Source organism: Molossus molossus, unplaced genomic scaffold, assembly GCF_014108415.1.
Source record: "Molossus molossus isolate mMolMol1 unplaced genomic scaffold, mMolMol1.p scaffold_m16_p_17, whole genome shotgun sequence".
Lineage (NCBI taxonomy): Eukaryota > Metazoa > Chordata > Mammalia > Chiroptera > Molossidae > Molossus > Molossus molossus.
This window is the reverse complement of record NW_023425352.1, coordinates 25977612-26047646: the sequence shown is the minus strand read 5'-3', so window position 1 is coordinate 26047646 and position 70035 is coordinate 25977612. Positions and strand designations below refer to the sequence as shown.

General features: G+C 46.2%; 3 protein-coding genes across 11 annotated transcripts in view; 2 read left to right on the top strand and 1 right to left on the bottom strand.

Annotated features, from left to right (window-relative positions):
- The first annotated feature begins 10012 nt into the window (after window positions 1-10012).
- On the top strand, window positions 10013-41881 carry PI4K2A (phosphatidylinositol 4-kinase type 2 alpha). Of its 3 annotated transcripts, XM_036265447.1 has the most exons (10): window positions 10019-10461; window positions 18429-18629; window positions 24458-24589; window positions 25240-25393; window positions 29925-29986; window positions 30636-30704; window positions 31483-31582; window positions 32514-32647; window positions 33678-33737; window positions 39488-41881. In XM_036265447.1, exons 1-10 carry the CDS (start codon window positions 10042-10044, stop codon window positions 39647-39649), a joined length of 1494 nt encoding a protein of 497 aa, XP_036121340.1. In that variant the 5' UTR covers window positions 10019-10041; the 3' UTR covers window positions 39650-41881. The 3 variants fall into 3 exon arrangements, with proteins under 3 accessions (XP_036121341.1, XP_036121340.1, XP_036121342.1); XM_036265448.1 differs by lacking the exon at window positions 30636-30704 and having other exon boundaries at window positions 10013-10461; window positions 39488-39981; XM_036265449.1 differs by lacking the exon at window positions 18429-18629.
- Window positions 41882-42920: 1039 nt separating this feature from the next.
- Window positions 42921-50905, bottom strand: AVPI1 (arginine vasopressin induced 1). Of its 7 annotated transcripts, none has more exons than XM_036265995.1 (5): window positions 50829-50905; window positions 50468-50727; window positions 49989-49990; window positions 44309-44605; window positions 42921-43499 (listed from the first exon to the last, which is right to left on the bottom strand). In XM_036265995.1, the coding sequence occupies exons 4-5, from the start codon at window positions 44593-44595 to the stop codon at window positions 43340-43342; spliced, it is 447 nt and encodes a 148-aa protein (XP_036121888.1). In that variant the 5' UTR covers window positions 44596-44605; window positions 49989-49990; window positions 50468-50727; window positions 50829-50905; the 3' UTR covers window positions 42921-43339. The 7 variants fall into 7 exon arrangements, with proteins under 7 accessions (XP_036121888.1, XP_036121889.1, XP_036121893.1 ...); XM_036265996.1 differs by having other exon boundaries at window positions 50468-50645; XM_036266000.1 differs by lacking the exon at window positions 50829-50905 and adding an exon at window positions 45055-45171 and having other exon boundaries at window positions 50468-50480.
- Window positions 50906-67537: 16632 nt separating this feature from the next.
- The window catches only part of MARVELD1 (MARVEL domain containing 1), a 4496-nt gene continuing 1998 nt past the window's right edge, over window positions 67538-70035 (top strand). The window contains exon 1 of the mRNA XM_036265988.1: window positions 67538-69519. Within this exon, the coding sequence (XP_036121881.1) occupies window positions 67538-68059 (522 nt within the window). The 3' untranslated portion in view covers window positions 68060-69519. The remainder of the gene's footprint in view (window positions 69520-70035) is intronic.

Here is a 70035-nt window from a genome sequence, read left to right as displayed (position 1 = left end):
TCGGTTTTGTAGTAGGGAGGAGAGTAGTCGCAGGAGACAGGGTCCGAAGGCTAGGGCTAGAAAAAGGAGAGTTATGGGACCCATAAGCGGCAAAACCCAGTGTGCCCAGTTGGAATCGAACCAGGTGCTCCAAGATTGATCTCGCCTTTTCCGAATGTGTTGTGCTCTTTCTTTTAAGTTATTGGCAGCATTTCGGACGAGGCCTGACTGGTTAAGATAGAAGCAGCATTGCTCTTCTAGGAAAACACATATACCTCCCTTTTCTGCAGTGAGGAGATCTAGGCCCCTTCGATTTTGAAGGGTGACTGCTGCTAAGGAGTCTAGTTGATCTTGGATGCTGAGAAGGGTGGAGGCTATTTCTTCTAAAGAATTTTGTAGGTCTTCAGATAGGATGTGGAAATATGATAGAGGTTCCTAACCCACCTGCCCCGAGTCCCAAAGCTCCTGTAATGCTTAGGGCAGTGAGGAGGGGTACCAGCTGTATAGCCCGTTTGTGTCTTCTTGTATTAATCAGGGTGACATTGGGAACAGGCAGGGAGGCGTCCTGGGGGACTATATTGATGTTGGGGGTGAGATATACCAAGGTGCAGGTGCCGGTCCAGTTAGTGGGGAGACACATATAGGTGGTGGACCCACACATATGGCATAGTAGGCTGAGGAGGACAGGGATAGGCAGACACAACAGTCAGTCGCAAATGTGGAGTTGGCCTTATAGAGGAGGCGTTGGGTCAAATTCAGGGTACGGAACAGATGGGAGGATTCCAGAAGCAAAGGAGAGAAGGCGGCAAGAATGAGTGGGCAACCAGGGGCGAGGCCCAGAGTCAGAAAGATGTATAGCAGAATCATAATGACTTATCGTGGATGATCCAATTAGGGCATCTTGTATTCTGATTTTCGTCGGCCCTAATGGAGTGCAGGTGAAGCGAGGCTCCGGGACTGGTTGCTCTTCTGGAATCGGGGCTTTCTTTATCCTAGAGATGGATCCAGGCGGAGATCCCCAACACCTTAACTGCAGAGGGAGTAGTCAGAACAACGGTGTACGGTCCCTCCCATTTAGGGTGTAGGGGTCGGGGAGAGAGGGTCTTGATTAGTACCCCGTCTCCGGGTGAAATGGGTTGGGAGAGCTCCGATCCCAGGTCAGGTCCAGGTTTAGGAAGGGTACGGTTAGCATGTTCTCGGAGGAGGGAGCGAAGGAGGGACAGGTAGGGCAGGTATGAGGCCAGAGGGGGTGGGGAGTCTATAGACGGAGTAGGAAGGAGGAAGGGTCTTCCGTATAGAAGTTCAAAAGGACTGAGGTGAGAGGGTCCCCGAGGCGCAGCTCGAAGACGGGTAAGGGCCAGGGGTAGCAGGTCAGGCCAGGACTGTCGGAATTCCAGGCTGAGTTTGGTTAGATGTTCCTTGATGAGGCCGTTGGCCCGCTCAACCTTACCCAAGGACTGGGGGTGATAGGACGCATGTAGTTTCCATTTGATGCCAAGAGAGACCGAGACCGCTTCAGTGACCTTGGAGATGAAAGCTGGCCCGTTGTCTGATTGTATGGAGTTTGGCAGCCCGAAGCGAGGGTTGATGTCTTTCAGTAGGTGAGTGGCTACGGTTTCTGCAGTCTCTGAGGCGGTTGGGAGGGCCTCGATCCAACCTGAAAAAGTATCAACCATGGTTAAAAGATATTTTAGTTGTTTGTGTTTAGGCATATGAGTGAAGTCTATCTGCCAGTCTTGTCCTGGCAGGTGACCCCGCATTTGGTGTAGAGGCCTGCGCACATGGCAAGCTCCTTGGCTGTTGGACCTGGAACAGACAGAATATGAGGCATGTGCGGCCTGGATAGCCGGCCGGAGTTTGTCAGGGTGGAGGATTGGGGATAAGAATCGGTGAAGGGCGTCGGGGCCTATGTGGAGAGACTTGTGGATCTCCGACAGTATTTGCAGTCTTTGGGCGTCTGGAAGAATTAAGAGGTCGGTAAGGCGGTGGGGGGAGAAAACCTGGAGAGGCTGTTGTAGGTTGATCTTCAGTGCCTCCGTGGTGAGTTCTGCCGCTGCTGCGAGGGCCCGGAGGCAAGGCTGCCATCCACGAACAGTGGGGTCCAGCTGCTTTGAGAGGTAAGCAACAGGGACCAGGGTGGGGCCAAGTGGCTGAACCAGGACCCCTATGGCTAAGTGATGTTTTTCCTCTGTATAGAGGAGAAAAGGTCGTTGGGGATTGGGGAGAGCAAGAGCTGAGGCAGAGCACAAAGCCTCAAGGAAGGTCTGGAAAGCCCGGCGGACCTCCTTAGGGGAGGTCAGGGGTCCCTCGGGGGTGTCTCTGGCTGCCTGGTAGAGTGGTCTGGCTAGGAGGGCAAAATTGGGGATCCAGTGCCTGAAGAACCCCATAAGCCCAAGAAAGGACTGAATTTCCATTGCCAAGATCGGGGGTTGTAAGTCCCTAAGGGCCTGCAACCCGTCGGAGGTGATTGCCCAGTGTGTCGGAGTGACAAGGAGCCCTAAATAGGTCACCGAGGGAGTCGCGATCTGGGCTTTCTGTGCAGACACCCGGTAACCCTTGGTGTAAAGAAAATTGAGGAGAGTGGTGGTGGCTGAGATATTATCTCCTTCAGAGGGGGAGCAGATGAGAAGATCGCCTACATATTGGAGAAGAGTGGATGGGGACAGATCACATTCCCTTAAGTCCTGAGCAAGAGCCTGACCAAAGAGGTGCGGACTGTCTCGGAATCCTCGAGGGAGGACAGTCCATGTTAACTGTTGGGAAATATTGGAAACCAGATCTTCCCAGGTGAAAGCAAAGAGAAAATAGGAATCAGGATGTAGCGGGATGGTAAAGAAAGCATCCTTTAGGTCAAGAACTGAGAAATGAGTAGTATGGGGGGGAATATGAGAGAGGAGGGTGTAGGGGTTTGGGACTACAGGGGAGATGGGTATGACCGCTGAATTAATTATGCGAAGGTCTTGGACAAGGCGGTACTGCCCCGAGGGTTTCTTAACAGGCAGAATGGGGGAGTTACAGGGGGAGTTGGTAGGAATGAGGAGGCCCTGGCTTCTGAGTTTAGATATAATGGGGTGGAGTCCTAGTCGGTGAGCCTGAGAGATGGGAAATTGGGGGCGATTGGGGTAAGATGATGGGTTTTTTAATTTGATAAGGATGGGGGCGTGATGTGAGGCAACCGAGGGGGTGTTTGTGTCCCAGACCCCAGGGTGGACTGCCGGTAAGAGCTGGACCGCGGAAGCTGAGGCAGTAGCCTGGGTAGGGCCAGAGAGTAAAGCTATTAGATGCGGCTGCTGGGGGAGGAAAGAGATGGTAGTATGGAGTTTAGATAAGATATCTCTCCCCAAGAGTGGAACTGGGCAGGCAGGCATTACTAAAAAGGAATGGGAGAATGGGTGGCCTTCAAAGATGCAGTTAAGTAGGGCCGTTCGTTTGGGGGTTGTAGGGAGCCCATCAATTCCCATAACCGAGACCTGGGAAGGAAAAGTGAGGCCCGAATGGGAGGGGAGGACAGAGTAGGTAGCCCCCGTGTCTATTAAGAAGGAAATAGACTTACCCGCTACCTGGAGCGTGACCCTGGGCTCGGTGAGGGTGACTGGAGTCGCAGAACCAGGGCCGCCTCAGTCGTCCATGAGCCCTAGTAGTTCCAATGCTGGGAAATCCTGGGTCTCATTTCCCCCGCATTGAGGTGCTAAGGATTGAGCCAGGGTCGGGCAGTCCGACTTCCAGTGTCCCATTTGTTTGCATTGGGGGCAGGGCTTGGTAGGTGGCCTGGGCTGTGGGCAGGCTTTGGCCCAGTGGCCTTCCTTGCCGCATTTGAAACAGGCGCCTGGAGGCGAGCGAGGTCCCCCTTTTGGGGCCTGGTGTCTTTTCGGGTCCCCTGCCGGCCGTAGGGCAGCTACCAGAGCCTGGGTTTGGAGGCTTACCTTCTGCTGGAGCCTCGCCTGGCGGGCTGCTTCAGCCGTCTCCTCCCGGGCATGAAAAACCTTAAAGGCCATTTTTACCAGGTCTTGGATGGGAGTTTCGGGGCCCTCCTCAACCTTCTTGAGCTTCTTTCTGATATCAGGGGCAGACTGGGAAATAAAGTGGGAGGTAAGGACAGTGGCCCTGTGGGTGTGTGGGACCGGGTGTGGGCAGCGACAGGGGAACTGAGGGGATTATCTGGGGGGGGGGGGGGCGGAGTGCATCCAACAATGCCCGAATATAAGGGACTTCAGAATCTTTTCTGGTGCCTTGTGTAGACTCTGAGAATATCCCAATTTGGAAAAATTTTGGAGGAGACACCCGAGGGGGGTCTTACGGTCGAGTCTGGATTCGGAATTGCCCATGGAGACAGGTTAGAGGGGCTTTGAGTGTCGGGAGAGCGAACATACAAAAGGCGTCCCTTTTGAATGCCCGTCCCCGGACGGATGTCTGTCCTGGATGGACAGGGTGGTCGTGAAGGAGCCTCAGGCGTCCCTAGAAGCAGCTTCAGACCGGGAGTTCCTGGAACTCCGGCGGAGAGGCGGGGGCGTCCCGACTTGGCCAAGGTTTGGACGGGAGACCCGAGCCCCGGACGGACGACAGATCAAAACCCCAGAAAAAAGCGAAACGGTTCTAGAGCCTAGCTCCAATGGGTTTGGAGACTGGCTCCGAAAACCCCAGAGAAAGAGTGAAACGACTTACGGTTTGGGAGCCTGGCTCCGAAGTCGGTGCTGGGTCGAGGGAGATTCCGAATCCAGAAGACGGGTGGCGGCGCAGGGAGAGGAGGGGGACTCTCGTCCCGACCAAAAAGTCCAGGCCGGGTCACAAAACCCTCCCCCCGGGTTTCGGCACCAGATGTAAGGAATCGGGGGCGCCGCCGAATAAAACAGAGAAGAGACTGGAGAGCCAATCAGCCGAATAAACAGGGATCAGGCTTTATTGGGTACACTCCGGGCGGGTTCACAGACTCCGGGGGTCGAGTCCTAGAAGCCGCGCTCAATGTAGGGGCTCGTGTCTTTTATATCTGCCTGTTGTATCTGGAATTTGTCTCTTAGGGTTTGGCCCTGCGGGGGCTATGCATGGAGCCTCTGGAATGTGAATCGATAAGAGCAAGATGGGAGTTAATCTATAGGCTCGAGGCAGGCCGTTCAGGGTGGGAGACAAGGCTGACCAAGGAGACAATGGTCGAGCCCTTTGCCTGGCGCCAGTCCCCCAGCCATCGGACAGAGAGAAGGCAAACTCAGGAACCAGTTGCCTCTCTGAAATGGGATTTTTCCTCATCTGTAAGATAGAAAATTATAATAATGATGAAGCTGCCCAGGACATTTTTGAGAATACAATGTCAGAAGCTCAGTACTTTGTCTAAGACATTGTAAGTGCTCAATAAACGGTAATTTTAAATTGTTTTAAAAGACTTGAAGTCTGTGTTCAAATACCATCTCTGCCACCAACTGTGTGGTTTCAAGCATGTTATTAAACTGTCTAACCTGTAAAATGAAATTGGACTAGCAGACCTAAAAGATTCAATCCAGCTCTAACACTTAATGTTAAACATGCTAAACTGTGTGGTAATGAGGTAGTTTTAATTACAGAAGATGGAAAGAAAGAGGGTAAATATAAGAAACATTTCATAGAGGTATTTGATAAGAAGCAATGTAGTGTTAAAAGCATCAAGCTAGTCAGCCTGGATTAAGATCCAGCTCTGCCACTTACCAGCTTCATGACCATAGGCAAGTTACTTTACTTAGCTTCCAACATCATAGGGGCTGTAATGCTGGTTACATGACTTAATCCATGTAATGCACTTAAAATAATGTCTGGTACTTGCTTACCATTTGGTAAGTGCTAACTCTTCATATGTAATAGGAAACGTATTGACATTTTTCAGTAAAAGGACAGTCAGGTTCTAAGAGGTAGATACAGAAGCAAATTCTGAGGGTCTTTCATAAAGAAAACTCAGAATTCAAGGGAGAACTTTAAATCTTGGAGCTTTCCTTGACCATAATTTGAAGCTTAAGAGCTAAATAAGATGAATAACACGGGAGATTATCTCTGACTGTGGCCCCCAGGACATAAGAGGCAAGTATTAATTATTTGATGATTGGGTAGAAAAGGGAAACACATGTCTTGTAACTGAAAGGCTTAATTGAACCATCTATATGGACATTTGCTAGAATGGTTTATTTGGCAAAATAAAAGTTTAAGACTTCCCTTACATCTAAATAAACAATTCAGTGCATCTAGTTAGCTGTGGCAATAATTTGATTCAAAAAAGAATTGTCAAAGGAACTTAAAAAGAGTCTGGAGGCTGTGGCTAAAATAAACAACAAAGATTTATTCAAGGATCTCAGGGTTTGCAAACCAAAAACACAACCAGGCAAAACCCCAGAAGTGTTCCAAAGAAGAAAGAAAAGTTAAGAGTTCTTATAGTGAAAAGTGCATTCTTCAGAATAATTGGTTCTGTGTTCTTAGCCCTAAGATTGGCTCAGGGTAGTTATTAGTCAGATGTCAGGAGATCTGGATAGATGCCCGGTGGTCTGGAAGATGGGGACCAGGAGGTAGCTGGTCACATCCATGGTCTGGATAATAAATATAGGTCTATGTCAGTAGTCTGTGAGTCCTTCAGGCATTATATGAGGTCTGGTGTATGTTTAGATATTGACACACAATGGACTGGAGTATATCCAGGCATTGATGTAGGACTGGAAAGTTCAAAAGTTAAAGTTTCCAGGCTTATTAAAACAAGAATAGAGCCCAGCCAGTGTGGTTCAGTGATTGAGCATCGATCCATGCACCAAGAGGTTGCCAGTTAGATTCCTGGTCAAGGCACATGCCCAGATTGTGAGCCAAATCCCCAATGGGGGGCATGCAGGAGGCAGCCAATCGGTGTTCTCTCTCATCCATGTTTTTCTCTCTCTCTCCCCCCTCTTTCTTCCTCTCTCTCTAAAATCAATAAAGAAAAAATATTTAAAACAACAACAACAAAAAAAAAACACAGAAAACTCAAGAGCCCTGGCCAGTTTGACTCAGTGGTTAGAGCGTCGGCCCGCGGACCAGAGAGGCCCAGGTTCAGTTCCTGCTAGGGGCATGTATCTCGGTTGTAGTTTGGCCACAGTTGGAGTTGTGTGGGTGGCAACCACTCAATGTGTGTCTCACTCACTCTTCCTCCTTCTCTCCCTTCCGCTCTGTCTGAAGATAAATGCAAAAATGTCCTTGGGTGAGGATAAAAAACAAAAACAAACAAGAACAGAATTGTTGCCCTGGCCTGTTTGGCTCATCAGTTAGAGTGTCGGCCTGTGGACCAGAGAGTCCTGGGTTCGGTTCCCACTAAGGGCACGTACCTCGGTTGCAGTTTGTCCTCGCCCCTGGTTGGGGTCATACGGGTGGCAGCCACTCAATCTGTCTCTCTCACATCGATGTTTCTCTCTTCCTGCCTCTCTCCCTCCCACTCTATCTGAAGATAAATGCAAAAAAATGTCCTTGGGTGAGGATAAAAAAAAAAGAATAGAATTGTTTTCTCATCTCAACTGACTTGATCCTAGTAATTTAGCAGTTTGACTATAGTGACTCCATTTTATTTCTCCACTTTTTTCTTCAGAATGATTATGAAATATTGGTTACTATATAGCTAGTCACCTTTTGTGAAAATCCACACCTCTCTCTGCTGGTTACTTGAAGCACGAAAACAAAAACAACATCAATAATAATCTCAGCAGTGGTGAAAATCTACCATTTGTTGAAAATCTACCATTGTTAGCTACTAAGCCCTATGCTAAGTTCTTTACATACTTACTCAATTGAGTAAGAGATGATTTTCATTTAATCAACTGAGGAAGAGATGATTATTCCCATTTTATAGATTATGAAACTGAACCTTAAAGAGTTAAACAACGTGTAGAAAATAACTAATAAGTATGAAGTCAGGGTTCAGACTCCAAACTCTGATTCCCACCCCCATTCCCTGCCTACCCCATTGGTTTAATTATATTCTGACTTAGCTCATAGCACCTGCCCCACTTAAGGCCTTTGTTGACTCTCCAGCCTACCCCTAAGTCACCGAACTTCTATTATGGAGTTTTCAGCTCTGATTGTTGACTGTTTCTCCGACTGCCTCAGAGAGTTGTATGTCCTCAGCTTGAGGGCAAGGGCTATATCATTCTTTTTCCACTAATGAAAATGTACTGAGCACTTACTGTGTCTAGACACTAAGGTTTTACTGTGATAAATAAAACACTTGTGAACTTTTACTTCATATTTTTGTTTTTATCCTCACCTGAGGACACTTTCCCATCTTTTGTTCAGATAGAGTGGGAGGGAGAGAGAGAGGGAGAGAGAGAGAGAAACATTGACATGAAAGGGACACATCGAGTGGTTGCCACCCGCACGACCCAGGGACAAACTGCAACTGAGGTATGTGCCCTTAGCAGGAACCGAACCAGGGTCTCTCTGGACCCCAGGCTGATGCTCTAACCGCTGAGCCAAACCGGCCAGGGCTGTGGACTTTTTACTTCAAACATTTTTAGTCTAATGGGACTGATATTGGACACAATGGGTCCGAGGCCTCACTGTCACTGCATGAGCCAAATTAAGCAATGACAGGGTTAATCATATGAGCGTTTATTCCAATAATACCAGCAGTATGGGGAGAACAGTGGGTCATTCTCTTCTTTTTTTTTTGGTACGTGCCCCTAGCAGGAACCAAACCCAGGACTCTCTGGTCCGCAGGCCAACGCTCCAACTGCTGAGCCAAAATGGCCGGGGCCAGTGGGTCATTCTCAAAATTATGTTCTGACCTCCTGTTGCCAGTTGGCTGATTATATATGAGTAAGGGATAAGATAACTACGTGCAGCTTTGAACTTCAAGTGTAAGGGGGAAAAGGGAAGATACGGTCTGCAGTTCCGCCTTCAAGGAGCTCAAAGTTCACTAACAACGTGGCTAATTTTCAGTGATGTTACAAACAGCTCAGCCTGTTTTTGGGGCCAGAGAATGTTCAGCATTCCTGAGGCAAATTCCCAGAGTAGGGTGGGTTAGGGTCCTGGCACAGCAACCAAATCAAAGAGTGTCCTCTACTTGGTCTGTTCTCAAAATGTGTTTCTTTTCTGGACCTATCAAGGCATCTTATCTTTTTACAGCCTTGTTTCTCTCTCCAGTTTCCCAGGGTCTGTAAGAAAACCTCTTACTAGAGTTAGTAAGGTGAGTAATTATTAAACAACTGTGGCTCTATTCTTATTATGTGCCTTTCCCCCAATCAGGACCATAACTTTTCTCAATAAATAAACACTGAACTTTGTGTAAGGCACTGTGTAAGCTGCATGAGGGCCAGGATTTTGAGAAAAAAAAATTTTAAAAATATATTTTTATTGATTTTTAGATAGAGAGGAAGGGAGAGGGAGAGATAGAAACATCTTTGTGAGAGAGAACCATCAGCTGCCTCTGCACACCCTCAACTGGGGATCTAGCTCACAACCCAGCCATGTACCCTGACCGAGAATCGAACCGGGATCTCTCAGTCACTGGGTCGATGCTCAACCACTGAGCCACACCAGTGGGCTTGAGAAACTTTTTTATTTCTGTAGGGTAGGGGGGTTTGTTTCTTTGCTTAACTGTTGTCTCTCCACCACCTAGAACATAGTAGGCGCTCAATAAATATTTAATGACTGAGTGCGTGATTGAATGAATGTAGATACAAAGATTACAATTCTCCAGTCTTAAAGTCGGTTCTTAAAGTAAGCACTCAATAATCACTGACTGATTAGGTAGGCCACTTTATTAGAAACTCCCAAAGATGAGCCAACAATTGAAAGCTAAGAGCAGAGGGCGTGTCTGACCCGTTTGGCTCCTGGAACATGCGCAGTCCTCACAGAAGGTGACGAGCTAAAAATGCGGAGCGCGATTGCGTAGGTGCTGATTCTGATTGGCTACCATTCCGCGCGAGGGGTCGTGCCTACTCGTCGCCAAGTAAACAGGGAAGGTAGGGGGCGGGGCCAAAGAGGCACTACGACCTGGTTGGCCAGGCAGGGCTTGGAGGTGTTGCGGATTGGTCCCGGCCGGGAGTTCAGCTGTGTGGGACGCGCCGGGTCCCGGAGCCGGTGGCCTAAGGGATGGACGAGACTAGCCCACTAGTGTCCCCCGAGCGGGCCCATCCCCCGGACTACACTTCTCCATTCGGCGTGGGTGTTCACTTTCCTCAGGTGCCGGGGGGCGCCCTTCGAGTGGCGGCGGCGGCGGCGGCCGGCCCGCCTCCCACCCCACCAGCCTCGCCAGGCCAGGACCGGGAGCGGCAGCCACTGCTGGATCGGGCCCGGGCGGCCCAGGGTCAAACCCAGACCGTGGCGTCTCAGACCCAAGCCCTGGCCGTGACATCTTCGCACTTCCCGCAGCGCGATCAGAACGAGTTCCCGGAGGACCCGGAGTTCGAGGCGGTGGTGAGACGGGCCGAGAAGGCCATCGAGCTCAACATCTTCCCGGAGCGCATCTACCAAGGCTCCAGCGGAAGCTACTTCGTCAAGGACCCTCAAGGGGTGAGAGCGGGGTGGGGACCGAGGCCATCAGCTGCGGGAACGGTGGGCCTGTCCAGGGGAGTTTGGGGCTTCACACAGCCTCAGGGAGAGGGGGGAGGGGAGCTGAAAGAAAGGCTGCAGAAGGGAGAAACTTTACAGTGCGGAGCCCCTTGGCAGGATTTTGTAATGCCACGGAGGACTGGAGATGGAGCAGCTCTGCGAAATGAAGAAATAAATCAAAACCTATTTAGTGGGGGAGGAGTGAGCAAAAAATGAAAAGAGGAAATTGGCCAGATACAGGCGAGGGACCCAGCGGTGTGGTGGGGCAATCTGCTGCTTCTGGACAGAGACGCGCGCGGAGATGCTGCTTTCTAGTAGGTTCCCTAAACTACAGAGACTACTGTTCCGCCATTACTCTACAGATACACAGATTTGAGGTTTGGGCCCGTGTTTCTCTCTTTTTGGACCAAACCAGTGTTGTTGATGTTAATTGAGGAGGATGTGTAACCCATTAGGGACTGTTGAGGGTTCAGTTCCAGCTTTCTGTGCTGTGGGGATGACTCCTGACACCTACCCAGGTCTTACTGGCAGGCAGTGGTGGTAGAGTGGGTGGAATCACCAGTTTTCATCTTGATTATTGCTCACTCTTTTGGGAAATTGTTCAGTTTTTCTTTTTTATGGTTCCTCAATATTAGTATGGAGTTTTAGAATCATGGGACTGTCAGCTGCCTTTTTACTTTCATTTCTCTCCCAGGACTATCATAGTTTGCTTTTCAGCTAAGACAGTGTGTTTGCTGACCTTTATTTTGTCCCTTGCATTTGTATAAATGGGGTGGGAATGGGATGGGGCATTGATTGATCAAGGCAGGGCACATCAATTGGTCGCTTCCCACACGACCCCTGCCAGGGCTGGGGACTGAACTGCAATTGAAATACATACCCTTGACCAGAATCGAACCCAAGACTCTGGTCCGCTCAAACTGCTGAGCCAAACCGGCCAGGGCCCCCTTTTTTTTTCTTTAATATAAGAAAAACATTTGATTTTCTAGGTTACTGGAGCCCCTAAACATATGAGAGCCAAAGGCAGGCAGGCAATTAAGGTTTATATGCCATCCTTAGCTAAGGGATATGGCCATCAAAGGGGAGGAGGGCAATTCACCAGGAAGTTAAGAAGAGCAGGTGTTTGGTAAACAGATGTTTTACCTGCCATGTAGGTAAGTCTTTCAGATTAAAAAAAAAAAAAAGCCCTCTCTGGCCCTGGCTGGTTTGGCTCAGCGGTTAGAGCGTTGACCTGCAGTCCAGAGAGACATGGGTTCGGTTCCTGCTAAGGGCACATACCTCAGTTGCAGTTTGCCCCGGCCCTGGTTGGGTCATGCGAGTGGCAACCGCTGGATGTGTCCCTTTCACGTCAATGTTTCTCTCTCTCTCTCTTCCTCCCACTCTATCTGAACCAAAAATGGAAGGGTGTCCTCAGGTGAGGATAAAAAAAAAAGCCCTCTCTGGTAATAGCTCTCCTTCTAGGCTAGGCCCCCTATCTAAGTTCTTTAGGGCAGTTAAGGGAGAGGTAAAAGTTTTTCCTGAGTCTGCTCGGTCTTGATTGCCTTCAGCTCAATACATATGGGAAAGTGGCACATTTTGGGGTAGCATAATCTGCTATCTTTTAGTCCTGCCTTTGAAACTTCCCCATGAAGTCCAGCTCAAGAAGTTAGGTTGGTAGATTGTGCTATCTTCTTGAATCAGTCTCTTAGACTTGAGAATATGTCAGTTTAATAAAATAGTTGTCTCATTTCAGGAGGCAGTGATACAGGTGGACTCGCAAAACTAGGCCTTTAATTATACAAACGGTCATTTAATAAAAGGCAGTTCTATGGAAACAAAAGACAAACACAGGTTAATGATTGAAATAGACTGTAATCCCAGTTTCTGAGTTCTGAAGGCAGCCAGCCGAGATTTCTAGATGTCCAGCTTAAAGTAGCTGGAGTGAGGGCAGGCAGTGGTAATCGGATAGACTTTCCTGGTTTGCAGTTTGAATGTCTGGTGATCTTTCAAAGTACCTACCTTTATTCTTTTGAGAACTGTAGAAGTGTCACTGGAATATCATGGGTCAAAAAATATCAAATCTTGTCTGCCAGAATTCTCAGATGGGCCATAATGGTTTATTGGAAAAATATGTGTTATTGTTACAGTTATTGGAATGATGGGTGTTAAGGCTCCCTCAAATTTTCCCTGCATCTCTCCTGTGTGAACTCTTATAAATGGGTGATGTGCCATTTTGATAGGAGTGCTGGGTGGCCAAGATGGGCTGTGACTTGTAGCTCTTGGTTAGGTTCACTGAATGATCTAGTTATTCTCCCAGATGTTGTCATCCCTGAATTATCAAGAACCAGAGTCCTGGCCGGTTTAGCTCAGTGGTTAGAGAGTCAGCTAAGGATTGAAGGGTCTTGGGTTTGATTCCTGGTCAAGGGCAGTACCTGGGTTGCAGGTTTGATCCTCGTCCCCAGTCAGGGTCGGGGTTGGGGTTGGGGTCACGCAGAAGGCAACCAATCCATGTGTCTCAGTGGCTGTTCCTCTTGCCCCGCCCCCTCGCCCTCTCCCCTGTCCACTCTATCTATCTAAAGATCAATGGAAAAATATCCTTGGGTGAGGATTAACAACAATAACAAAAAGAACCAGAGAACAAGTCTGCTATCAACTTAGTTAACATAAATTGGGGAAAGCTTTGAGAGTAACAGGTCTTTCCAAGTCCCTCAAATAAGGGAGCAGTGAGTTAAATGGAAAGCTCAAAGGTAAACCATCACTTCTAGAAGAAAAGAAAGCTAGGTGTTCTGAGGTCTAAATGTTGACAAGATGCTTTCATCTTTTTTATTGGTGAACTAGAATGACACCTAAGATATGAGTGGTTTTTATTTTAGCTTGTTGGACTGATTATCTTTGCTAGGTACAGGAGCCAGAGGGAGGTTTTTGTATTTCTGTCATCACACTGTTACAGCTCTGTTGGAAGTATGTCAGATCAGCTGAGAAATGATCAGGTGCTTTGACAGGTGGGAGTAATGTGATCTCTTAATTCTACCTGGCAGGTAAAGTACTTCTACCTCAGTATATAGGCCACAGAGAATGACAGACTATGGGTGTGTTTCTTGGTGATTTGCAGGATCCCAGTCTCTATAATTTTCTGCGCACTGTCCTTTCTTAGAGAGGATGTTGAAACACATATGTCCTGACAAAAGTTATTAATGTAACCATCCTTCTCCCACTGAGGAGAATGTGGTTGAGGGCAGAGGACCACTTCCTAAATCCTGTGGTATATCAGACTGGCTCACAGACTCAATGTAGTTGATCTTGTCATCTTTTGCCCTATTCCAAATGTATTTATTTTACTTGACAGGTACTTAGATAGCACTTATTATATGCCAGGTACTGTTTTGAATGATTTACAAGTAACAACTCACTTTGTTCTCATAACACCCTTAGAGGTAGGTACTATTCTTTTACACACAGATGATGATACCAAGGCACACAGTATAAGTAATTGGCCAGGTTTCATAGCTAGCTAGTAAGTGGGAGGCAGGATACAGACCCAGGTGACTGGCTGCAGTTCATGCTCCTAAACACCACGCTCTGCTGCCTCAGAGTTAGTCATCTGAATTTCTGATTTTTCAGCTACCATTTTGGCCAGGATTAAATTTGACTGTGTGGCAGAAAATTTTAAATAATAATGACTCAAATTAAAGTACATTTAACTCTCATAAAAGAAGTCTATAGGCCACTCAGGGCTGGCATGGCATTTCACCTTATTAGGGATGCACATTCCTTCCATCCATCTGATCAGCCATCCTTAGCATGTGACTTTCACTTCATGATCCAAGATGGCTACTCAGACTGCAAACATCTTACCTGCTTTTCAGACAGCTGGAAGAAGAAAAATGAGAGGGAGTATATGCCCATTCCCTTTAAGGCATTTCCTAGAAGTTGCCTCAGACTGTTCTTGTTATATCCCATTGTCCAGGACTTAGCTGCAGTAGTGTCTGGGTACTATAGTCTATTTTGCCTAGCTAAAAGTCCTGTGTCCAAGGAAAAAGGGGGAACAGAGATTGGGGGAACAGTAGTTTATGTGAGTTATATTTGGAGCTAGACAGGCCAAAAGCTTTTTTGAAGATAAGAGCCCTGACTCTGTTTCTCAACTTGGGATGGTTTCTCCCTCAGGGTGAGCAAGTTGGGACCTGGAACAGTAAGATGGAAAATGCTAGATCAGAAGTCATGGTAGAGAGTACTCCTATTACCCTCCTCACTTACATCCTTGCACTTCAGGTCTCATACTCATTCACCTACAAAAGTATTTTTTGAGCATTTTCTGTTTTGTGAGGCTAGTAATACTAGATGTTCATGTTGCAAAGAATCATAGAATAGCATGTGATTCTCTAGTTTTTTGAGCAGATTAAATGAGATATCACACCTAAAGCCCCTGGCATGATTTCTGCTTAGTCAGAGTGTTTTGTTTTTAAATTATATGCCCATTGACCTCTGGATTAGGCTTTCTTGGATATATTAGCATCGAGTAAGGTAAAAGTCATATCATTTTGAAAAGATGCTTTCATGACCATTTAGAATTCACTAGATAGATAATCCTAACTGGTATTTGCTTCAAAATTTCACATGTTCTAGGAATTTGGCCTTATATCATAATTTTCAACCTTTAAAAACTACTTGTTCTGCCCTGGCTGGTTAGAGCATCAGCCCGTGGACTAATGAGCCATGGGTTCAATTCCAGCCAAGGTCACACACCTTGGTTACGGGAGGCAACCAGTTGATGTATCCCTCTCACGTCGATGTTTCTCTCTCTCCCTCTCTCTCCCTCCCACTGTGTCTGAAGATAAATAGAAAAATATCCTCAGGTGAGGATTAAAAAATAATAATAATAATAAAATACTTTATCCACCAAGAGTTTGTCATGATATCAGTATAGTATTTTTTTTCTATTTTTCAAATATAAAAACGTATGTTATACTATTGAATGTACATCTTCAAGAAATTCTGATGTCCTTACATTTGGTTGAGAACCACACTGAAAGCCAAATAAAGAATAAAGGTCTCAGATAGAATCTGTTTTTTTTTTCTTCCTTTACTAAATAAAATGCTAAGAAGCAGTCAAATTTGATTATGAAATATAAATGTAGTGCTTGAGATTGTAAGTATCACCTACCATCTGTTAATAGGGAGCTGTCCCAGACCACAAGTTCTGATGGATGAGGTAGGTGGGGTCGAAGGCAATGGATTAGAAAATAAATACAGGCTAAATCTCTTCACTATATTCTATTTGGATCCCATCTTTCAGGGTCTCGTGTATTTGAAGTAACCCCTCCCTCTCTTTTGTAACAGTTAACATGTAACTAAAGCTTCTCTACCTAAATAGTTAAGCTGGGGAGTGCTGTTTCTTTCCAAACTCTAATACAAAATACAGAAGTTCTTACAGTGTGATCAAGGACCCCTGGGAGTCCCTTTTGGGGACCACAGGTCAAAACTATTTTCACAATAATTTTAAGACTTTGCCTTTTTCACTCTAATTCCCCCATGAGTGTACAGTGGGGAGTTTTCCAGAGACTACATGACATATGATATTGAAACATTTAATATTAAGGAAGATGTGAGAATCCAGTTGTTTTTTTAATAAGCCAAATATTAGAGAGATCGGCAAAAATATAAAACATTGCCATCTTATCACTAAAAATTGTTTTTAAAAATACAGTTATTTTTTATAAAACATGTCACTCATGTTAATATAGTGGGTTTATTTTTATTAAATGAATTCATAAATAGTTTTAACATTTCAGTCTTAATTTCTACTACTGCAAATAATAGGTTTTACTCATATAAACAAAAGCTTTTAAGGATCCTTAATAAGTTTTAAGCGTTTGATTTTTTTTCTTTATTGATATCAGAGAGAGAGAGAAAGGGAGAGAGGGAGGGAGAGAGAGATAGAAACATCGATGAGAGAGAACATTGATTGGCCGCCTCCCTGCATGTGGTCTCTCTGGACCACAGGCCTATGCTCTAACCCCTGAGCCAAACCAGCCAGGGTAGGAAAGTATACTTGAGTATTCAGTAACACACCTGATTATGTGAAGTGACCATTAGCTTTGGAAATTAGGCCAGGGTAGTTTTATATATATATCTAGGAAACCTGCAGAGTGCTCACACAAACTAGGCACTGAGCAGATGTTAACAGAATTGAATTAGACTGAGGCCTATACTTAGTCCTGAAAGGCACTTGTCTCCCCTTCTGTCTGAACGTACTTTGGTTCCTCCATCCTTCCCACCCTACCATTCCCTCATTTGTCCAGTGTAGACATTATTATTTATCAAACACCTTGTACTGAGATAACCATGGTTACTAATGCTTTTAGAGTTGATGAAATGCTCTGATTCTCCTTATGGGGGAAGGAAACAGAAATTTGAAAGGCTAGTCAATAAATGATGCTTGGCTGCACTTTTGGCTTTCAAGTTCTGCTTTCTTTAAGTGGAAGTATTTAAGCCTCAGGCCTGGCATTTTTCAGCCTCACTAGTAGTAGGAATGTCTTGTTCTTCCTTTTGGGGACCAGCTTGCTGAACTACACGTTGTGCTTCATTTAAACTTACTGTTGGGTTCTGGGGCATGCCTCACATTGTCCTGTGATTCACTGCCCAGATTCCAGAGAGTTAAATGGACTTATCAGTCATCCTCTGAATGGTGAGCTGTGTGGTTCAGAGCCCAGGATTCCAGGGAGCAGAGCTAGAAAGGAAGATTGCTAACTTCGGCCTCTTGCTAGCCACTTTGAATGACTGTAATTCTGACTTATGATATGAATATATGCATTTTACTTTTTCTAGTGGATAAGTAAGTTTATCTGTAAGAATAAATTGATTATTTTGGAGGAAGGAAAAGAGTTCTGTATTTTTCTAGCACTCTCAAATCCTTACCAGGCTTCTTGAAGGAACTGGCCTCATGGTTGACCAAATATTGCTGGAGACATGTGCCTAGCCAGTTCCTAATATGAGTACTTACTTCATGCAGGCAGATAGGTGTATGTTGTCTGCTGTGACCTGCCATTGAGGAAGTGATACCCACAGGAAAATGTCTTATGACCCAGACTAGCTTGAGTTGGGGTAATGGGAGAGGGAGAGTCTTATGGTAAGAAGATGAGTCACTTGGATAGCATATTTACTTCTCTTTCTTTGAAATGACCAGTTTGGGAACTGCAGGGAAAGAGAAATATGCAAAATAACCTGAGAAAGCTGACTGGCCTGGGGAAGAAATCTTCGGGAGGGAGGACCATAGTTTCTAGGTTGCCGCAGCATCCCATATTTCCAAGGACCTTTGAGGATTAAGTTACTGTCTTTTAGAGAAGATGGATTTAATCTTTGTGGCCTCTTATGTCCTGGTCTCTTGCCTATCAAAATGACTTAAGTGAACCCCATTCTAACCAGGTAACAGATTCGTTTTATTGCTATGATTTTACTTTTTTGTTGCCTTTTTATTTTGTCATTTCTAAACTTTTTATTGTAAGGTTTTATTAACACCCAGTGGGGTGGGATAGTAAGGCTGATAGAGGAAATCAAGTATTGATGAAGAAATTTTCTTAACCTCATTCCATAATACTTTACTAATTTTGCGTCAGTTGATAATTTTTTGAGTCTTTACATAATTGCTACAGAGCATTAGTGTGTATGTATGTACCTTGGAAGTTGTGGTTTGATGGTGTTACAATATGTTGTACCACATATACTAGACTTGGCACCTTCTTTTGCCACAGCCTTTTGTATCAGTGGGTCTTTTAGTGGCATACATGAGCTGGTGTCTTCCCCTAATAAGCTTGGGAGAAGCCAGTGTCTGGCTCTAAGTAGAGGCTGTTTGTCCATGCCCTCTCATTTGTTTCTATATTCCTGCTGACCTGGTCTGTGAGCTACTTTAATCAGCTTGCTTTTAACGTCCTCTTTTTCTTTTGTCTGTGTAGAAGATCATTGGTGTTTTCAAACCCAAGAATGAAGAGCCATATGGGCACCTTAATCCTAAGTGGACCAAGTGGCTGCAGAAGCTGTGCTGTCCCTGCTGCTTTGGCCGTGATTGCCTTGTCCTCAACCAGGGCTATCTCTCTGAGGCAGGGGCCAGCCTGGTGGACCAAAAATTGGAACTCAACATTGTACCCCGTACAAAGGTCAGTGACCTGTCTCCAGGGGGCCTTACTGCCTGGCCAGAGTTTTCTTGGGCCTAAGCCCTACTACACGTTAGTGAGATCATTAGGTCCAGTGAGGACGCTTTATGCTCTGAGTTTAGGGTTCTCAGCCTTTTTTTGCAGGGATGTGGGGTGTGGAGAGCTAGGTTTAAATTCATGATTTGATCATTTGATGAAAGTATACTGAGAAGGATACACATAACATTTTTGCCTACAATTTCAGGATGTTTACCAACCCTCTGATACATGTTTCTGGGCTTCCTGCATCTTTGGATCCCATATCATCTCAAGCTGGTTAAAAAAACCCAGCTACTTTTGTGGCTCATTCTCTTAGATTTCCAAGCCATTCCAGAATTTAGATGCAGTCTAGAATGGACTAGCTGATGTCAGCTAAGCACTTATGTAAGGTCTAGCTAGGAGGACTAGAATGGGCTGAGGGTTAGAGTAAAGATCTGGCCTGAACCCCTATAGGGAACTAACATGGACTTCTCCTCACTCATCTTTGTCCTGTGGAATTTGGGTACTTGTCTAAACATAACAAAACTGGTGTCCCAGGAGATAAATCCACACTTAGAATGGATTTGCGCACATATTATATGTGGTATAGACTTGGTTGAGGTTCCAGTGGAGGGTCTGGATCATATCCCCTCATCCCCAAAAAAGCTTAAATACAGAATTAATTGCATACAGTATCAGGAAATTGACTGAGACCAGGTTAAGAATTCCTGTACACATATTTGTAATTATTGTTTTGCATATAATTTCAGTAGATGATTCATAGACCAGTTGAAGTCCTTCTATTGACCCCGTAGGAACCATGACTTTAGATTAAAAACCTCTGCTTGAATTTTTCTTTCTTTCTTTCTTTCTTTCTTTCTTTCTTTCTTTCTTTCTTTCTTTCTTTCTTTCTTTCTTTCTTTTCTTTCCTTTATTGATTTTAGAGAGAAAGGAAGGGAGAGGGAGAGAGAGAGAAACATCAATGAGCCCTGGCTGGTTTGGCTCAGTGGTTAAAACGTTGGCCCATGGACCAGAGAGTCCCAGGTTCAGTTCCCACTAAGGGCATGTACCTCGGTTGCAGTTTGTCCCTGGCCCTGCTTGGAGTCGTGTGGGTGGCAACCACTCGATTGTGTGTCTCTCACATCGATGTTTCTCTCTCTCTCTTCTTCCCCCTTTCCCTCCTGCTCTATCTGAAGATAAATGCAAAAATATCCTCGAGTGAGGATTAAAAAAAAAAAGAAACATCAATGAGAGAGAACATCAATTGGCCGCCTCCTGCATGGCCCCCACTGGGGATCAGGCCCACAACCTGGGCATGTGCCCTGACCAGGAATCAAACCAGCAACCTCTTTGTGCACAGGTCGATGCTCAACCACTGAGGCACACCAGCCGGGCCCTGCTTGAAGTTTTCTTCACAGGCTTAGTTAGCTGAGTCTGGGCAGAGAGACTGATCAGAAGACAGGAGCTTCCCTTCAAACCTGTTTTTCTGTTTTCCCAGGGTATTTTATTTTATTTTAGAGAGGAAGGAAGCAGGAGAGAGAGAGAGAGAGAGAGAGAGAGAGAGAGAGAGAGAGATCAATGTGAGAGAGATACAATGATCAGTTGCCTCCCTTATGCACCCTGACTGGGGATCAAACCCGAAACATAGGTGTATGTGCCCTGACCTGGAATCGAACTGTGACCTCATGACCTTCCAGTGTACAGGACAATGCTCCAACCAAATGATCCACACTGGCAGGGCTTCCCAGGGTATTTGAGAAGAAAAAGTGTTTGTTGTTGATGTTTAACTGTGTCTGCTCATTTGCCACCAAACTCCAAACAATAAGCCAACTAGTTTATTAGTCTAGAAGTCAGGGACTGTTTCATGAAATATTCTTCTCCCATTCTCAGCCCCTCGCAAAGTACTATACTTATAGTAAGCATTCTGTAAGGATCAGCTGAGTCCGTGAATGAATGAGTATCGAATGAATGAGTTACTTTTCCACTGATTTTAGATAGAGTGGAAGGGAGGAAGGGAGAGAGGAACAGCAACGTGAGAGAGAGACATATACCAGAAAGAGAAACAATACCAGAGATCTCCCAACCTCAGGTCTAGGAGAGAATGTGTTTTTGTTATTGTTAATCTTTACTCAAGGATATTTTTCCATTGATTTTTTTTTTTTTTTATCCTCACCCGAGGACATTTTTCCATTTTTTGTTCAGATAGAGTGGGAGGGAGAGAGAGGAAGAGAGAGAGAGAGAAACATCGATGTGAAGGGACACATCGAGTGGCTGCCACCCGCACGACCAACCAGGGCCGGGGACAAACTGCAACCGAGGTACGTGCCCTTAGCGGGAACCGAACCCGGGTCTCTCTGTACCGCAGGCTGATGCTCCAACCGCTGAGCCAAACCGGCCAGGGCTTTCCATTGATTTTTAGACAGAGTGGAAGAGGGGGAGAGAGAGAGAGAGAGAAACATCTATGTGAGAGAAACACATCAATTAGTCACCTCCTTAATGACCCCAACTGGGGCTGGGGATTAAACCGGCAATGTAGGAATCGTACCCATGACCCTTTGGTCCTCAGGCTGGTGCTCTAGCTGCTGAGCCAAACCAGCCTAGGCTAGGAGAGAATGTTTGATTGCAGTTCCGGGTTTGTAACTCCCATTTGACATCTAATTCACTGCCTGGCCTTGCACAGCTCATTCCTTCCCTTCATGCTTCAGTCCTGTCTGTGTACATATAGTTAAACAGCACACTCTGAGCATCTTATATAATAATTAATGCTCCTGTAATCTCTTGCCTAACCTGTAATCCTACTAGGCTTCTCCTAAACGTTAGAAACTCTTTTAAATACTCCTTGCTCATCACTCTGTAATTTTCTTTTTTCACTTGGTAAATAGCAGAGCACCCTCGGCCCTGTGCCTACCTGCTTTGCCTGTACTTCTGGAGTGCAGTACCTAAGAATCAGAGGGCTTAAGTTTGGATTCTGGCTTTGCAGCTTTAAAAAATTTTTTTGCTAATCCTCACCCGAGGTTACTTTTCCACTGATTTTAGATAGAGTGGAAGGGAGGAAGGGAGAGAGGAACAGCAACGTGAGAGAGACACATTGATTGGCTGCCTCCCACACGACCCCAACCAGGGCCCAGGATTGAACCCGCAACCCAGGTATGTGCCCTTGACTGGGAATCGAACCCTTGACCCTTCAGTCTTTGGACCTATGCTCTAACTGCTGAGCTAAACTGGCCAGGGCACTTTGCAGCTTTTCAGTGGGTGACCCTTGGGCAAGTACCTTAGGGCCCTCCTCCCCCACACTCAGTGTCCTCATACAAACAAAGAGATATAAATGGTTACTACTTTATAGGGTGGCTATTAAGATTATACAAGATAATTTATGTAAAACACATAGCCCAGTGCGTAGTGCAATATAAACACTCTGTAAATCTTAGCCTCTGGTATTTTTTTTTTTTTTTTATCCTCACCTGAGGACACTTTTCCATTTTTTGTTCAGATAGAGCAGGAGAGAGACAGAGAGAGAAACATCGACGTGAAAGGGACACATCAAGTGGCTGCCACCCGCACGACCCAACCAGGGCCGGGGACAAACTGCAACCAAGGTACATGCCCTTAGCAGGAACCGAACCCAGGTCTCTCTGGACCGAAGACCGATGCTCTAACTGCTGAGCTGAACTGGCCAGGACAGCCTCTGGTATTTTTATTCTAATCATTAATGTCACTCCCCCCCATACACACACAATCTCTTTCTTTCCCATCTCTGATCTTCCTCTTTTCCTGTTAGAGAACCTTAATGAAGCCTGAGGAAGTTTTGCATCAAAAAGTCAGCAACGCCCTGGCCAGTTTGGCTCAGCGGTTAGAGTGTTGACCCATGGACCAAAGAGGCCTGGGATGGGTTCCCGCTAGGGGCACATACCTTGGTTGTGTTTTGTCCCCGGCCCCAGTTAGGGTCATGTGGGTGGCAACCACTCAATGTGTCTCTCTCACATCAATGTTTCTCTCTTTCTCTTCCTCCCTCTCTTCCTCCTGCTTTTTCTGAAGATCAATCAAAAAACAAAGTCAGCAACAGCAAAAATACTTGTTTTCTATGAGACTGAGATGAGACAGAACTTTGCAAGCTTAACAAACAGCTGCTTGAGAGTAGTAAGAGAAAGCCTCTCCTGCCCCCACCTCCACCCTGTGATAGGATTCTATCTAGCTGATCAGAGCATCTGTCACTAAGGAAATGGGGCTCACGTTGCAATGGAGCCTCAAATAGTAAGGCTCTAATTCTCACTCGGTAGCTATCTCTGCTCTCTGTTTCTGTAAGGTTTCAGATTATGATAGTTTCATTAGTCATAGGAAAAGGGGGCGGTTACAAAGAGTGATCACAAATCTGGTGTGGGCAAAGTTGATTTATAGCCTGAGAGAGCCAGGGTTTCACCATGGAAACTGGTAAGATAGGATAGTCCTAGGAAAGCCCCTTTTTCCCCTTTATTCTTGTGCCCGAGTTTCCTGATTTGTAAGGCAAAGAGTGTCATCCTACAATACCTTGCACAAACATTTTAGGTACTCCTTTAACACTGGTTGAGCATGTTAAAGATGGGAGGGAGGGAGTTATTTTGCTCCTTTCTGTCTCTATCACTTATGGGTAAAATAATTAGTTATTTGTAATGAATTTTGCAAGGCTTAGGAAAAGAATTTTCTTATAAATTTGATTTTATGCATTTATATGCAAAAATTCACTTGTTGCTATCTCTGAAGGAAGCCTGTAACTCATTCATTCATTCACTTAATATTTTTGAGCATGTGCCAGGCACTTTGTTAGGTACTGGAATGCTAATGTGAATAAAATATTCTCTTCCTCCCCAACTTCATTAGTCTTAAGAAAGATGTTAGATATATACATGGATGATCATAAGACAATGTGATGTGATAATAGGTATACATATGCATTATGGATTATAGTGATATCACAATTTGACAATCAAGTGTAATATTGAGGCCCCATTAGAATTTTTTGAAGAGGCAGTGCATGCATCTAGTGCTGAAATCAGAAGACACTGAAGAGTAAACAGAGAAGAGTGATTTAGCTTCTCTCCCACCCCTGTCTTCCAGCCACTCAAGTTTCCTTCCTCAGAGACAGCTGCTGCTACTAGTTTCTTGTATAATATTCCAGATATAGTCTGTATAAATATGCATATAAATAACAATTCACCAAAAATTAAAACCGACTTTAATGTTTATTTTTTGAATGTGAATAATTGCACATCATACAAAATTCAAAAGGAAATACAAAGGTATAGAATAAATTGCAATTTATTTTTATTTGGAGAGAAAACAGGCATTGGGCAACCAGGAAATAGCTGTATTAGTTAGTGTAATTCATGTCAGCTGCTGTAACAACCCCTGAATCACAGTGGTTTAACATAATATGAGTTTATTTCTTGCTCACATCATAGACGCATGTCAGTTAAGCAGCTCTCTTAGATCCCATGTCATTCCATGTAGTGACAAGGAGTCTAGGGTCCTTCTGTGATGTGGCTCTGCCTTTTTAGGGCCCTTCATTTATAGCTGCAGAGATTGGGGAATATGATAAAAATCATGGGAGATTTTAGGGGCCAGACCTGGAAGTGGTGTACATACATCACTTTGTCAACATCCCATTGGCCCAGACTAGTCATATACTCGTTATCTTAGCTGCTAGGAACACTGAGAAATGTATTTTTTCTGTATGCCCTAAGGGAGGAACAGTATTGGTGAGCATCAAGTTACTCTCATAGTGGAATAGTTCCCTAAACTTGACTCTAACCTAGGTATCTCTTCTCTTTCCACTGTAGGTAGTATACTTGGCCAGTGAAACCTTCAACTATAATGCCATTGACCGAGTGAAGTCCAGGGGCAAGCGGCTTGCACTAGAGAAAGTGCCAAAAGTTGGGCAGCGATTTAACCGCATTGGGCTACCGCCAAAGGTATAGACTACACTTATGTGACTTTTTAAAGGTGATGATTTATAGTGGCATAGCCGTCCGCATAATGAAGAAAGGTGCCTAGAGACTCACACATGGGCATGTGAATAACCTCCCCTGAGGCTCGTGTCTTCATCTTTTTTTTTTTAATCCTCACCCGAGGACATTTTTTCGTTTTTTGTTCAGATAGAGCAGGAGGGAGAGAGAGGAAGAGAGAGAGAGAAACATCGACGTGAAAGGTACACATCGAGTGGCTGCCACCCGAACGACCCAACCAGGGCCGGTGACAAACTGCAACTGAGGTACGTACTCTTAGCGGGAACCGAACCCAGCTGTCTCTGGACCATAGGCCGATGCTCTGACCGCTGAGCCAAACCGGCCAGGGCTCGTCATTTCTGTTAAGGACCTATGACCATAACCTTCTCACTCTACTCCTCTTAACCATTTGGATGGGCAAACACCATCACAACCCTTTTCTCAAACACCGTCACAACCCTTTTCTCCTGTACTTGCAAGGAGGTGAATAAGTAAACTTGAAAATGTTTTCCTCTTCTGATATAAAAACCAAAAGACCTTAGTGGGTTTCTGGCTTACTCTTGGGCTTTGAACTTGGACTGTAGGGAAATAACTGTCTTCCTCTTTCTTGGTTGCAGATTGGTTCATTCCAGATCTTTGTTGAAGGCTATAAAGATGCAGACTACTGGCTCCGGCGTTTTGAAGCAGAACCTCTCCCTGAAAACACTAATCGGCAATTACTGCTGCAGTTTGAACGGTTGGTGGTGCTGGATTACATCATCCGCAACACTGGTGAGCAGCTGTAGTGGTCCTTTGCCCTGTGCCAGACTGGAGGCACAGGGGGAGGCCTGGAGCCTGGCAGGGCTTGGTATCAGAGGGCCTTATCAGGATGAGTTATTTTCTAAGTCAAACGGGTTATGCTCATCTGGGGAGGGTCTCATAACATAATTTTCTAAGACAAGCATTGCCCAGACATCTTATGGGCAGTTATCAGAGGTGGTGAGGCCTGGAGCCAGTATTTATGTTTTGTCTTAGCCTCTTTCCTGGTCTCAGAAGAGTGTGAAGAATCCTATCCTTGGTCTCTAGTCATTCTTTTTTTAATATTGATTTTTTTTTTTTTTTGAGAGAGAGAGAGAGAGAGAGAGAGAGAGAGAGAGGAAGGGAGAGGGGCATCAATGTGAGAGCAAAACATCAATTGGTTGCCTCCTGCACGCCCCCTACCAGGGATTGAGCCTGCAACTCGGGCATGTACCCTGACCAGGAATTGAACTGGCAACCCTTTGGTGCACAGGATGACACCCAACCAACTGAGCCACATTGACTAGGGCCCTCAGTATTCTTTTTTTTTTTTATCCTCACCTGAGGACATTTTTTGATATTTTGTTCAGATAGAGTGGGAGGGAGGGAGGGAGGGAGAGAGAGAAACATCAATGTGAAAGGGACACATTGAGTGGTTGCCACCCACACGACCCAACCAGGGCTGGGGACAAACTGCAACCGAGGTACGTGCCCTTAGCAGGAACCGAACCTGGGTCTCTCCAGACCGCAGGTTGACGCTCTAACTGCTGAGCCAAACCGGCCAGGGCCCCTCATTATTCTTGTAGCAACAATACCTATCACAGGACAGTTTTGTCTTTAAGTACCTCCTATAAGTAGATTCTTACAGTATTTGTCATTTTATGACTAGCTTATTTCATTTAGTATAATATCCTTAAGGTTCATTCATGTCGTGGCTGAGTAATAGTCCATTATATGTATATACCACATTTTGCTTCTTTGTCGGTGAACACTTGAGTTGCTTCACATTTTAGCTACTGTAAATAATGCTCCTGTGAACATGGGTGTACAAATACTGCTTTGAAACACTGCTTTCAGTTCTTTTGATTATATACCAGGAAGTAGAATTGCTGGATCATATGGTAATTTATCTTTAAATTTTGAGGAATCACCATACTGTTTTCCACAGTGGCTATACCATTTTACATGCCCATCAACAGCAGAAGAGTTCAAATTTTTCCACATCCTTGTCACCACTTGTTATTTTCTGTTTTGTAGTAGCCTCCTAATGGGTGTGGAGTTTGTATCTCATTGTAGTTTTGGCTTGCATTTCTCAAATGATTAGTTACTTTAAACATATTTTCAAGTGTTTTTTGGCCATTTGTATATCTTCTTTTGAGATGTATCTATTCAGGTTCTTTGCCCATCTTCAAATCATGTTGTTTGTTTTATTGTTGTTGAGTTGTAGGACTTCTTTTTTTTTTTTTTAATTTTTTTTCCTTGATTTTTAGAGAGAGAAGAAGGAAGAGGGTGAGAGAAAAACATCAATGAGACAGAACATTGACTGGCTGCCTTCTGCATGCCCCCCACTGGGGATTTGGCCCACAACCTGGGCATGTGCCCTGACTGGGAATCAAATCGGGACCTCTCAGTCCATGGGACAACACTCAATCCACTGAGCCATACCAGCCAGGCTGTATGTCTGTCTTTATAGTGTGTTCAGTACCATACTGTTTTGTAGTAAATTTTGAAGTCAGGAAGTATGAGTCCTCTAGCTTTATTCTTTTTCTAGATTGTTTTGGCTATTCAAGGTCTCTGGATATTCCATCTGATTTTTTGGATGAGTTATTCTGTTTCTGCAAAAAATTGTTGGGGTTTTGATAGAAATTGCATTCAATCCCTAGATTGCTTCAGATATTGTTGATATCTAAACAATATTGTCTTCCAGTCTATGAACATGGGCTATCTTTCTACTTATTTATGTCTTCTTTAGTTTCTTTCAGCAGTGTTTTGTAGTTTTTATTGTACAGGTCTTTAACCTCCTTGGTTAAGTTAATTCCTAAGTATTTTATTCTTCTTGATACTATTGTAAATGGAGTTGTTTTCTTAATTTTCTTTTTGGGTTGTTCATTGTTGGTGTATAGAAATGCAGCTGGTTAGCGTGTGTTGACTTTGTTTCCTGGTGTTTTGCTGAATTTATCAGTTCTAACAATTTTTTGTGGAATCTTTAGGTTTTCTACTACATACATGATAATATTATCTGCAAACAGATAATTTTACCTCTTGCTCTTGACTTGGATGACTTTTTATTTCTTTTTATTGCATAATTGGTCTGCTCTTCCAGTAATATGTTGAATGAAAGTTGTATAAATGAGCATCCGTATCTTGTTCTAAATCTTAGAGGGAAAGCTTTTCGTCTTTCACCATTGAGTGTGATGTTTGCTATGGGTTTTCATATATGACTTTTATTATATGAGGGAGTTTCCTTCCATTCCTACTTCGTTGAATGTTTTTATCATGAATGGATGTTGAATTTTGTTTAATGCTTTTTCTGTATCGATTGAGATCATCAATCTGTTAATGTGATGTTTACATTGATCCATTTTCATAGGTTGAACCATTCTTACATTCCAGTAATAAATATTGGTCATGGAGTATAATCCTTGCATTATGCTGCTAAATTCAGTTAGCTATTTTGTTGAGGATTTTTTAAAAATCCTTACCCGATGCCCTGGCCAGTTTGGCTCAGGGGTTAGAGTGTCCGCCTGCGGTCCGGAGAGATCCGGGTTCGGTTCCCGCTAAGGGCATGTACCTCGGTTGCAGTTTGTCCCCGGCCCTGGTTGGTCGTGTGGGTGGCAGCCACTCGATGTGTCCCTTTCACATTGATGTTTCCCTCTCTCTCTCTTCCTCTCTCTCCCTCCCACTCTGTCTGTACAAAAAATGGAAAAATGTCCTCGAATGAGGATTAAAAAAAAAAAATCCTTACCCGAGGATATATTTTTTATTGATTTGAGAGAGAGAGAGAGAGACATCGATGTGAGAGAGACACTGATTGCCTCCCACACGACCCTGACCAGGGCCAGGGACCGAACCGCAACTGAGGCATGTGCCCTTGACCATAATTGAACCTGCGACTCTTCAGTCTGTGGGCCGATGTTCTAACTGCTGAACTGAACCAGCCAGGGCTCCCTTAATCTTTATAGCTAAAAGTTTGTTGATTTTATTTATCCACTGAGACACTATTTTAATTTTAGAGCATTTAGTTAATTTATCTATAATATTTGTATAGAAATTTTTGGATTTTCATCTACCATCTTATTATTTTCTTTCTATATTTTTCTGCCTGTCTTCTTTTATTCTCCCTTTCTCTGTATAGTCCTTTTTTCCTCTCCTTTCTTTTAAACTATTTTATAATTATTTTATTTTCCCTTTCTTTTAGCTTAGAAGTTGTATATGCTTTGTCTTTTCTTTTGGTGTTACCATGTGAATCCTTGATTTTCCAAATCTAATATTAATTGCTACTTTTACTATTTTCTTGGACAGTGAAAAGATCTCAGAACCTATTAGCTCCATTTATCCATCTCCAGACTTTTATACTATTATAGTCATATATTTTAATTATATATGTATGTGTATACCCATATACATATATGTGTATGTATATAGAAACACATTTATATAAAACTTTAAAGACAATACTATTGTCATTAATAATAATTATGGAGACTTTTGAACATTCACAAATAAGCAGAATAATGAACCAGTCACGCTTGGCTGGTGTGGCTCAGTAGTTGAGCATCGACCCATACACCAAGAGGTCACTGGTTCAATTTCTGGTCAGGGCACATGCCCAGTGTGGGGCATGCAGGAAGCAGCCAGTTGATGTTTTCTCTCATCGATGTTTCTCTCTCTCCCTCTTACTTTCCCTCTCTTTAAAATCAATAAGAAAAAAAAAGTGAACCAGTCATCCCACTCTTAGCCTCTTCCCAAATCAGCAGGTGCCCTATGGGAAAAGAAGCCACACAAATGCTGGACATTCTCTCTAGATTTCCTTTCTCTCCCAAATCTTGACACTTTAACTCTTTTTTTTTTATTATTATTATTATTATTTTTTTAATCCTCATCCGAGGACATTTTTCCATTGTTTTGTACAGACAGAGTGGGAGGGAGAGGAAGAGAGAGAGAGGGAAACATCGATGTGAAAGGGACACATCGAGTGGCTGCCACCCGCACGACCAACCAGGGCCGGGGACAAACTGCAACCAAGGTACATGCCCTTAGCGGGAACCGAACCCGGGCCTCTCCGGACCGCAGGCGGACGCTCTAACCGCTGAGCCAAACCGGCCAGGGCGACACTTTAACTCTTAATGATCTTGTTAAAATTTCCAAAGCTTTCAAGAGATTTTTTTAAAGTTTATCCATATTTTATAGTTGTTCTCAGTAGAATGATTGGTCCAAGTGTCCAAAATACCTAGTCCACCATGAAAATGAAAGTTGCCCCAGTTTTTTTTGTTTGTTTTTGCTAACCTTATATTTCTGTTCACAGATCGCGGTAATGACAACTGGCTGATTAAATATGACTATCCAATGGATAGTTCTGGCTCTCGGGTAAGAGGTTCATCTATATCTTGACTCATATCCTAGAAAAAGATGAGGTGGAGTATATGCATTCAGAAGAATTAGAGGATAGCACATGCATTTAAAGTTGATAGGTAATGTTTGATAGAGTTTTCCTCTATCTAAAAAAAATGTTTTTTTCTTCATTGATTTTTTTTTTTAAGGGAGAGGGAGAGAGAAAGAGAAACATTGATGAGAGAGAACATCGATTGGCTGCCTTTTGCATGCTCCCCACTGGGGATCAGGCCCACAACCTGGGCATGTGCCCTGACTGGGAATCAGACTGGTGACCGCTTGGTGCATGGGTCAACACTCAACCACTAAGCCACACTGGCTGGGCTCCTCTATTTGTTTTTAAGGAATATGCTACTAAATGATGTTAATGGGAATAGAATAAAGAGAAGTTCAGATAAATTTGGGACATGCTTTATGTCTTTCTTAGAGATTCACATTGCACAGTAGCATAGTAAAGGTCTGAGAAGTTGTACATTAAATGAACCTGTCTTTTGATTGGCCCAGTGATTTCTAAACTTTTTTGACCATGGAACACTTTTTTCACAACAGACCACAATTCCAAAGAACATCAGTTTAGAGAAAGCTGCTTCTTGCAGCTTTCTTGACTCTCCCATTCTTTCCCCAGTGCATCAAAGTTCTCTATCCTGCTTATTTTATAAAAGGCATGAAAAGGCATGAAGAAAGAGAGAATGAGGTTGGTTTTTATTTCTCGTAATGGTTTTTTTCCTCCTAGCTTTTTTGAGATATAATAACAGATAGCCTTTCCCCATTATGTTGGATAAAACTCAGAATTCCATACTTTGAATAAGGTATCCCAGGGAATTCTGATGCAGGTGTTCTGGACCCACATTCCCTGTTCCTGTGGTGGTACCTGTGAACCTGAAGCATGGAGCCAAGTGGACAGTCATGAGTCTACATGGGCTGTCATAGGTAGCCTGCTCCATTCAGCTCTTGTCCTTGTTCTTTTTATGGATCACTGAAGTAGGGGAAAAGACTCCCTTGTGCAAGAGCAGCTAATTGTTATTTATTTGCCATGGTTCTGTTATCTCACTGGAAAAATATGATCACCACTTGTGAAGTAGCATCTGAGTCAGGGTCCACATAGTAGGACTTTGACTAACTGATACTGATTTATTTTTCTTTTTTTCATACTCTCAGGAATCTCATTGCCTTTCTCTAGGAGGAATGGCTTAAGTTATCTTTTTTTTATTGTCATTTCCCTTCTTACCAACAATTGTGGCAACTCCTGGGGAGGTGTACCTTTTTTAAGATGAGAAAGGGACTCTGAGAATCTTGAACAAGCCAAGTCAGAGGTACCATAATGTACTAAATTCAGGTAATAACTTGGAAACCAGTTTAGAGGTTAACTGAGGATTGGTGCCTGAGGAGGATGAGAGGCAATGCTTTGCCACTACTTTAAAGGGCCTGAGGCACATGGAACCCTAAGTATTTAGTCTTTTCTTGCTTTTAAGGACTCAGACTGGGTGGTGGTGAAGGAGCCTGTTATCAAGGTGGCTGCCATTGACAATGGGCTGGCTTTTCCCCTGAAGCATCCTGACTCCTGGAGGGCATGTAAGTCTCAAGACTGGTGTGTGGTCTGGCTCTTCTCTTGCTAAGTCTCAGTTTTCTTGCCTGTGCAAGGTAGATAATAATACCTTTATTGTAGGGTTGCTCTAAGAATTAATGAAATAATGCAGCTCATGTGTTTTAGTGCAGTGGCTGGGCACATGGCAGCAACTCCACAATGTAAGCTGGTATTATAATTTTTACCTTATGTTATTCCCATTAGAAGCATAGAGTTGAGTTTTCTCATCTTTGCTTTGCATTTTCTCATTCATTCTGAGGACTGTCTTTTTTTTTCTTCTTCTTTATTGAATTTTAGAGAAAGAGGGAGGGGGAGAAAGACAGAAACATCAATGAAAGAGAACATTGATTGGCTACCTCCTGCATGCCCCCGACTAGGGATCAAGCCCACAACCTGGGCATGTGCCTTGACCAGGAATCGAACCAGCGACCTCTTGGTGCATGGATCAATGCTCAACCGCTGAGCCACACCAGCCGGGCTATCTTATTCTATTGTGTTTAAATATAAGCTGTTGTCAGTGTTCTGTCTTCCTTGTTGACATCCTGGAAGCCAGCTCCTGCCCTGTTATAACTGAGAAACTTTTAGAAAGAGGAAGAGATACAGGTAGGGGGTGACTAGCCCCTTTGTAGCACTAGTTTGTTTTTTTCAGGAACAGTATCTCAGTGTCTCAGGGGCAAGTCATTGATTCTAGGTAGGCTTGCATCTTGGAAGGTCATATAATATCTGGGAAAGCGCACAAGCTCTGGAATTTGGCAGATCTGGGTTTGAATGCTAATTCCTTCACTTACTGTGTAACCTTTAGGGTTCACAGCTCTTGTAACTTTTCTGTTGTATATCAAGGAAGAGGGTGGGGGACATAGATGGGCAGGGATTTTTTTTTTCAATACCAGCTTTGCTTTTGACTTTTCCTCTTTTCAGATCCATTTTACTGGGCTTGGTTGCCCCAGGCAAAAGTCCCATTCTCTCAGGAGATCAAAGATCTGATTCTTCCAAAGATATCGGACCCTAACTTCGTCAAGGACTTGGAGGAGGACCTATATGAACTCTTCAAGGTTAGCCCTGGAAATGTCAGCCTTATAACCATATAGAAGAAGAAATTCTTTTTTTTTTTTTTTTAATCCTCACCCAAGGACATTTTTCCATTTTTTGTTCAGAGAGAGTGGGAGGGAGAGGGAGAGGGAGAGGGAGGAAGGGAGAGAGAGAGAGACAGACAGACAGACAGAGACAGAGACATCGACGTGAAAGGGACACATTGAGTGGCTGCCACCCACACGACCCAACCAGGGCCGGGGACAAACTGCAACAGAGGTACATGCCCTTAGCAGGAACTGAACCCGGGTCTCTCTGAACTGCAGGCCAACGCTCTAACCACTGAGCCAAACCGGCCAGGGCAGAAAAGGAATTCTTAAAGGTTTTTCTAATTGGTCCTACTACAAGCCAGGAGAGCATGGCTAACACCCTTCTGACTTCTGTTAGTCAGTGAAGAGCAAGATTCCCACATGTGGACAGCAGGATCTAGTTGGATTGGTTTGAAAGAGATTGGCAGCAGTGCTGAGTCACACTGGTGTATATGGGATGTGTCATGTGGCTGCAGTGTTTCTGCAGAGCTCTCATCTTCAGATGGAGCACTGGAGCCTGGAGTTCTTTGGAGTTAATAATGAGACTCAGGAGAAGATATTTACTTGTTCTCTGTTTCCCCAACTGTGAAACAGGGAGTTCTTGGGGGTGGTAGTTAATTTCACTAAATCTCATAAGCCTTGTGTAGGTTTTCTTTTTATTTATTGATTTTTAGAAAGACAGAAAGGCAGAGGGAGAGAGAGAGAGAAACAGTAATGGGGGAGAAACATCGATTGGCCGCCTCCTGCATGCTCCTCCACTGGGAATTGAGCCCGAAACCTGGGCATGTGCCCTGACCAGGAGTGGAACCTGCAACCTCTTGGAGCATGGGTCGATGCTCAACCACTGAGCCACACCAGCCGGGCTGTACAGGTTTTCTTTATTGGCAAGTTTCTAATTGGGTAGAAAATGGGTTCTTCTGAGGGATTCATGAAGGTTCCATCTCCTTCTGCCCTTCCTTTGCAGAAAGATCCTGGTTTCGACAGGGGCCAGTTCCATAAGCAGATTGCTGTCATGCGGGGACAGGTAAGCCTGGGACATCTCCTGGTGTCAGCCCTGGGATCTCTCTGGAAGGGTTATATGCTCATGTTGAGTAAATGTGTAAAGATAGTATTTTACACTCTTTGTAGTCTTACGTCATACATATTTGTGACTGCAGTAACACATGAGAGGAAAAGTAGCCCTCCCTAGTCTCTCACCTCTTCCAGGGTATCTGGTGGTTGGTGATGCACTTATAATATGCTTACTTCTGTGCTACTTGCTTCATAGTTCATTGGTACATTTACCCAATGGTCCCTTGTCCTCTACTTGCTCAAGTCAGACCATATGCCTTGGTGGTTAAGAGCTAGGTTCTGGAGTCAGACTGCTTTACTGCTTACATGCTCCTTGGCTTTGGACAAGAGCCTCTACTTCCTTGTTTATAAAATGGGACAGCAATATTTTGCAGGGGTGGTAAGAGGATTACATGAGATAATGCATATCAAGTATTTAGTAAAAACAATGTCTGGCACATGGTAGGCACTTGGATATTGGCTATGGCTATAATTTTTGTTGTTATAGTTATGTCATAGTATTTCTTTTTTTTTTACTTCACCTTCAAAAAGAGCTAAGAAAACCCCCAGGGCATTATTGAGCTTCCAAAGCACAGTAAAGAATATGCTTGAAATATTGTTTAAAAACTGTAGAACACTGACATTCTACTTACCGTGTTGTAATGTTCTTAAAGACAGCTGGGATGGCCTAGCTGTTAAGAGCACAAACTGGTCAGAATGCCTGGGTTTAAATCCTGGTTCTGCCATTTACTAGCTTTGAGGTCTTGGACATGTTACTTAATTTCTTTAACTGTCTTCATTTGTAATATGGGATTAATAGCATCTACTAGGGTTAGTATGAGATAAATGGTTTAAAACGGAGTACTGTCTGCATTTTGAAATACTCGGTATGTGTTAGCTGTTTTGAACACCATAAAGTTCCATGAGCATTGGCTCCTCCCAGCATGTAGGTGGCCGGTACATTAATCACATCCATACTTGCTTATCAATCACACATCGAAGCAAAATGAGCTGCTCTGCCTTACAGCAATCTGATATATTGTAGGGAAAGGAGGTTACAACCTTTTACCTGCTTGAATTGTAATCACAAAATGGGCTATACAAGGGCCCTGAGCTGAAGGGAGGAGTGAGGAACCCCCAGATAGCCCTGGCCAGCTTGCCTCAGTGGTTAGAGTGTCAGTCCACAGACTGAAGGGTCTCGGGTTTGATTCCTGGTCAAGGGCATGTATCTGAGTTTCATGCAGGAGGCGACCAATCGATGTGTCTCTCTCACATCACTATGCTTCTCTCTCTCCCTCCTTCCCTCCCTTCCTCTCCCTCTCTCCCTCCCTTCCTTCCTCTCCCTCCCTCCCCCTCCCTCCCTCCCTTCCTTCCTTTCCCTCCCTCCCTCCTCTCTCTCCCTCCCTCTCTCTCCCTCTCTCCCTCTCTCCCTCCCCTCTCTCTTGCCCTCCCTCCCTTCCCACTCTATCTAAAAATCAATGGAAAAATATCCTTGGGTGAGGATTAACAACAACAAAAAGGAACACCCAGCCCTGGCCAGTTTGGCTCAGCGGTTAGAGCGTCGGCCCGGGGACCGGAGAGACCTGGGTTCGGTTCCCGCTAAGGGCACATACCTTGGTTGCAGTTTGTCCCGGGCCCCAGTTGGGGTTGTGTGGGTGGCAACTAGTCAATGTCTCTCTCTCACATCAAAGTTTCTCTCTCTCTCTTCCTCCCTCTCTCCCTCCTGCTCTATCTCCAGATAAATGCAAAAATGTCCTCGGGTGAGGATAAAAAAAAAAAAAAAAAAAACCGGAAGAACACCCAGAGAAATGGGCTTGAGTAGTAGTTGTTACTCACCATAAATAAAGGCTTCTAACCAGGAGTTAGATAAAGAATTTGGGATCTGGGGGGAAACCTCTTTAAATAACATTTTCAAATAATTCTTTTTTTATTTTTTTATTTTTTATCCTCACCCGAGGATATTTTTCCATTTTTTGTTCAGGTAGCGTCGGAGGGAGAGAGAGGAACAGAGAGAGAGAGAGAAACATCGATGTGAAAGGAACACATCCAGTGGCTGCCACCCGCACAACCGACCAGGGCCGGGGACAAACTGCAACCAAGGTACATGCCCTTAGCGGGAACCGAACCCGGGTCTCTCCGGACCGCAGGCCGACGCTCTAACCGCTGAGCCAAACCAGCCAGGGCTTCAAATAATTCTTTAGCATTGTATGCTTGCTATAAATTTCTCTTCAGCTGTTTAATTTGAAAATGTTCAAACCTCAGTAAAGTTGAAAGAGTGTGATATTCTCTTTTTTTTTTATCCTCACCCGAGGACATTTTTCCATTTTTTGTACAGATAGAGTGGGAGGGAGAGAGAGAGAGAGAAACATCGACATGAAAGGGACACATCGAGTGGCTGCCACCCGCACGACCAACCAGGGCCGGGGACAAACTGCAACCGAGGTACATGCCCTTAGCGGGAACCGAACCCGGGTCTCTCTGGACCGCAGGCGGACGCTCTAACCGCTGAGCCAAACCGGCCAGGGCAAGAGTGTGATATTCTCAAGTCACCAATTGTTACATTTAGTTCGCCACATTTGCTTTATCTCATATCTGTACATATTATCTGAATAATATTTACATATATCTATGTAATTTATTTCTATATAATATTTTTTTCTAAATCTTTTGAAAACTATAAGCAGTTGACATTTTATACCAAATACTTCAGCATTCATGAAGAGTGCTCCTAACCCAGAGAACCAAGGGCAGCACAGGAAGACCCAGCCAGAGCGGGTTTGAAGTCCTCTCTCTCTTTAGTTGGGTGATCTTTTGCACAATCCGCTCCAATTCTATTTGAAGCTCCTTTTAGTTCTCTACCCTGATCTTGTGCTCAAGGCTCTTTGAAGCAGTGTAGGATGCTGACACGTACCAAAAAAAAATAAGTAAAAGAATTAATTACTGATAGGATCCACTTCCCAACTTCTGACCTCTTTTCCAGGTGAATCTCTGCCTCTTTATGGGCAATATTTGTAAGGCAAGCGTATTGGCTTGAGGGCTGTGTGTCTGTGTGATTTGAGGGTGCAGACTAGCTTACCTTTCCATGTGTCTGTGGCCTGGATGTGAAAATCTTCAACATCTAGTGGTTTAAAGAGGACTATCATAGGAAAATTTCACTTTTTTACTATCCTACCAGAGAACAGAAATGGTGGTAAGTCTAATTTTATTTAAAAAAATTTTTTCTTTATTGATTTTAGAGAGAGAGGAAGGGAGAGAGAGAGACAGAGAGAGAGAAACATCGATGAGAGAGAACATAGATTGCCTGCCTCCTGCATGCCCCCCACTGGGGATTGGGCATGTGCCCTGACCAAGAATCGAACTGGTGACCTCCTGGTGCATGAGTCAGTGCTCAACCATTGAGCCACACCAGCCAGGCGAATCTAAAAATTTTTTTAAAAAATATTTTTCCTCAAAGGAAAATCAGAGATTATTTTATTTATTTAAAAATGTTTTTTTGCCCTGGCCGGTTTGGCTCAGCAGTTAGAGTACGGTCTGTGGTCCAGAGAGACCCAGGTTCGGTTCCCGCTAAGGGCACATACCTCGGTTGCAGTTTGTCCCTGGCCCTGGTTGGGTTGTGTGGGTGGCAACCACTCGATGTGTCCCTTTCATGTCAATGTTTCTCTCTCTCCCCCCACCCCCAACTCTGTCTGAACAAAAAATGGAAAAATGTCCTCGGGTGAGGATAAAAAATAAATAAATAAATAAATAATTTTCAAAAAATGTTTTCTCTTGCCCTGGCCAGTTTGGCTCAGCGGTTAGAGCATCGGCCCGCAGACCAGAGGTGTGGGTTCAGTTCCTGCTAAGGGCACATGCCTCAATTGCAGTTTGTTCCCAGCCCCAGTTGGGGTCATGCAGGTGGCAACTACTCGATGTGTCTCTTTCACGTCGATGTTTCCCTCTCTCTCTCTCTTCCTCTCTCTCTCCTCCTGCTCTATCTGAAGATAAATGCAGTGTCCTCAGGTGAGGATAAAAAATAAATTTTAAAAAAATGTTCTTTATTGATTTTTAGAGAGAAAGGAAGGGACAGGAAGAGAGATAGAAACATCGATTGGCTGCCTTTTGCATGACCCTACTGGGGATTTGGCCCATAACTTGGGCATGTGCCCTGGCCAGGAATCGAACCAGTGACCTCTTGGTGCATGGGTTGACACTCACCCACTGAGCCACACTGGCCAGGCTGAAATGTTGGCTTTTTAATATACATGATCTTTATAGGAAAATCTAAATAAGGATAAACAGCCCTGGTCAGTTTTGCTCAGTGGTTAGTGTTGGCCCTCAGAATGAAGGGTCTTGGGTTCGATTGCTGGTCAAGGGCACGTACCTGGGTTGCAGGTCCAGCCCAGTTGAGGTCAAGCAGGAGGAAATCATTCGATGTGTCTCTCTCACATCAATGTTTCTCTCTCTCTCTCTCTCCCTCTATCCCTTCCACTCTATCTAAAAATCAATGAAAAAATATCCTCTGGTGAGGATTAACAAATAAATAAAAAAGAATAAACAGTAGTAAACAAATAAAAATCCCCTGTAATTCCTTGACCTACATATAATAACTGCCAACTTCCAGACTTTTTCCTCTGCAGATAGGTATATAGGAAGATAGAATTTTAGAAAACAAAGATGGTCACATTTTAATGTTGGTTCCTTATCTCCTTTCTTTTTGACTCTAATAATAATGTGACCAGCTTTCCATACCAATAAAATATCTTTTTTAATTGTTTGTTTCTTATCCCTTAAATTATTAACTGATACTCTTGGGCATTCCTATCACATTCACTTTATTTTTTTTAATCCTCACCCAAGGATATTTTTCCATTTATCATCAGACAGAGTGGGAGGGAGGGAGAGAGAGAGAGGGATAGAGAGAAACATTGATGTGAGAGACCCATTGACTGGTTGCCTCTCGCTGGACCCGCAATGGAGGTAAATGCCCTTGAGCAGAATGGAACCCTTATCTCATTAGTCTGCAGGCTAATGATCTAACAACCCCTGAGCCGTACTGGCCAGGGCTCATTTTCACTTTATAAATAAATTGCATTGTATTGGTTACAAGTGTTTTGTGCATGTCCACAGTTGTTTCCTTAGTCCTAAAAATGGAAGTGGTGAGTCAGAGGGTTTGTTCACAGTTAAACCGCTATTGTCCGCTAGTCTTTCTGAAAGATTGTCCCACCATCCAACCCTACAGCCATAGCTCTGAACTCTCCCCAATCTTCTTCTGTATCTTTTTTATTTTCATTTTATTTTATTTTTACCCTTACCCAAGGACATTTTTTTGTTTTTTTGTTCAGATAGAGTGGGAGGGAGAGAGAGGAAGAGAGAGTGAATCATCGACGTGAAAGGGACACATCGAGTGGTTGCCACCCTCACGAACCAACCAGGGCCAGGGACAAACTGCAACCGAGGTACATGCCCTTAGCAGAAACCGAACCCGGGTCTTTCTGTATCTTTTTTAACTGGAAGGGCAAAGTATAGGAGATATTTTGTTTTAATTTTTATTTTTAAAATGACTTGAGAGGTTTCTGTTTTTTACATATTACTCAGTTATGTAAGTAGACTATTTGTACAGTTTACCATTAGCATGTTGTCTCTTTCTTATTGATTTATAAGAGCATTCTATCTGCCAGTCTCCATTCAGAGGCAGACCTGGAAGTCTAGGCCTTTCCTTAATTTATCTCCTTTTTTCCACTGCAGATCCTAAATCTGACTCAGGCCTTGAAAGACAGCAAGAGTCCCCTGCACCTGGTCCAGATGCCACCTGTGATTGTTGAGACAGCCCGTTCCCACCAGCGGTCTGCTAACGAGTCCTACACACAGAGCTTTCAGAGTCGGAAGCCCTTCTTTTCGTGGTGGTAGCCTGAGAGGCAGACAAAGGCAAATTGTCTGAGACTTGGGCAGGGAGGACGCCTGGGGAGTGGGTTGCAGAAAAAGCCAGAGAAGCTGCTAGAGAGCAGTGCCCTTGAGAGCCCTCCCTCTCTGCTCACTAGCCCCTCAGGGCTTTTCCACACACAGGGAAAAGCACAAACTGAGTGGCAGTGAGTGCTGAGGAAGGCTGGAGCTCCATGCAAGGAGTCCAGATGTCCAGGAAGGAGCATCTGCCTTCCAGCATCTCCTGAGGACACGCTGGGAAATTCCCTTTCCTTGCTGACACCTTGCTCTGTTGCAATTCCTCATTATATTCTGCATCAGAAACTAACAAATAACAAAAATTATTAGCAAAACCCAGGCAGAATCCCAGATTCTTTCATATCAGAAACCTCAAATCCAGATCTAGACTTGCATGGACCCAGATATTCAGGTGCCTCGCAGTTCCTCACTCCCATGGACCAAGGCAGCTGGGTGACTCGAAGTGCTGGGGCAGACAGAAGCCACAACTTTGCTCTGAGATTTTGCCAAGTCATCTCCTCCCACCAATGCAGTAAGCTGACTAAATGCCTCCAAATACAATTTGCATGGCAGGGATACTTTTGCTCTAGACCTCCTAGCAGTTCTGTATATGATCCTATAGATCAGCTCTGCTCTCTGCCCTGCCAGGGACCCAGCCTCTCTAGCACAGGCCTGCAGCTTGGCTGTCACTCGGGCAAAGGCAGAAGGGAGGACGTGGACTCCTAGCCTCTACAAGTGATCCATGTAGCCTGAGTATATGCTGGGAGCTGTAATTGGTCTATGGGCAAACTTACCCCAGCCTTGCTTGCTTCTTGAGGTCCTTGGCCCTAGCCACAGGTGATAAACTGTTCCAGTCCTCTAATTTGTTCTTGTTTATTTTAGATGTTTCTTTTCTCAACTCTTTGGCTTAGGGGTTCAGTTTGGGTTCTGGAGTGGGTCTCAGTTCATAAGAGGACAGTATATTAGGTCCTTGGACTTCTTTTTATGCTACTACTGCTACTTGGTGGAGGTAACAGGACTTGTATTCTGCCTCCTAAAATTGGTAGCTGCCCTTTGCTCCCTGATTTCTTGTTCCAGGCCATTTTTTCCATGGTTTCTTGAGAAAGGCGGGGCCCAAAGGAGAGGAGCCTTCAAACTGTTCCCCAGTGCCTGTCCAGCTCAGTATGCTTCCTGCTTCCATGTCTTTTCCCTCAGCTATCCCCTTGCCAGGTGTCTGAGCCCCTTCTACACCAAAACAAAGAGTGGCCTCACAAGGGAGTAAAGAGGGTGCCATCTGTGGCTCAGGAGCAGCCCTATGCTACTGGACACCAAGCTTCTGGAACCTGCGATTGGTCAATCAGCTTTGGAAAGAAACTATCTTGAAGGTTTGAAAAACAACCAAAGAAAGGGAGTGAGGACTGGCTTGTGCCCTCTGCTTGCCCAGCTCCCACCATCAGGAGGCAGCGTAGAAATGTGCAGCCCTCTCGTCAGCTGGGCCAGGCTGCGCCTTCCATTCTAGCTGCCAGGAGCCAGCTTGACTTGGGCTTCCATCCAGCTGACAGGAAGAGTGTCGGAACTGGATGTGCATGCCCTGTGGACGAAGGCACATCTCCCCTGCTGGCCCCAGCCGACAATCCCAGTCAGCCGACCTGGACACTGGCCTTGAGGACCATGTTTGCAAGAATGCCTGCCCTCAGACCACAGGAGCAGCATGGCTCCCAGAGGCCGGAAGGGGGACCCAGGTGTGTTTGTTCTCCATAGACATCTTTATACAAATGTGGTAAAGCTCCCCACCTGGGCGTCAAGAGAGCCTGAGGAGTCTAAAGAGGAGCCTGGTTGCTCCCCCCAACCAAGCAGATCTGCACATTGCCCTCATCCAGACCAGCTGTATGAGAAGGAAATGGTCCAGTGTAAGAGGGGGCTGGTCCCAGTCCTGGCAGGTGAAAGAGTAGGAGGGGCGTCCTTTCCTGGCCTGTCTGTTCTCTTTGAAGCCTGTACTCAGGTTGCCTTGAATGTGGACTTTGGGAGAGCCAGGGGCCCAGAGTGCCAGGGCAGGCACTCATGGAATGGCCCAGCCCTCTGCAGCCATAGGCCCTGTCCCCTAATGTCAGGGAGTAGAGGCTGGGCTGTGAGAGTCCTGCTGCCTCTTATTGTTCTTCTAATGCACTGTAGAAATTGTATGTAATGTATTTAAATCAATGCAAATGTATGAATAACAAGCCCAATTCTGACCTTTGTTGTCTAGTTTTCTTTGATGGAAGGAAGACAAGGTAGAATGCAATTTTAAGGACATTGAACCCTGCGTTTCCATGAGTTGCTAAGACATGGCTCCTGAGTCTGTTTTCCTCTGGTAGGGGAATTCCGGATTCTCAATGCCAAAGTCTCAGTGCTCTGAAAACCAAAATTTCTTTTCATAGTTTGATACCAAAACTGACCTGAACTACACTGAAGCTATTTGTATCCCTTAGTGTGAATATTTGTTGCAGAAATATTAATGTTTTGTTATGAGATGTTCCCATACTAGGGAATATACAGTATTTGCACTGACTACTTCTAAAGGTTGTAGCTGAAAAGCTGAAAAGATTCTGAATTCCAGAATCATCTAGCCCCAAGAGTTTGGAATAAGGAAATGGACTGGCTTCTCTTCTTGGCCATGAGAGGGCAGCCATGCTCTGCGTGTGCTTAGAGCACTTTGAATCCTGGGCTCCTTTAAAGTGATGGATAATCAAGCAGATAGGATGGGTGGAGGGGAACTGCATGTGGATGATAACATGGCATGCTTCTGTTGAGGCTCACCTCAAGGGTTTTGAGGCTGTGGATTTTTGGACTGTACAGGAGGCTCAGGAATGACTGGTTCAGCTTACTGACAAACTTCAAAATGATTGGCCCATGGGGATTATGAAGCCACCTGAGGAGCTGGCACCCATTACTGTGACTGCAGGTTCACTATCCACTCTGCAGAGCTGACCGTGGTAGCCTTCCCTCTTCTAGAGCTGGCCAGGGGCCAAGAACCCTTTCCTGTGGCTCAGGGAAGAGATTCTTCCATCTCCCTATTTGACAACCTCTGAAAAAGGAGGCTTTGACACAGAGGTTTTACAGGATGGTGGTGAGAAAGCAAAGGAGGCCAGCCCTACTTTTTTCTTCCTGGGAACACACAGCCTTCCCTGCAATGAGTCCAACCCCTCACCCCCCCAGCTCCAGAATATCCATTTTGGGATCCTCCCCTTTTGTGACAGACTCACATAGTTCTTGATGCAATTGTTTTTATTTTGCCACTTAAACCACAGTTCCCTAGTGTGGCCTGACGGAGGCAGGGGCGTACGACAGGCTGCTGGACCATGGGTCATAATAGCAGGAGGGTTAGTAGCAGGAGTGGTAAAATGCTTAGTCTGAGTGCCTGTCACTTGACTCCCAGGGGAATGTCATGCAGCCCAAGTATAGTGTTAGCTGGGGAAGGGCCAAGGCAAGAACGGTTGCTGTTTCTTCTCCTGGTGAGGAATGGGTCCCACACAGTGTAGAGCTCAGTGGATGCCTCCAGTTCTGTTCCGAATCGAACAGACCAGCAACAGCGCATGGGACTGTCTGCCTTGTCTCTCTTCCTCCTTCACCTTCCTGGGCCCTTTGGCAGAAGTCCCTATGATTCCTGGGGAAGATACCGCCGTTTCCAGCCCCTTCCCTGGATCAGTGTCTGATCTGATGGAGGTAGCTTGTGGGGCCTGACTTCCTCCAGTTCCTGCGGATCCTGGCACTTGTCCTCCTAGTGTTCAGGTACTGATCGCTGGAAGCCATCTGTGTGGCACTGCTCTGTGGGTCGGCCAGTGGATCACGAGGCTCTGGGATTCTGCAGGGAACAAGTGTGTGACAGGCCAACATCAATAGGAAGGATAGAATGGGGCCAAAAGAGATTGTGGTCATGTGAACTATTAAAACACGGGCAAAATGAGACCAGGACTCTGGTCTTCTCTCTGCCCCCTGAGAGCTACATGATGAGGCAAAGCTTTCTGATTTCTATAAAGTTGGACTAGATCAGGGTGTGCAACACAGTATTTCTCTAACTTCCTCATCTTGTACTCATGGCAGACATCATTCATTAATCAGTCATATGAGAGTGTGCCCGTAGTGGTTGATTAGGCTGTGGTTCAGCCTGATCTCAGGGGGGTTCTCTGAGCTGGCAGTGACCTAAGCAAAGAGGTGAATGGCTAGGGAAAGTTTAGGGTAAAGTTTCTCAACAGTTGTTAACATTTGATGCCTCTACAGTACTTTCCTATGTTATATTCTCTGTAATTCCACAGCCAAGATTTTCATCAGGCTGACCTTTGAAATTACCTTTGATAAATGTGATCTTCCTCCTGGTTCCAAACACGAGTCCCTCCCAGCTGGTTAAGAATCACTATGAAATGAGGTGGCACTGATGGGACCCTAGCACCCCTTCGCATGGGAGTTCACAGGGTCACATATGACTCCAATAGTAACAGCAACCTTTTAAGTGCCAACCACATGGTAGGCACTGTGTAGACCTTACGACAACCCCAGTGGTAGGCACTTTACAGTAAGGCCAGGTCAGTAGCTCCAGGGCCCACAGCCAGGAAATGGTGGAATGGGCATCATTAGTGCTCTCCCTCCCTCAGCCCTCTGGTCCCAGGAACCTACCTGAGCCGGCTGCAGTGGTGTAGCGAGGGGCCCAGGGGTTTCTGCCTTGGAGGCCTCTTTCTGCGCAGCCTCCTCAAGGCCTCTGCCACGCGGTGGTCCCCTGCACACTCCCAGATGATCTGTGCCCGTTCCTCAGCCAGCTGGTCCCCACTGCGCTGAAACAGACTCTGGATCTGCAGCAGCTCGGCATCCTGGAAGATATTGGCTGAGGCCTGCTTGCGACCCCGGGCCTCAGGCGGGGCTTGCCAAGGGAGCGGCTCGCTCACCACGGAGGCTGGGGTGCCCATCCTGTGTCCTCTGAGGAAGGAAAGTATGGAGGGACATCAGCAACGCAGCAGGCCCTTCCCAAGCCTGGGGTTCCTGACTAAGAACTTTGGTATTTCTGGTCTTCAGGAGCCAAAGGTGCAGTAAGTCTTGACTTAAAGTCACTGATTTCCCAGGGCCCCTTGGGCAAATAGTGTTAATAATACAGCCAAACTTTATTATAGAGTGCTTATGTGTCTGACACGTTGAGAGTCACAGAAACCTGTTGTTGACCACTTTACAGATGAAGGAGTATGACTCCGCGGTTAAATTACTCCCACAGTCACAAAGCCCTGTGTAAGTGCAGAGCCAGGAGAACCAGGTCTGGCTCTAAAGTCCAGGCAGACCCCTAGGATACCCAGGTCCTAATAACAAGCAGCAGCGGCTGAAATGTGGCGAGCACTTCTCGTGTTATCAGATATTGCTGTAAGAGTCGTATTCACCTAACATCGTTGAAATGTGAATACAGCAGCCTTATGAGGTAGATACTCTCATCCTCCGCACTTCACAGATGAGAAAACTGGGAAACAATCCAGATTTCTGATGCTGAGGCCCAGGCTCTACGGCACAGAAGTAAGAGAGATTGTGGAGTTGGGCTGTCTGGGTCTCAGTCCCACTTCTGGCTGCCTCCATCACTTGCTGGCTAGTGATCGCCACGCCACAGCTGCTTCCTTGCAAATATCAGCTGTGCTAGTACCTACTTCTCAGGGTTGCTGTGAGGGCTGAGTGAAGACACAGCATTAAGAACACTACTCAGGCCCTGGCCGGTTTGGCTCAGTGGTTGGAGCATCGGCCTGCGGTCCGGGTTCGGTTCCCGCTAGGGGCGCGTACCTCGGTTGCAGTTTGTCCCCAGCCCTGGTTGGTTGTGCGGGTGGCGACCACTCAATGTGTCCCTTTCACATCGATGTTTCTCTCTCTCTTCCTCTCTCTCCCTCCCGCTCTATCAGAACAAAAAATGGAAAAATGTCCTCGGGTGAGGATGATTAAAAAAAAAAGAACAATGCTCAGTGTTCTACTGTTTTGATTTTCCACCCATGCAATTTTTTTTATCCTTATCTGAGGACATTTTTCCATTTTTTTTTTTGTTCAGGTAGAGTGGGAGGGAGAGAGAGGGACAGAGAGAGAGCGAAACGTCAATGTGAAAGGGACACATCGAGTGGCTGCCACCCGTACGACCCAACCAGGGCCGGGGACAAACTGCAAGCGAGGTACATGCCCTTAGCGGGAACCGAACCCGGGTCTCTCTGGACCGCAGGCCAGCCCTCTAACCACTGAGCCAAACTGGCCAGGGCTCCATCCATAAAGTTGACCAGAGTCATCCCACATCCTATCTTTAAGACCCTGGGGATGAACCAAGTCCATACAGGGTGGGACAAACCAAGTCTATACAGTTGTTTGTATGGAAAACAACACAATAATTAATAAAGAAAAATACAAGAATAAACTCTGTTTCTCGTACACACAGCTGTAAACCCACTTTTGCCCCACTCTATAATTTAGCAAACAGTATGAAATGGACAAATCAGATCTAACTACAGTCTAAAGGACCACAGAGAGAACAGAGCAGGAGAAGAGGCTACAGGGTTAGAATACCAGAGCAGAGGCTGAAATTCACAAGAAAATGCAATAAAAGTTAGGCTCATGTCAGTGTCCCCCAACCATATCCAGGAAATGAAAATTAAATCATCTCCCTTAGTTCTAGATAGTTCACATTGAATAATAAAGGCATAAGAGGCACCTTCTTATCCTTGTCTCTGGTACAGTCTGAGGAAGCCATGGGATTGGAAAACAAACTGGAGACCAGGAAGATTAAGGAATTTGGCATTATGTAGAACTGGGTTTGAATCCCAGCTCTGCCACTTGCCTAGCTGTGTGTGATCTTAGGCAAGTTAGTCAACCTCTCTGAGCCTGTTTGCTTAACTGTCAAATAAATGGAGCCAAACCACTTCTCAGGATTGGTGTAAGGCTTAAATGAGTCTAGTATGGTACCAGGTACCCAATAAGAGCTAAATAAATGCAAATGCCTCTCTTTGGCTTCCTTGACTTTTTTAGTTGGGTCAGAGGTGTAATGTGGACCCTTCCTTCCAAGCAGTTTAACCTGAGCCAGCCCCTCAGTCCTGGGCCTAATAAGTCAGACCTCATTCCACAGCTAGCTACAGAGATAGCTGTCAACCAGCAACCAGCTTGAAAAGGGGGTAGAGAAAAGTTAAAATGTACATGCTCATTGTAAAAAAAATGCAAACAACAGAATCATAAATAAAAGCATTACTGGTTTCCTATCCTTAGCCCACTTGCAAAAATAATCCTTCCTCTCACGTGCTTTTTGTTCTCGAGTATTTGAGCCATCTCTCCATCCCATTCAGACTTCCCAGATAATGACTGTCCCTCCCTTATCCTGGTCTTTCCTCCTCCTCACCTCAGTAGCCACCCTCCTGATTCCAGTAATTTCTACACTCCACTGTCCCAGTTTCTAGGCCTTCTATCCTAAGAATCCATTCTCTTTTCAAAAGGCTTAATAACTAAAACCTGCAGAATTTCAGATAAATTAACTTCTTAAAAATTGCACTTTTTATCTGGAAAATGGAAGTTTTAAAACCTGCCTCTCCTATTATGGGAATCCAGTTAAAACCTAATATGTGTGGTAATCAAACTCCCAGAGCTGGATGATATAAATATAGTGTGACCAGAAAACAACAGTCACCAAGTAACACTTTCAGGCTGATAAAAAGAAATCAAAGCTTACTATGGAGCATTTATTGTGTATCAGGCAATATGCAGGATATCATTTCATCCTCAAAACAATTCTAGGAACCAGGCACAGCGGAGCAGTGGGAACTGAGATACAGATATAAGTACAGGTGCTCAGCCAAGGCCAGAACCTAGTCTGACTACAGCCCAGGCATTTAAACAGCTAAACTGTCTTCACAGTCAAGAGCTCAAAGCACATTTCTTCCCATCATTTCTGCTAAATCCCCACCAGTAGCAGGGAAAGGACACTGAATATTCCACATTGAAGACCAGGGTGGGATGTGGAATTTATTTTAATCCTTTTGCTAATGTCAGGGCTGTTCCCTGGCTGACAGGCTGCCCCAACATTGAACTCATGGCACTCTGAAGAAATCACAGCTTCCACAAAGAAATCTGGAACTACAACCCAACCCAGGGCACAAAGCACTGTCATGAGTCATTGCCACTCAGTGGCTGAGAGGCCTCAGGGACTTCACATGTCTCTGTGGGCCTGTTTCCCTCTTACATCTGTGAGAACAGGTTAATGCTGATGGTCTCTGAGGGCCTGTGCCAGTGTTGAGAGTCAATGATTCCGTGACAGGGCTAGGCCTAAATGAAGAGATAGTCTGCTTGCCTTCCAGGGCCTAAGAGCAACATGTGTGGACAGGTCTGGCTAATTATGTGTCAGAAGACTCCCCAACTAGTAGCTCCCCTTCTCAATCTGTTTTGCTGCTGTGGGCTGTGGGATTACGGTATGGTAGAAGACAGAGAACTCACTGCTCTAAAACACTCTAGTGACCTAGGCTGGCTATGGCCAAGCCGGGGGCAGACTCCTAGGGGAGTATGGGTGGTGGGAGAAGGGGTAATGTCCCCTCTTTCCAACTCAGGCAATCTCACCCACTCCTCAAGAGAATGGCAACAGGATCAAATAGCAGCAGCTGCCTCAGGGAGCCAATGGTTTAGAGCCCAACTTCCCAGATAGTCCCAGCCACCTCTGCCAGGGCTACAAAGCCCTACCTCCAGCCGCCCAGTTGCAGTGAGTTTCAAACACACCAATGAAAAACCATCTGGGAGAGTCTGAGCCTTCAGCCTCACCATACCCTCTACTGAACCTCCGAGCAGGGGGTGGTACTCCAGATTTGCCACCCACCCTGAGATTCAGACAGTAGAGAGAGGCTGAGAATAAAAATCGGTGGATATCAGGTAGAATTAGATTGTAAACTTGGGGAAAACTGAGAACACTTATCAGAAGAAACTTTTCCTGTCTCATTCAATGTGTTCAATAGTCACTTCCCGCCTCACTTCCTGGACGAGACCTGAATCCAGGAAAGTCAGTATATACTTGAACAATGGTACTTTTTAAACTGGAAAATGAAACCACAGGGCTATTAAAAGATTACAAATGAATCATTTCAGAGCTGACATAAAAACGATAAGCATGGGTCTGTGAGCATGAGTAAAGATTAATTGCAAAATAGTTCAATTTTACACAAACTAGGATAAAAATGAACCAAGTAAATACCAAATGCTGAAAGTAACAAAGTTCAATTCTTGAAATAGGCAATAAAGGAACTATAGAGCTCTAAGAAATATATTTAAAAAGTGACTCATGCCCTGGCCGGTTTGGCTCAGCGGTTAGAGTGTTGACCTGCGGTCCAGAGAGACCCGGGTTTGGTTCCCGCTAAGGGCATGTACCTTGGTTGCAGTTTGTCCCCGGCCCTGGTTGATCGTGCGGGTGGCAGCCACTCGATGTGTCCCTGTCACGTTGATGTTTCTCTCTCTCTCTCTCTGTTCCTCTCTCTCCCTCCCACTCAAAAAAAAAAAAGGAAAAATGTCCTCGGGTGAGGATAGGAGAGAAAAAAAAGTGACTCACCACGCAATGATTTGCAATTTATAAATATAGTGCACAAGTGAGCATTCTTTGTAACGTATGACGCTCAGTTTAGACACCTATCTATGCTCACCGTGGTTTCAGGGAAGTGTAAGTAACCATGAGAGAACACACTTGTGTGGACTAGGCAGCAACTCTCTTTACTGGGCTCACCCCCTTCAGATAACCCTGTTGGTGGTAATAATCTGTAATCAGAGTCCAAGGACCTCCTAGATAAAGGACTGGAGTATCTGGCCCAAGGCCCAAATCAACACTTGTGGCCCTGGCCTGCTTCCCTGGACAGGCATGCCATTGGACACAGCCAAAATCTGTGGCTCCTCAAGTGGGAGGCCCAGTCCAAATGGCTGCCTGGGCCCCCCATTCCAAAGGGCCTAGCCTCAGCCAGGCATGACTGAGAGAACTGGACATAACAGTGGCCTCCAAATCTGTGTCCCATAGGTGGAGAAAGGAACTGGGCTCTTCCCCCAGACCAATTCTCAGTTCTCAGATATGACCTGGAAAAACACTATTAGATCTAGGAATAACTTTTCTCAAGAGTTCAAGAATCCTGAATTCTTGCTGTGCCACTGATAATGGGGTAACCTTAGCAAGCCTCAGTTTTCCCCACCTCAGTTTGCTCATTGTCAAAATGGTGAGAATAAATAACCCTTAAGGGGATAAGGGAGATAAAGTATGCTGAAAGTGTCCATCCCAGTACATTACTTTATGAATGAATGGTATAAAGAAAAAGGCTTTTTAACTACCCATTTTCATCATCACCACTATCATGAAATTCCTCAAAAGAGGCCTTCACTCTTGGGAGAAGAGGGTAAAGGGAGATGGCGTCATCTGCAGACTTTTAAACCATCGCTGCCATTGAGGCACCTTGCTCCAACTCAAGTGCACAACACTACTAAGAGAAGGTACTGTCGCTAAACCCATTTTACAGATGAGAAAGCTAAGTTCACGAAGGTTAAGTAACTTGCCCAAAGTCACACAGGTAGTAGGCGATAAGGCTTGGATATGAATCCATGTAGTCTGACCCCAGCGCCCACGGTCTCATCCAGTTATTTTTGTTCCCGCCAGATGAGTGCGGAGGTCTTCAGGGGAAGGACCCAAGAGGCTCTGAAACCTCGCGGAGCCTGCTACTAGCTTCTGCGGGTTTTGAAATATCCGGGGATCCAAAGTCAGGTCTCCCCAGCCAGCCTCTGTGCCATTCGAACTCTATGGCCCCGCGGGGAATTAGAGCGATTACTCACCACGCTGAAGGGCAGCGCCGATAGACCTCAAATTGGGATGGGGCAAGCTAGGATGCGCCTACCCCAACCCCTGACCGGCCTTCCGAAAGGGCAGGCGCAGCTCTGGGCTTCTGCCGTGAAGGTGCTCACAGGACCAGGCGGCGTTCACCGACAGGACGAGAGCTTGGGAGTGGGTATCCTGGCCAAGATCACACAGCGACAGTCACAGCGCAGGTCGGTCCCCGGGGCTCAGACGTGGCGCTTCGCACAACAACGGGACCCTAGGTGGACCTGGGGGTTGGGTCCCGCGGGCACCCGGGCTCTGACCGCCCCCGCCCTCCTGCTACCTCCGCAGCACAAGCCGGGCCGCGGACCTACGTACCTGCTGCCCGAGGCCCGCCACCTCGGTCACAGCCGCGGCTCCGCGGAGCAAGCGCTCCCCAGCCCAAGGACAGCCAATCCTCAGCCGAGCCTTGGTGTGAGCTCCAAAGCGAGCCTTCCAAAATCGAACGCGGAGACTCCGTGGGCCAATCGGCGGCCACAGAGGGGCGAGGGGCGTGTTCTGGCTCCTCCCGCTTCCCTCCGCCGGCCTCGAAACCCGACTGCGAAGATTTCCGGATCCAATCAGCGGCGGAGCAGCGGCGTGGGGCGTGTCCCCCGGGTCCCTTCCCTTGGCCCTCGGCCACCGTTGGGTCTCGCTGGGAGGTGCCCAGTCTTCATTGACGTCAGTCCCTGGGGAGAACGTGGTTTTGCTGGCGCGGGACCGGGGCGGGGCCGCATTCCTGCCCCGGATTGCGGCAGCAGCTGGCCTGGCAACGTACTCGGGATGGGTGCCTCCTCCCTTGGGCCAGAGGCCTGTGCGCACGGCGCCGGTTCCTTGATGTGCGCGGCCCTCGGCAGATAGACCTGCCGCTCTTTATACTCACTTCCCAAAGCACTTATGTTCTGGCTTCAGCTTTGAGGGAGAGAAAGGGACAGTCAGTGAGGTGGTCAGACCGTGGGTTTCAAAGCCAAAATGTCTTGATACAGCTGTGCAAACTTGGACCAGTTACCTAAATAAGACAGTATTCAAAAGGTTTTATTCATTCGACAATGGTCCACTAGGGACCCACCCTGTCCGAGTTTCTTGCTAGACAGTGAGCTGGAGACACCTATAAGCCCTTCTCCTGGCGAAATTTACAGCCTAGTAAGGGAGGCAGACATTAAAAAGTCTAAAACATTTAGTTTTTATTACAATTGTGATAGACGTTATGGCTATAAGAGGGTAAAATGGAGGAACCTAGCCCCTCTCAGGTCCTGCAAGGCAGAAGTAACATTTAAGCTGAGATATGAAGTTGGTCGCATGAAGAGTGGGACTGGGAAAAGGGTCTAAGGAAGAGAGAATAGCCTGTGTTGAGGCCAGCAGGTAGCTTGACTAAGGAAGACTTGAAATGAGGCCTGCAGTAAGGCTAGCAAGGGAGAGAGGTGAGGAAGGAGAAGGCAGAGGCAGGCAGTGGAGAAGTTTCCATTTCTTCTGAAGATCCTCTGAGGGGAATAACATTATATGTATTTATTTCATAGACATTTAATAGCACTTACTATGTGAAAGTAATGCTAGTCAGCACTTCACAAATATTAGCTCTTTCATCCTTATGACAGATTTGTGTTTTTAGAAGGTCACTTTGGTTAGAGCTGGAACTTGGGTTGGAGGAGGCAGGAGTGGATGCAGGGTATTGATAAATGCTTATTTAACTTCCTTAGAAGATGAGGGGTTGTTTGTGCACTGATTCAAAAATGGTCAGGCCCTGGCCGGTTTGGCTCAGCGGTTAGAGCGTCAGCCTGCGGTCCAGAGAGACCCGGGTTCGGTTCCCGCTCTCAGTTGCAGTTTGTCCCCGGCCCTGGTTGGGTCGTGCGGGTGGCGACCACTCGATGTGTCCCTTTCACATCGATGTTTCTCTCTCTCTCTCTCCCTCCCACTCTATCTGAACAAAAAATGGAAAAAAATGTCCTCGGGTGAGGATAAAAAAAATGGTCAGGAAGGGTGCCTGGGAAAAGGCAGCTAGGCCTTCCTGACTTTTTGTTATTGTTGTTAATTCTCACCCGAGGATGTTTTTCCCATTGATTTGTAGAAGGAGGGTGGGAGGGGGAGAGAGAGAGAGAGAGAGAAACATCTATGTGAGAGAGACACATCGATTGATTACCTCCCCTGCATGAGCCCCTACCAGGGCCAGGGATCTAACCTGTAACCCAGGTGCATGCCCTTGACCATGAATCACACTCATGATTCCTTTGGTGCAAGGGCCGATGCTCCAACCACTGAGTCACACCGGCCAGGGCCTGACTTCTTTTTCACTACAGAGCTGACCTTCATAGTCATTTGATTTCTCTTCTGTAAAAGTTCAGAGGGGGGAAGAGTAAGAGCCAGCATACCAGGATTTGTGGATCCCTTTTTGTAAGGGGGAAGGGATATTTGGGAGCTGTTCTTCCTCATCCTTCAGTCTCTACTTCCTTCTTTCAGTCCTGCACAACAACAACATCAGCAAATGCTGTAGTTAGAAGGGTTTGAACAGTGGTTTCTCTGTGCTTTTCCTGAAGCCCTGGGGAAATACTGAAAAGAGCAAAGAAATCAGCAATGTTCTCCTCCAATAGAAAGTAGTGCTGTGAAGGCTATCAGCCAACTGCTTGGCTAAGGAGGGGACTGCAGACTCTTACACTGGGAGGCTGGACTTCTGAACCAGGGACTCCATCAACCCTATTCTAAGCCACAGGAAGGCCAAACTCTTGGCATATCAGTGCTTGGAGAGCCTAGGAATTCTGACACCATGAGCTCAGATGCGCATACAGTGTAGGAATTGGGAACCTGTGGCTTCTAGGTCATATGTGACAAAGGCTGGGTGGAGAATATCTGGTGACTGCAAAAATGTGACCATGTACTTACCACACAATGGAACCATTTCTGCTGTTGCAGCTTTATGATTCATTATTTCTGATGAGAAGATGGGGCACTTCCACAGTTGTGTGGGCTGCCCAGGAGAGGGGGATCTGGGATCCATTCCCTAGTAGGGCTCTGTAGGGCTTTGTTTAGAGAAGGTCAATTCTGGGGATACAGTCCTGGAGTAATTCAAGCCAAGACTTGGTTTTACCAGGAATCAGGTTAAGGTGAGGCAAATGAGAAACACTCCTTGAGCACAGTATTTATTTCATTTTATTTTTTTGTGGTACGTGCCCCTAGCAGGAACTGAACCTGGGACTCTCTGGTCCTCAGGCTCAACCATTGAGCCAAACTAGCCAGGGTTTGAGCATAATATTTAAAGAGGCACCAAAAAACTCAGTAACCAAGATCCATATTTTAATGTAATATTTTTAAAAATAAAAATTATTGCAAAACATCCACAGTGAACAAAATATCAACATGTAAAATAAAGACAGGCTGTTGTTTATTTATGACCCTGCATCATTTTGCAATGGGAACAGTCATTTCAAATCAGCCCACATTCCCAGGCAAGTCACTGTTGAGTCCCTCGCCAAGGGGCTTTATGAGGGTTGAAAATAGCGTGGGAACATATTGGGCAACACAAAGCTTTATATATGGTCATGTTTCTTATTTTAGAGCTTTTATCCTCTTTTTTTACTTGGTTCAAAATATGAAGAATATTTTGGTAAGTACACACAGGGACTCATATTTTTCCTTTTGCCCCAAACTCCAAGCAAGATGCTGGTTTTTAGGAGAATAGAGTCTAGTGAAGTGATCTAGTTGTTCAACCTTAAGCAAATGACTTAAATTCTCTGCCTTTCTATTTTCTCATCTATGATATGGGAATAATCATACCCACCTCTCAGTGCTGCTGTGAGGATGAAGTGAGGTGCTAGCACTTAACATACACCTTGCTACAGACGCTAAGACAGCATTCAGCTCCTTCCCTCTCTCTCCTGCAGGAGTTGTTCAATTAGCTGGACAGTTCCAATGGTCCCCCAGTGGGGCTGAGTTTTGTTCCCTTGGGTTTGTTGTTGTCATCTGTCCTTTTCTGGGGAGAGCAGAGGGAACTTTCACACTCAGCTGAAAAGCAACACTGTGACTTTGGTTGGAGTCAGCTCTGCTTTTCTTGATAAATGATCCTGGTCATTCTAAACTTTTTTTTTTTTTGTCTTTTTTACATGCCCTTCTGCTTAGGACATTACACACAACAACTTACTCTAGCCCTCTTCTGAACAGGCCAAAAATAGCAAAGTCCTGCAGGCATTATTGAAACACCAAAAACAAACTAACAAGCAAACAAACAAAATACCATTCATGTACTTTAGAATTAAAGGTCAGTATTGTATTAGTCAGTTTGGGATGCCATAACAAAATACCGCAGACCAGGAGGCTTAGCAACAGAAAGTTATTTTCTCGCAGTTCTGGAGGCTGGGAAGCCAAGATCAAGGTGCCAACTCATTTGGTTTCTGGTGAGAGTTCTCTTCCTGGCTGGTAGACAGCCACATGCTCACTGTGTCCTCACATGGTGGAGAAAGAGAGAGCTCACTGGTATCTCTTCTTATGAAGACACAAATCCTATCAGATCAGGGCTCCACTCTATGGACACTCTCATTTCACCTTGCTTACTTTCTTAACCCAAATGCAATCGCATTGGAAGTTAAAGCTTGAACATATGAATTTTGGGGGAACATAATTCAATTCGTAGCAAGTATAAACTCAAGGGTTTTTTTAAATTTTTATTTATTTATTTATTTATTTTGAAGTTAATTTTTAAATTAAATTAAAAATTTTTTTAATCCTCACCCGAGGACATTTTTGCATTTATCTTCAGATAGAGCGGGAGGGAGAGAGGGAGGAAGAGAGAAACATCGACATGAGAGAGACACATCAACTGGTTGCCACCCACACGACCCCAACCGGGGCATGTGCCCCAAACTGCAACCGAGGCATGTGCCCTTAGCGGGAACCGAACCCTGGACTCTCTGGTCCGCAGGCTGATGCTCTAGCTGCTGAGCCAAACTGGCCAGGGCTAAACTCATGGTTTTTAATATATAGGTAAGTATATATAGAAATAAATCTAGCTATAAATGTATGCGCATGTTTGTATGTGTAAGTGTATACATGAATATGTATATACAAGAACATACACAACACACACATTCCCCAGCTGTGTCTGCTGAGTGGGCCTAGAAGCGGCAACACTCCAAAAGGGATAAGCACATTTAGCACCTGGATATTGATTTTTCAATACCATTCTTCACAAAAGGAACCATGGCTCCTTGGAGAGGTAATTGGCTCTACCACTGGAGTTGAAGAAATTCAAGATGGTCCTAGAACATCTTGTGTTGGAACATAAGGAATAATGAAGATGTGTCAAAAAGACTAGGAGTCAGTTCATAAGTACTCCCATTAGTCAAATGCAGAGCATCAAAATAAAATATGACAGTAACATGTTATAACCCAATGGGTAAAATAAGAATACCTAAGTTCATTGTAATATAAATAAATGAATAAGTAAGTAAACAGAGGAGACAAAAAAATGCCTTCCTTATGGTAGAATGACAACCAATAAACATAGAAGAAATGAGGCAGTTAGAAAACCATTAGTGACTACTAAACCAGCTTTGTGGCCTTTATAAGAACAAGAACTGTGGTAGTTTTGCATATTTTTTCTCTGTTATGTATACATGGCATTTTTGGACATAATAAACGTTTTTTCCCTCTCCCTTCTCATTTTCATTTCACATGTAAGTTGTTAGAAGTTAATGTTACAATTTAGTCTGTAGGTAACAGTATAGTCTATGGGACTATGACAATCTGAGAAGTATTTAATGTAGAGTGTTGGGACTGTGTGTCTCCTCATTTTGGAGAGAGGGTGGGAACTTCTTCACTTGTAAGAAAGATAGCTGTATCGCATTAGGTGGAAATATGGAGTTCTTTCATTGTTGTATGGCAGTCTAAATATATAGAGAAGGTTGCATGTGGAAGTTGAATCTCCGAAGGCGTGAACTGTGCCCTTATCTCTTTGATACTGGAGCAGTCCTGTAAATATTTTTCCTTTTCCAGCTGGCGCAATGCTCAGCTCTGTCAGTAGAGGGTGCTGGTAAGACTATGGGAGGAAAGAGTTCCTCCCTCTGGCTCTGCTGTGCTCCTTCACCTCTGGTTCTCTAACAGGCTCCTTCAGCTTGCCTCTCCAGTGCCCCCTCCTGGAGCACACGTGGCTTCCCAGGTGCCAGGATCCTGTAGTGTGGGCAGCATCTTCAGTGCCTGGGTTCTATAGCACTCGGCAGCCAGCAACACACAGTGGCTAGCAGCTTCCCTTGGCACTCCCTTGGGTGGCCTAGCAATGACCTTTGAGGTGCATTCTATAGCACCTTCTGCATGATTTCCCCCAGCACCCCAGATGGCTGATTTGCAGCAAGTTCTACCAGTACAACCTCAGTGACTTCTTTGCCATTCAGTGAGCCACAGCTATGTCCTCTCTAATGAGGTCTGAATCCCGGCCTTCATGGGGTAGGGGAAGAAGAGACCTCTTCCGTCTATCTCAGCCCTAGGGGTAAAGGCTACTCCTTATATATTAATTTCTTGTATTCTTTAGAGTTCTCTTCTTTAGCTTCTTATTACCTAATCCTTCAGCACTCGAACCCCCTGTTATAGTAAATCATTCTTTATATTGAAGTTCCTCTGTTCAAATCCCTGTGTAGTTTCTGTCTCCTGATTGGACTCTGATACAGTGGAGAATGGTAAGGTTGGCAGGATGGTGCAGAAGGATGAGGAGCCTCAGGTGAGAGCAGGTTTTTGTCTTGTAAATCAGGGCTGCACTGAGAACCAGTGAGCTGGGTGTCAGACTCCTTTAGAAAACAACACTGATAATAAAGCTAACACCTGTGGAGCTCTGAGCACTTTTCGTCTCATTTAATCCCACAACAGCCCTCTGAGAGAGTGCCAGTGCTATTCATCTCGTTATAGCAATGAAGAAGCTGGGGTTAAGAAACTTGGAGGATATCGTATGTTCCAGTTACAACTGCTGCATAACAAACCAGCCCAAAACGCAGCAGCATAAAACAACCATTTTATTATGCTCACGGATTCTGTGGGTCAAGATGTCTTAAAATGTACTCAGAATTTTGGTTTTCTTCATGAATACTGAGGCCAACATATCAGGAGATGACTGCTATTGAAAAGATAGTTTGTTACAGTTCCCAAGAGGAGGGGACCACGCCATGCCACACAGGGTGGCTTGGGAAGCACCAGGGTCGTCAGGAGGCGGAAGAGCAAGAGAAAACATGGGCCTGAATTTTTACTGTAGTTTTCGTGAGAAGAAACAGCCCAGGCAAAGTAAACAGGCTAGACAGATTTAGGATCGGCTAGTATGAATAATTCCAGTAGGCTCTGGGCATAGAGATTGTCTCTAGTTATCTGATACCTGGCCCTGGAATGATTCGGGCAGAGGAATGTTGCTACCTGGAGTGGAAGAGCCACTGGAGTGGAGGAGGTGGTTTGAAGTTTGTATTCAGGCTTGGTTGGTTTGCACGTCAAAAGTGTGTTTGCCAGCAAGTTGTTTGCTATCTCTAGGAATTAGCTAACCCTATGAGGGGCAGGTCGTCCCTGGATCTGCAAGGTCCCAAAATACCAAAACATCATAAAATACAGAAAGTAAAAAACACGATTGATACACAGAAATTCAGAGCACAGTGGGAGCGGCTTGTCTCTGTGCCACAGTGTCAGGACTTCAGCTGGAAGTCTTGAACGCTGACAGCTGGGGGCTGAAATCATTTGAAAGCTGATTTCTGATGCGCCTGGTGCCTCAGCTGGGAAATGTGAGGCTACAACTGCTGACAGGAGTGCTTAGTGGCTTCTCAGTGTGACCTGGAGCATGTGGCCTCAGAGTAGCCAGACTTCTCCCACGGTGGCTCAGAGCTACAACTGTGAAGTCTAGCGAACAAGGCAGAACTGTATTATCCTTTTTGACATTTCTGCCATTCTGTTAGTTACAATCAACTCACAACCTGCCCAGATTCAAGGGAAGGGGACATAGATGGGACCTCTTGATGGAAGGAGAGTCAAAGAATTTGTAGCCATTAAACAAACAAACAACACCACAGAGTGAAACTAGGATTCAGACCCCAGCAGTTAGGCTCCAAAACCAGCTTGCTTCATTATGGTGCTGTTTTAAGAAACAGAAATGCTGCCCGGCTGGTGTTGCTCAGTGGTTGATCACCAACCCATACACCAAGAGGTTGCCAGTTCAATTCCCAGTCAGGGCACATGCCCAGGTTGTGAGCCTGATCCTCAGTAGGGGGCATGCAGGAGGCGGCCAACTGATGTTCTCTCTCATCAATGTGTTTCTATCTCTCTTTCCCTCTCCCTTCATCTCTCTAGAAAAAAAAAATCAATAAAGAAAAAATTTTTTTTTTTTTAAAGAAACAGAAATGTGTTCAAGTTAGCTCAAGTAACGAAGAGGGGAAGGGTTACTGTAAAGCAGCAGTGAGTTCACAGAAATGAAGTCCAGCTGAATAACACGGAGCAAGTCATAAGCAGCTCTCATCATCTCTTGTCTCTGCAGAATTGGCTCTGGTGGTTAATTTTATGTCAACTTGACTGGGCCTTGGGATGCCCAGAAATGTGATTAAGCATTATTCTGGGTGTGTCTGTGAGGTTGTTTATGGATGAGTTTAACATCTGAACTGGTAGACCTAATGACAGATAGCCCTCCCTAATGTGGGTGGATCTCATCCAATCAGATGAAGACCTGAATAGAACAAGGCTGATTCTCCCACGAGTAACAGGAAACTCCTCCTGCCTGATTGTTTGAGCTTGGACATTGATTTTTTTTTCCTGCCTTCAGATTCAAACTAAAACATTGGGTCTTCCTAGGTCTCGAGCCTGCTGCCTTCAGACTAAACTACGCCGTTGGCTCTCCTGGGTCTCCAGCTTGCTGACTGCAGATCTGGGGACTTGTCAGCCCCCATAAATTCATGAGTCAATTTCTTATAATAAATCTATTCTACCCACCTATCTACCTACATATCCTGTTTCTCCAGAGAGCCTAGGCTCTTTTCTGCAGACCCGCTGCCTCTGCCTACTTCTCTTCTCCTTCTACTCTGCCCCTTTCTTTTCTCCTCAGACCAGCTTCCCCTGCCTACCCAGAACTTCTACTCCCCACAAACTTGCCTAGTGCACTGGCTGCAGTTACCCAGCAGGAGCTGCACCCAGAAATGACCGTTCAGTCAAATTCCAGAAGAAGGAATCCGATAGGCCCAGCCAGGGTCAGCAGTGGAGCAGGGGTAGGGACAGAGCCTTAGGTATAAATATACCATCTAAATCTAGAACCACTGCTCCCACAGGGGCTGCGGCTGGGGAGAAGTCCTCCACGGAAGAGGCAGGCCTCCCAAAGCATTTAAACTCCACTGAAGATTCTTGTTGCCTCTCTTGATCCTTGCATGCCATGATGCTGGCTATTTTGGCATCTTCCTGATGGGTCAGGGCAAGGTCCTCTTAAGTCTCTAGTGGCTTCTGTGACCTTTGATCTCTTTGAACTGTGGCTGCAGTGTCCTACTCCACCTGTCTAGGTTGGGGAAGGGGTTGTTTCTTGGCAGTACAGAGAAAACCAGAATTGAGGAAACTTCCGTGATTCACCACATCTTTATGAGGCCCCAGTGGTGATGGGAGGTTGGAAACCCAAGTGTTGGTGGAGCAGAGACAGCATTTGCTTTTGCCGTGTGATAATGGATGATGTCTGAGTGGATGATGTCTGGTAAAGAGTCTACTATGAGACTGGACTTCGGGGGAAAGTTTGCGGGTAGAGCAGACTCGGGAACTCTAAAACAGCTGTCTAGTGGTCTGGAAATCTAAGTTCCTAGCTTAATCTGTCTGAATCTCATTTTCCTCAACTGTCAAATGAAGGTAATGAATTACTGATCTCACAAGGTTGTTGCAAGGGCTAAGAAGGTGATATAGGCTAAGCACCCAGCACAGAACATCATTTGACTTGGGACCCTGGGCTCCAGCCCAACACTTGGGGTCCACTCCTCCTGCTTTAAAGTTCCAGCTGTGGGCCTTGCCAGTGTGGCTAAGTGGTTGAACATTGACCCATGCACCAAGAGGTCACCAGTTCGATTCCTGGTCAGGGCATATGCCCAGGTTGTGGCCCGATCCCCAGTGGGGGGCATGCTGGAGGTGGCCTATCAATATTCTCTCTCATCGATATTTCTATCTCTCCCTACTTCTCCCTTCCTCTCTCGCTCAAATCAATAAAGAAAAAAAAAATAAATAAATAAATAAATAATTTTTTTAAAAAGTTCCAGCTGTGGGTGGGCTGGGGGAGTGAAGGGGAACAAATCCCCCTTTTCGGGGCCCCTCCCATAGGTGAGAAATGGAAACAGCGTGTGCAGTCCGGCTCCCCAAGCGCACATCCTGAGGCCTGTGACAACCACACCCAGTCTACTGGCCTCTTGCCTGGCCCCCTACCCGCTGAGCATTTCCACAAAATTGGGACCATTTTCTCTGTTGCTACTAAGGTGCAGTCCTCTGATGTCTTGCCTTCTGGACCAAGGCCAAAGTCCTAGATACGTATAGCGATTAAACACCTGCATTCCGACATCAAATATTTGAATTTCATTCTCCAATAGCTATGTGACATCAGGTAAGTCACATAACCTCCCTGTATTTCAATTTCCTCATTTTAAAGTGGAGGTGGTTTTATTTTATTTTATTATTTTTAAAAATTAACTAATTTATTTATTATTTTATTTTATTTTTGTTACAGAGGTTTCTCCTTTTTTCCCCCATTGACACCCTCCTCCCCATCCCCCCCACCTCGTCCTCGGCTTTGTTGTCCATGTCCACTGGTTATGCGTATATGCATATAAGTTCTGTGGTTTATCTCTTCCTCCCCCCGCACCCCCTATTCTGAGGGTTGTCAGTCTGTACCCTACTTCCACGTCTCTGAGTCTACCCTATTCCTCAGATTGTTATGTTCATTATATTCCACTAATAAAAAGTGGAGGTGGTTTTATTTTTATTTTTTATTATTATTATTTTTTAATCCTCATCCGAGGGCATTTTTCCATTTTTTATTCAGATAGAGTGGGAAGGAGAGAGAAAGAGAAACATTGGTGTGAAAGGGACACATCAAGTGGCTGCCACCCGCACGACCCAAGCAGAGCTGGGGACAAACTGCAACCGAGATACACGCCCTTAGCGGGAACTGAACCCGGGTCTCTCGGGACCGCAGACCTACGCTCTAACCGCTGAGCCAAACCAGCCAGGGGGGAGGTGGTTTTAATAACCCCTATCTCACAAGGCTGTTGTGAAAAGCAAATGAAACCAGTGTGGAAAGTACCTAGGATGGCACCAGGCCCATGGTGATTGCTCTGCAAATGTTAGTCGTTACTATTGAGCCACTGTCACTTTTACTCAAGGCTGCCTGGCACAGTGGTGTGATTCTCAATCCATCCCGGCTCAGGTCGTCTGCCCTCATAGGTGAGGCCCCTCCTTGCCTCCAGGAATGTGGTCCTCTGGGGTCTGCACATCCCCATCTCAGGTCTCAGCAGGAGGTAATCTGAAGTACCTCATGGGCAGCTGCTTAATGACATGGTCTCAGGGGTAGCTCCCTTGGTCATCCAGGGTTAGTTATAGTCTTAGGGACCCAGCCTTGCCAGTCAGCCTCAGGCGGTACCCATGGCTTCTGGTCTGATCCTGGCCAGCTTCCCCGGGAGTGAGGGCTGAGCTTTGCCAGAGTTGAATGCCTTCAGCACTTGCTCAGGACCATCACATGGTCCTTGCCTTTGCCCAGAGGTGCTTTGTGGTCCCAGCAAAGGCTAGGCATTTCCTGGGGGCTGGGTTAACAAGCTCAAGAGTCATTCAAAGTCCCACTCAACTCCACCCAGAAGGGACCTCCACTCACTACCCCAGGGGCTTCTCTTCCCACAGCCTGGTAGGCACCACTTGGGAACAGGCCTGAAGGCGTGAGCCTCTTGGCCCACAGATGAGAGGGCATGTGCTGGCCTGCCTCACAGACCTCCTGCACAGAGCCCCTTGCCCTGTAGCTGCAGGGGACTTCCTGCTTGGGTGCTGTCCCACAGGTGTCACAGAGTGAATACTGGATTGAGTCAGGAGACCTCAATTATAATCTTGGCACTCACATCATCAACCAGCTGAGTGACCTGGAACAAGTCACTTACCTTCCCTGGGCCTCAGTTACTCATCCTCCATAAAATGAGAAGCTTGGAGTCAATGATCTTTAAGGCCTCCGTCAGCTCAGGCACATAATTGTAGGTATTCAGGAAATGCTTATTTAGTAATTTAATGATAAAATTCAAGGCAAAGTTCTGCAGTTTAAGGCACCCATCTTTCTCACTATGCATTTTGCTGCTGCTATTAACTGATTAGTGTCAAGTGCCAGCCCAGGGCCTGGCACATAACAGGTGTTAAACCAATGTGAGTTGAATCCACATATGCAGTACGTTTACAGTAGCCCAGGCTGAAGACAGAACAGAAGTGACTGAACAGTAAGAGCTGATCATGGGATCTCAGGGTTGGCAAATGTTCCTCCTGTCACAAGTTGCCTTTCCCTCTGGACACTGGGGCTTAGAGTATCTGTCAAGCAGCATTGCTCCTTGTTCCCAAGTAGCATTGCTCCTTGTTCCCAACAACCTAGGCCCTGCTTTTGCTCATGCTGTTCCTTCTCCTTAGAACACCCATGAGGGGCTGGAATTTACACTGCTTACAAGCTAATAAGCTAGCCTGCTATTGTTTTATACATGCTGACAGAAGACACAGGCTTGCTGAACCAGAGACAAAGAACTTACACTCTTAGCCCAGCAAGCAGCATGAGCATCATCATTACGTCTCTTTCCCTTGTCCCCACGGTTCATGGGAGAAACACAGAGAGCCAGATGTAACATATGCAGGGGGTTTGCCTCATAGCTGAGGAGTACCAAGCTTAGGAAACAAACCATTGTCCCCTCTTACCAAAACCACTTTTATAGTAAGCAGCAAGCAAGCCTACTCTTTGTCCAGGAGATGATGTTCCCTCATTCCTCAAAGTTGTTGGCTGCAAACACAACACTGAGAAATGGCTGGGGAAAGAGCAGTCATGGCCTTGCATTCTTGGCATACCCAGTGATAACATCCAGGGATGCTCAGAATCCATGGTGGACTGCCTCACCCAACAACACCCATCCCCCATCTCTGCTTGTCAAATTTTATCCATCCTCAAATGACACTTCATTCTTGCAGATTTCCTCACCTCCAATCATACATACTTTCTCCTTCCCTTTTGTATTTTCCTTATAATTCTCATCTATCCCTCTCTTTTGTGTCCACAATTGTTTCTCCCCTACCAGCAAGTGCAAACACTTTGAGGGCAGTTGGTCCTCTTCCTGCATTCTACAGCCAGATTGTTTGCATCCAGCAAGGGCATAGACCGTATTCGTTGAGCTGGAGGAATCAAGATCTTTGTGCATGGTTACGCTTTTGCAGAGAGTCTGCTGAACCGCACCTTGGAATGTCTTCAGGATTCCAGAGGCTAAAAATATCTCCCAAAACCACTGCATTGACTTCCTTGTAAGGAGTAGGACATGGCTGGTGAAGCTGGAGGGCTATGCCCACCAGGTGGCGCCCCACCCTCAACTTTTCAGATTTTTTTTTTTTTAAGTGAGGATTCTCTTCTCTGAATGTTCCTTTATTCAGTTAGGTTCCCCACTCACAGAGAGAGTTTGTCATCAGTCAAGCACTCAGATTCAGTCCCCAACTGCCTGTCCTAGCCCCAGCCCTCTCAAGATTGGCACCTGAGGGCACTGAGAATGTCCCTCCAGGAGAGTTGCTAAGGGATGCTGAGGGAAAAGCCTTGAAATTGGATTTGGACGACCTAGGTTTAAGTCCGCAAACTGACTCTCACTGGTAGTGTTTCTCTCGGCAAGTTACATAACCTTTCTGGGTTCCTGTAAGAGCAACTGAGAATAAAATACAGGAAAGTATATTAAAAAACTTTGAATGTGGACCTGGAGTCAGCCACACCCAGGCTAGTGTTTAAACCGTCACCCATCAGCTGTGTGAACACGGTCAACTTCCTTAACCCTCCAAGCCCTGGTTTTCCCATGAACAAATCAGAGCTAACAGCAGTAATTTTATAGAGCTGTTGTAAGAATAAGGCAGAACAATTAATATAAAGGGCTCATCATAGTGCCTAGTGTATAGTAAGCACTCAGCTCATAATGATCACATATATACTATGTATCCTTGGCCCCTAAAACAATGCCCAGTACTTAATAGGTACTTAATATCCATTTGCTAAAAGGATTTCACAGATGAAGAATCTGAGGCACAAAGAGGTCCTAGTGATAGGAAGTGATGAAGCAGCCTGCCCCTAGGGCTTGTACCTGGGGCCTCTACACCATGATGCCTTATATAGATATGAGTGCTACACATCACCATCTATTTATTTAAAATGTGCATTCAGCTCTGACCTGGTAACTTAATTGGTTAGAGCATCATCCTTGTACACCAAGGTTGTGGGTTTGATCCTGGGTCAGGGCACAGACAAGAAGCAACCAATGAATAAGTGGAAGAGCAACAGGATGTTTCTCTCTCTCGCTCTCTCTCTCCCCCTTCCTCTCTCTCTCAAATCAATTAAAAAAAAAAAAAAAGAGCAAAACATGCATTCAGAGTTTGCTCAGTACCTGTAGGTGGGGCTGTGTTGGCAGTGACTGGCATTAGTCCCCTGAGAAGCCACATATTTTTCCTCCCCCAAGAGGAGCAAGGCTACTGGAAGAGGGACCTGCTCAGCCAGGCCAGAGGTCATGGACTTATTCCACGATCAGGAGATGAGAGGCTAGTTCTGTAGAATAGGATTAGCTGGGGCCCTGATGTATGCACAGTCCTCAGGTCCACTGCTGTTTCTGCAGCCACTCAGCCATCCACTCCACTGACATTTACTGAATCTCCTATGTGCCAGGCACAGACAAAGATGGAAAGGCATGATGACCAGTGGTTACAATGCAGCCGACTCAGAACTACTGCAGAGGGATGCTCCGAGTGGGGACTCGAAAGAGTCAGCAATCAATAGTCTGGGAGGCTGGACCAAAGGGAGGAGCATTTAAACTGGGCAATGATGGATAGGTGACAGCCAAGTGTGGTCTGGGAATGAAAGGCATTCTGAGTTTATTTAGGAACCAAAGATGTTTGATAGGATTGACATACTGAGTGAGATCATGGGTAAAGAAAGGAAGTGGAAAATCAGGAAATTGGAAGTCGGTTGGGGCCAGATTGTGAAACATGCTTGTAGAAGAGATAAAGCCCTATCCTGTAGTCTGCAGGGGAACAGGGCAACAAGGTTGGTGTTTCAGAAAGCTGCCACAGTGCACAAAGGATGGATCAAAGGAGAGAGAAGGGAGACCAGTCACAATGACCAGTTTTGTAGTCTTAACCCCTCCCAGCTTTGTTTTCCTTCTCAGGAAATGAAGACACTAATTGTATATATCACCTGGGTTGTTTTGAGGCTCAAATGAGAATATATGTTAAGCACAGAAATAACAACAATAATGTAAAGCATCAGTAGGTCACATTACAGGCCATTTTGTCTAGTTGTTAAGTACATGAGCTTTGCTTTCTCTTGGGCCTGGGTTGTGTCCTGGCTGTGTCGGGTAGCATATTTTTAATCTAGGCAAGACTCTGTGGCAAGGAAGGTTGGAAAAAAGTAATCGTGTTACTGGGAAACCGACGAGACCTTGGTTCTTGTCTTCTTGAAGGAAAGATTTCAGTCAAGAAACGAAGTGCAGCAAAGCAAGCCAGAATTTATTGGCCACAGCAAAAACACACAGGACAATGAATCAAGGAAGGGCATGGAAGCAGCAACAGGAGAGCCTAGGCTGGGCGGCTTTGGCTCACTGGGAAGTCAAGAGAAAAGAGAGCCTTGGAGGCAGTATCAGGGTGTTAGCCTGGGATGAGCTGCCGCTGCCCGCTGGTTGCAAGTCTGGTGGGGTCCCTTGGAGCTTAGGGAATACGTGCCTGTGGGAATGGGGGAAAGAGTGGCACAGGGGTGCTCCCTTGGGGGAGAGCGCCGGCTGGGTCCTTTGTGTTGAGGATATTTCTCTCTCTTTAGCAGGTGGGACTCTTAAGGGAAGTCTCAGGGGAGGGTCTCAAAAGCATAGTCATCAGCATTTCAGGTGTGCTCCGTCAGGGTCATAACCTCCACTGATTGGTCAGTGCTAGGGGTCATTAGTTAATGCAGCTGGTCCTGAGGCAGCCACATCACTTGCCTGGTTTTGCTGCTTTCCTGGCCCATCGTCCTTGCTCTGCTCACGTCTGTCCAACAGCCTCTAACAACTGGACTTTGCTTTGTGGCCTGTGGAGAGTCAGTGGGGCCTCAGGAGCATGATGGTCCCTTTCTCTGACATGGAGAAGTCGGAGGGCTGAAACAAAAGCGGAGCCCAGCTTTGGACAGGATAAGTTTGAGGTGGGCACTAGCAGGATACTTCGGATGCCGGGGCGAGAATGGATGACAGCGCAGGAGCAGCACCGCCCTCCTCCAGCGCCAAGGAAGGGCGGGGGGCCCGGGGGGCGCTAAACTGGGAGGAAGGAGGAAAAACAGGGCCCAGCCAGATACTGGAGGGACGCTCCAAAAAACAGCTTTTCCCTCCAAGCCTGGACGAGGGCCGGTGGGTCAGGGCGGCCCCGGATGTGGCAAGCTTCGCCCAAGCTGGATGTAGCAGAAGGCCCGCGCCTGCGGTGGGTGGGGGTGGGGGTGGGGGTGGGGGTGCGGGTGCCCTCCGCCCTGCCCAGGAGTCAGGAATCCGAGCTGGCGCCAGCGGGAAGGGTGGCCCAGGGCGGTTAACAAGGCCGAAAAAGAGATGGCAGGAAACGGGGAGGAGCGAGTGGGGGTGGAGGCGGAGGAGGGGAAGGGAAAGGGCGGGCAGGAGGGTGGAGAGAGAGGGAGAGAGAATCCGAGCGGGGCTGAGCGGGGAGGAGAGAGGGGAGAAAGGGTGGGAGCAGGAGAAAGAGCGGAAGACTAGCAGGGAGCCAGGAGGCCGCGGAAGGCGCAGCGGGCACGTCGGCCGGGCCGCCCCCGCGAGCAAGGCGCCGCCATTCCGCTACTCGGGGCGCCGCCGCCGCCGCCACCGCGCCCGGGGGCCATGCTCCCGCCGCCCCCGCGCCAGCCGCCGCCCCAGGCGCGCGCGGCCCGCGGTGCGGTGAGCCTGCAGCGGGCCTTCCTGCGCGGCCCGCTGGGCGTGCTGCGGCTGCTGCAGCTGCTGGTCGGCGCCTCCTTCTGGATCACCATCGCCACCAGCAGGTACCAGGGCCCCGTGCACTTCGCGCTCTTCGTGTCCGTGCTCTTCTGGCTGCTGACCCTGGCCCTCTACTTTCTCACGCTGCTGGGCAAGCACGAGCTGGTGCCAGTGCTGGGCTCCCGCTGGCTCGTGGTCAACGTGGCGCACGACCTGCTGGCGGCTGCGCTTTATGGCGCCGCGACAGCCATCATGATTGACCAGACGCAGAGGCACAGCTACTGCAACCTCAAGGATTACCAGATGCCCTGCGCCTACCACGCCTTCCTGGCGGCCGCCGTCTGCGGTGGCCTCTGCCTGGGCCTCTACCTGCTCTCGGCGCTCTACGGCTGCTGCCGCCGCTACCAGGGCGAGCAGGAGGTGGCGTGAGGACGCCCCGCCGCGGGGCGGGGGGACCCTGAGGAGACCAGCGCCCCAGCCTTGTGTCGCCCCGCGCCTGTGCGCCCTGCCACCGTCCCTTGCTCTGCCTTCTCGCTGCCGCCCGCGCCCAGGCACCCTGACGCCCAGTTCCCACCGACGGCAGCGCCACCGCCCTGAAACCGGACCACTTCGCGGGATGCGCCGGCTTCAGGGACCCAGGCATCCGCATCTCAGACCCCTCCGGAGGCGAGACCTCGAGGTTCCTCTTCCCCTTCCCTGCTGAGAGCGAGACGTGGACAGGCGCCGCGTAGATCCGGGGGAGGCTCCCAAATTGTTAGCAGTCTTCTCGCTGCACCCCCGTCCCCTCCCTGCCGCCTCGCGGTGGGAAGAACACCCCTTTCCCTTGGCCCCTGTTCCAGCCGGGAGTGCTGTAAAAGGCAGGCATGCAGCCGCGGGTGGAGCTGGACAGGCCTCCACTGGTCCCGGGATGAGTGCCGAGTTTGGTTTTAGTTTGGGATTTTGTGAGCATCCTGTACAACCTTCCCGGCTCATCCCTCGGTGCTTTGATGTCTTGGGGGTGGGGCCTAAGGTGAGAACGGATGGTAAGGGCCCGTGGGCTATATTCTTGCCTCTGCCTGCTCGCCTTTGTCCTCCAGGTTCATGGAGGCCAGGCCCAAATGCACACTAGCTTCCCAGGTTCACCTTCCCAGCCTTATTTTCAAAGGCTTCTGCTCCACTCCCACCTCCCAATATCTTTTTGTGTTAGGAATCCTGCACGACTGCCAGGGAATGTTAGGGTGAACAACATTCAGTTTTACAGATGGAGCCCTAGAGCTTGCTCCTAAGAAAAGCCAGAGTAACATTAGAACCCTGTCTCCCGACTCCCAGTCTAGCGCTGTTTACATTAAAGCAGTGGTGTTTCCTGGGATTTTGGCTCAGGATTTACCCTCTAAAAGAGAGTTTCCAGGCTAAATGGGTTTGTCAAAGGTGCTATCCCTCCTTCTTGGAGAGTCACTAACATATCAAAGGCTCTGAGATGTCCTGTAAAACAAGACAGAGTAATAAGTGTTTACTGCTGCTGGGCCTGGACCACATTTTGCCACCTAAAGGTTCTCTTGCAGTCCAGACTATCATTTCTTCTTAAGGGGCCCGACCCATTGGCTATGGTCTGTTTGAAGATTTGGGGTGCTCCCTCTTTCCCAGGGACTTTCTCTAGTAGAGGGAGGGCCCAGCCCATGAGGGAAAACAGCTGCTCCTGACAGGCCAGGGAGAGACCTGGGAACTGGTGAATTTGAACATTCTTTTACATTGTTTGGGAAATGAAGCCAAAATTATCCAGATGGTTTCCCAGTCAAAAGGAACATCACCTGTAAGAGATCCTGGCATTGACTGTGACTTCGATCTCACTCACCAATGAGAAAAGAAAGCTCTCTGGAGCTGGGGTGAACAGCTGGCCTGGCTTCTGTAAGGTATGACACTTCTTGGTTTTCTGGAGGGGGTCATAGCCTTTGAATAAAAATATAGAACTCCTTTTCTAAAAGTTAGGGGGTTTTTTACATGGAAAGCAAGTTGGAGGGGTGACATTAATAACCACATGTCCAAAGAGTTGTGACAATTCAGTCTTTTTGCTAAATCCTTCAAAGGTTTACTCTTTGAAAAAGTTCCCCCCACCTCTGGATTGGAAACTAGAATAGGGGAAGCCGGATGTGTCTTTGTGAGCATGTTTTTGTTTAATTTATTAAAAAATGTTTTTTTCCTTTATTGATTTTAGAGAGAGGAAGGGAGAGGGAGAGAGAGATAGAAACATCGATGAGAGAGAACATCAATTGGCTGCCTCCTGCATGTCCCCCCCCCACCCCCCCCCACACACTCTGGGGATTTGGCCCACAACCTGGGCATGTGCTCTGACTGGGAATCGAACTGGAGACCTCTTGGTGCATGGGTTGATGCTCAACCACTGGGCCACACTGGATGGGCTGTGAGCA

Bases quoted from the DNA above. Each gene is read 5' to 3' on its own strand.
- PI4K2A (XM_036265447.1), top strand. From the start codon at position 10,042: ATGGACGAGACTAGCCCACTAGTGTCCCCCGAGCGGGCCCATCCCCCG. The intron at 25,394-29,924 runs GTGAGCAGCTGT...TTCTGTTCACAG, and splicing joins TTACATCATCCGCAACACTG to ATCGCGGTAATGACAACTGG. The intron at 29,987-30,635 runs GTAAGAGGTTCA...TTCTTTCCCCAG, and splicing joins TGGATAGTTCTGGCTCTCGG to TGCATCAAAGTTCTCTATCC.
- AVPI1 (XM_036265995.1), bottom strand. From the start codon at position 44,595: ATGGGCACCCCAGCCTCCGTGGTGAGCGAGCCGCTCCCTTGGCAAGCC. The intron at 43,500-44,308 runs GTAGGTTCCTGG...TGTTCCCTGCAG, and splicing joins CACCACTGCAGCCGGCTCAG to AATCCCAGAGCCTCGTGATC.